General features: G+C 40.5%; 2 protein-coding genes and 1 long non-coding RNA gene across 3 annotated transcripts; all 3 read right to left on the bottom strand.

Moving 5' to 3' along the window:
• Nucleotides 1–27,193: 27,193 nt before the first annotated feature.
• On the bottom strand, nucleotides 27,194–28,435 carry LOC308408602 (uncharacterized protein F54H12.2-like; the record flags this gene model as incomplete). The annotated part of the gene is made up of 1 exon (XM_080900945.1): nucleotides 27,194–28,435. One exon carries the CDS (start codon nucleotides 28,433–28,435, stop codon nucleotides 27,194–27,196), a length of 1,242 nt encoding a protein of 413 aa, XP_080757071.1.
• Nucleotides 28,436–34,214: 5,779 nt separating this feature from the next.
• Nucleotides 34,215–35,189, bottom strand: LOC308404883. Its single transcript, XR_013973228.1, has 3 exons — nucleotides 35,073–35,189; nucleotides 34,528–34,686; nucleotides 34,215–34,317 (listed from the first exon to the last, which is right to left on the bottom strand). It is a non-coding gene; the product is annotated as an uncharacterized lncRNA (long non-coding RNA).
• Nucleotides 35,190–37,070: 1,881 nt separating this feature from the next.
• Nucleotides 37,071–45,085, bottom strand: LOC308386322 (butyrophilin subfamily 3 member A2-like). Its single transcript, XM_080865783.1, has 6 exons — nucleotides 45,049–45,085; nucleotides 39,214–39,307; nucleotides 38,432–38,773; nucleotides 37,803–38,096; nucleotides 37,585–37,710; nucleotides 37,071–37,328 (listed from the first exon to the last, which is right to left on the bottom strand). Exons 2-6 carry the CDS (start codon nucleotides 39,299–39,301, stop codon nucleotides 37,153–37,155), a joined length of 1,026 nt encoding a protein of 341 aa, XP_080721909.1. The 5' UTR covers nucleotides 39,302–39,307; nucleotides 45,049–45,085; the 3' UTR covers nucleotides 37,071–37,152.
• Between the last annotated feature and the right edge of the window lie 27,004 nt (nucleotides 45,086–72,089).

Below are 72,089 nucleotides of genomic sequence, written 5' to 3' on the forward strand. Positions count from 1 at the left end.
CCTACTTACTGTAAACAATTGTTATAGTATAACATCCCTGTATATCAATCCCAGGGGTTAGTTGTCATCACTAATGAAACACCTAAAAATTCATCTTGAATACCTTTAAATTTATAATTACTCATTTGAATTAGAAGTACAAAGTGAAAATTAACCACTCCTTCAAGAAAGGACTGCTAATACTGCTGATGTGGTTCCCCCAGGTGCTTGTCAGTGGTTTGGAATTCTTGTGGTTCTACACTACATATTTCAAGAAATTGCTGCACTTATTTCTAATTTCCCAAGTAAAATATAAATAAATTAGTTGTGGCTTAAGACTTTTAAACATTATGTATCCTCCTTATATTGAAAGTTAGCCTCTTCCATTCTGAGAAATGCATTTAATTTGCAGTGGCTGCCATGCATAGTACATTCAGGCCTAAAACAGTTTTTGTATTAGTCTGTAGTGGATAAAAACTAGTACTGTTGTAAGGGTGCGAGTGAAGTTATGTACATGTCTATTAACTCTTGAGTAAATCTTGCTTACTAACGAAAGCCTGGGTTTTAAGCTATGTGAAAAATATGTGCCTGTTTATTTTAGAATATTTTATTCTGTCTTACAGGCCACAGAGAGCAGTGACACCTGACTGCAAAAGTGAGGCATTCTCAATATAAAGCTGTTCTGAAAATCTGAAAAAGAACAAGAAAAATGTTTGTTTTAAAACGTGTAAATGTAATTTTGGCAGTATTTTTTTTGGTTACCTTTTCGGCACCTGCAGCCTCCACCTGATGTGGACGAGTGGACAAATTTTGATTGTTCTCCCCTTTTCAATAATTATTGTAAATTATTATTCAAAATGTGTTTTTACACTGTTTGAAGTCAGCCCTGAAATCAGTTTTACAATGCAAGCAAATAGTTGTTTAATCTCTTTCATAATGAGAGCTGTTTCCATATCACCAGTTTTTGGATGCTATAATTTGTGTAATATGTAATTTGTGCAGTACTTTATGATTTGTTGAAACAATGTGAGAAAATATTTGTCACAATACTATTTTTGCCAAATAAGAGGGGTCACGTTCATAAATTAAAAGTCCACTTGTGTTTTAAGCATTCTTAAGGATATAACTCACTGATTATTATGTATACATCATAATTGTCATCATCAGGATAATCGTTTTTGTAGTTGTTGTTGGTTTTTTTTCAGCATGAAATGTGAGTCTTTATGCTAGTGCTCTCACCCATCGAGCCCCTACTATATTTTCCTTTAAAAGTAGAAAAGTGAGCTCTCTAGGTTTGATTGACAGAGTGCAGAACAAACCCGATGACTCTAAAGCTTAAAATCAACCAAACGCCCACTTTTTTTTTTCTGAGGAGGAAACAGACTCTGCCCCAAACAGTTGCAAAGTTGTGTTAACTGATGATTGTCACAGTTCAACAAAGACAGGTACATACGTTTATTTTACGCAACCTTAGTAAAAGTGCTTCATTTTCAGTCATTTCAGACAGCTGGCTCCTGAGTTTGTATCAAGCAGTCATTTTCAAAGGAGAAACTGAAACAATTCATGTGAGTTGACTCCACCCACTCTGTAAACAGCAGACGAATAACCAGCAGCCTGTGGTTATGTAGCTATCTTAAGACAATCTGAGAAACCTGCTGCTGAGGTCAGCTCTGTGTTTTATCTCTATTTGGCAAATATATTAAAGAAAAGCACAAAGGCTCAGCCAAGACTGGAGGTGACCCATCAAACACTCACCAGGAACACAGATCAGCTTAGACTATGACCTGCTCCATAGCAGTGTAACTTATAGGGACATAAGTACCTACAACTGAAAGCTCAGAGTTTCTTTTAAGTCACCTCGATGGGACAAAGTCTTGTTCTTGGAGTCTCCAAGAACAGTTCTTTATAAACATAAATACAGCTTTTCACACACTTTGCTGCTACATTTGGAGCTTTGTGTAAGGTTTTAACAACTGACAGACATTTGTTATCTTGTATGTGCTCACAGTTTGACAGAGAAAAACAGTCTGACTTTATTCAGAGTTTGTTCAGTAGCATCTAGAAAAAAAATCCTTTTTTTTTTCACAACAAATTTTTGTGTTTTGTTATAACATTCATGTTTGTTTGTTCTCTGACTCAAAAACCAAACAAACAAATAAACACAAAGACTTACCACAGATAAAGACCCCAGACTTCGACACAGTGATCCAAACTGCCGCTGTAAAAGTGAAGTGGCTTACTGGAGCTGAGCAGGAAACAAAAACTGAGACAATGAGTAACGAGTCACTGCGAACCTGTCTGATCAGTTTCTAACGTTCATTGCTGCACATTCCTTGGTGTATTTATCAGATAAACACGGAGCACAACGAACACAGGGTCGGTTGACCTTGATTGCATGTTGCATCAGGTCCGAGTGTCAGGTGAACTGAACTTCATGTAAGAAGTTATGACCTGCAGTCTATCTGGGTCAGATGTAAACCAAGTTTAGGTGTAGTTTATTTTCGTTATGCTGACTTTTTCTAGAGAATACCTTTGCTGATCTTTGAGCCTGTTATAAAACAATCAAACTGAAACTATATCTCTCTTTGCAGTGTTCAAAAAGCGTTCACATGGTAGGTGTTACCTAAAATATCAGTGGCAGTTCAGGACTGAATGCACACTGATAAGAGACTCAGGGTTATCAGTGACCAAATTAATCTTTCTGAAAGTTGTTTTGAAAAACAATTCATACTCAAAGCTTGTTGGTGATATCTGGTGGCCACAAATATGAAGAGCATCTTGCATCTACAGCTTGAAATGAACTGCTTCATTATGATTACCCACTCTACAGAGCCGAGTTATCAACTTCTGTTTGATACCATGTGACATGTCTGTGAACTATCAGGGTGCTGTTGTGGTGCTTTGAACATGTTTTTTTTTTTTTGGGGGGGGGGGGGGGGGGGGGGGGGGTGAAAAAATACATGTTGTGTTTATTTAATTAATAATATTATTTTGATGAATAAATATTGCCACATGTGCCTCGCTGTGATCTTATTTTGTTTCTTTTTTTTGTCATTAGATATTAAAACAACATACATTATATATAATAATATACAAAACAATCTTATAATAGGTTAGGAGTATGCTTGTGCTGTGAGTTCCCTGCCTCCACATCATTATGTAATTAATCAGGCTTAACAGGTTTGTTTATACATAGCATAACTTATATGTGTCGTGTATTATGCTTGTTTTAAACCTGTCTTGCATACAGTTCCCTCCAATGATATTAAACAAATATGCTACTTGTAGTGAACTCTTTTCCTATTTGTAAACCTCATTTCAGTTGGGTATGTACTATGTAACCTTCAAAAGCAACTTAAATATTTGAATGAGTTATTGCAGTGTCTAAGTGTAATTCAGAATCACAGATTTTAATATAATACATCAGGGTCTGGGTTCTGTTTCCCCCTCTGGGGGCGAGGGTACCTGGACCCGGGGTATAGAGTATATTTGGGGAGTGTGATTGTGTGTACATGTCCATTTGTGTCTATCCTTACGTTGGGTGAGTGCTAAGTGTTTGTATATGTGTGCATGAGGGTGGGAACGCATGTTTGTGTCTGTGTGTGCCTGTTTTCTGTGTCTATATGTCAGGTCGGGTCTTAGACTCCACCTCTCTGGGAACTCCCAGGCCCTCCAAGGCCTATCTCCCCTCACCAAACTCCCTGCTGGTGACTGATGCCCTCAGGGGTCGGTGCGTTGGTGGTTCTTGGTGTCCGGGACTGGGCGCTCAGGTATGTATCGGCTCACTCCCGGTGGCTACTTGGCGGGTCTGGCGCCCATTGCTCTGTCAGACCTCTTCCAGGGTGCGGGGGACCCTCGGGCCTCTGGGCCTGTGGCTTGGTTCACTCTGGGACAGCTAGCTTCCGGCAGAGCCGGCGGGCACGCCGGTGCAGCCCCCTCTGGCTTCTGCTCCGTGGCTACTGGGTGACCTCTCATCTGGGGATCTCCTCAGCCCTTCCCAGGAGGGTGGCACGGATGCCCCTCCGGTGGTCCTCCTTGGGCTCTCGCACTCTGGGGCCTCTGGATGTCTGGGGACTGGATCTCCTCCATGCCTGCTTCATGCCCTGGGGGACGGGGCTATGGCTCTCTACACCCTCTAGCAGACCATTACATGGGGAAACCTTTTGAAGCGCGCTGATCCACACAGGTGTGCACACGGGTGTTCACTGTTCATAGACATAAACTACACCTTTATTGGCTGCTACTTCAAAGCACATTGTGCGCTGTCGGTCCTGCGTGCTGCACAACAACATTCAGTATTTAGTATTTACTGCTGTGTACACTTAGCTAGATTAATGCGATGGTGTTGTGTTTAGTTTATTGCTTTGTTTTTTTTTCATTGTTTTCTCTTCTTTTTCTCTCAACAGGTGATCCAGGAGATTTTTTTCTTTCTCTTTTTAAGTGCCCTTTCTCACTGTCCCTCTTCCCTTCTGTTTTTCTTTTCCTTCCTCTCTTTCTTTCTCCCTTTCCTATCCCCCAGTCATGTCTGTCCCATCTGTAACAACTGAAAATAAAATAAAATTAATAATAACAACAAAGGTCGATCAAATGGACCAATACGGCAATGCCATAATGATCCATTTGGCAAAATAAATCCATTGGGTATCCTTGTTGGTCTTCAGACAACAGTTCTGATGGCTAAAAAACCAAATGGGACAGGCCAAAAAAAAAAAAAATAATAATAATAATACATCTGTTAGGATGCCTGGGTCGTTGACCCAGGGTTTTTGAGTTTATGATATTATTTATACTTTCTAGTTTTTGGTTTCTTTGAGTTCCGTCTTATGGTTTATGTCTGCCTTCTCTAGCTGCTCTGTCTCCCCTGTCACCTGCATCCCCTTGTCTAGTTCGCGTCTCTGTGTATCCTTAGTTCCTATATCCCCGTGTCCAGTCAGTGTTTGTGTCTGCCCTGGTCCCACGTCTCTGTTCCCTCTGTAGTGCCTGCATGTGAGTCTGTGTCTTTGTTCAGTCTGTGTTATGTGTTTCCTGTTTTACTTTGAAGGTCTCTGTCTTATCTCAGTGTGTTCAGTTTACGCTTCTTTGGTCTCGTCCGTGTCGCGATCTACCGTTTATTTTGCTGTCTGTTTTGTCAGTCCACTGGTGTTAGTTTATTTTGACTTTTTTCCAGTTATGTTATGTTTGAGTTCAATATTAAAGCTGTTTCGGTTTAAGTTTGTCTCTGGAGTCTGCACCTTGGGTCCTATTCCTGTTTGCACACAGCCGTCACCTAACAACATCAGTTTAAGGGTGGAGTCTTCAGTTATCTGAGGCAAAGGCTCAATGATCTTGACCAAATTTTCCAAAATAAGTCAAATAACAATTTGGGAGGAAGAAGAAGAAACATGCACAACCAATGTTCCCTCTAATTTTTCACGTGTCTGAGCGAACACACAAACTCCCTGAGCGATCCCTTGGACCACTGAGCGACATCAGACGTGTGGCCTGTGGTCACGCCAGCATCAAATCCATCCAAGTTACATGGTTTATTAAATAATCAAATTACAGCAATTACATTTATGTTAGACTACTTATAATTAAGTGCTTAAGCCCACTTACAATGAAAATTACAACAACAACAAAAATCTTTGTTCATGACCTGCGTTAAACCTATTGGAAGGAAAAATAATTTGAACTCAACTTTCTTTTTTATAAAGCTCTGACTTGTATTATGAGTCTGAGTCTGTGGTCTGGGAGAGAGTCCTGGTGTCTCTGTCTGCAAAATATAGTATATAATGACCAATGTTGGGCAATTAATTATATAGTTGCTTATTCAAAAAAGTTACTGAGTTTTGGCAAACAAAGTTTTTTGCAGCTGTTTACCTGAAAATGCATCTTAGGCGGTTTTTAAATACACATTTCAAACTATTTACAGAACAATCAGGTGTTTGCATCAAATCTGATGCCACACAAATTATTTGTGCCACTCCAAAAAATAATGTCTGTCCACTATGAGATAAAGGAGAACAACAGCCTGATACCTGCAGGCCTGACAACAGGAGCTGAATCATTGCTGTAACATTCAGCAGTCGCCTCATTGTTCTGACACACACAACAAAACTATTGACTACACTACACACTAACTACACAAGATTTGCGCTAAATGGCAGAAATTTCTCACATCTCAAAACACCGCCGTCACTCCCAAAACGTCCCCCTTCCTAAACAACTAAATGCCATTTTGTCATATAATTTTTTGATTGGTCGAAATTATACATTTTTCCACCAATAGGAAATGGGGGTTGCTCAGAGGGGGTTTCAAGCGCATTCCTTACAAAACGCTGTTTTTAAGTTTTGGTTTTTCGTGGCCTATCAACACAATTTAAAAGCTGGTATAAAGTCCACACTTTTTCCGTCAATTGTTCCGTCTGTCCTGCTCACATCTCCAATGGTTGTACACGTTGTCATTAACGTGGCTTCACTCCACATCAGCCACGCTGCTTTGCTAGCTAAAACATCAGCACATAAAGACGCTGTCATAGCCGGTCAACGACGTTGATTAGCTGCGCATACATGAATGTGAATCGCATTTTTTGCTGGACTATGGGATAATGTGGCATCGTTCTAATCCCATACGGTGTGGTGGATTTTTGTGTGATATGTATCACTATGTAACTATATACACTACAGTATATATCTATGTGCACTGAACATATATATTTTAACTTTCATGTAGAGTCTTAAGCACAAGACATTTTGCTTCACCATGGTTTATTAAGGTTTTACAGTAACAGGGCAGTTAATGCTGTAGAGTTCACCTGAATAAGTCACTCTCCAGCTCCGGTAACTAACCTTCCCTAATACACATTCAACGTCTTGCAGCACAACCAAAGCAGTAACATTGCAACAGAGATACGATATAATCACACACACACACACACACACCCGCGCACATACTTTGAACTACACTGAAGTGTTTTAAGAACCTATGTAGTTATAAGATTATAATAATTAGGATTAATGTGTGACCTTTGACCATGTTGTGACTTATTGTCAGAAGGCAAAGCAAAGGGCTAACCTGAGGGTGTCCCTTTGGGCAGGGCCCTCAGCCAGAGCCCTGCCCGTACCCTGGCCTGTACCTGACCCCTGCAGCTCTGTTTGGGCGTGTGGGAAAGTTACCCCCAGCACTTTTTCCCCTCTGCTGCTACTCTCTGTCCGTCTCTGTGTTGCTCTACTGTCTGTGCTTAAGGCTGTACACCCCGGGGTTTTGCTTTTCTTGCTTTCTGCTATGTAACTATCTTGCTAAATGTCTGTATGTATTTTTCCTGCTGTTCATATGATTCAGTGTATTAAACTCTGTTCCAAGAATTCATCTCCTTTAATTAAAGGATCTTTTAGCCTCTTTTAACAATGCAATTAGAGATGCGAGGGCTGCTTATTTTTCTCATCTGGTTGCAAAGAGCAGAGGTAATCCTAAGGTATTATTTGACACTATTACTGATATTATTACTTCTGCTCCACCTGCTGCCATTATTTCTTCTAATGAAGACTGTGAAACATTTCTTTCGTTCTTTCTAGAAAAAAATAATAATGTAAGGAAAAAATTGTCCCCATCAGCATCTGCATCGTCAGTTCCTGCGCCAGCTCGGCCTGTCATTTTAGAAAGCTTTTTACCCGTCTCACTATCAGAGATGGAAAAAATAGTTAATGCAACAAAAGCATCCTCCTGTTCACTTGATATTTTACCCACATCGTTATTCAAAAATGTCTTCCACTTTATTGGTCCCTGTGTGCTCACCATAGTTAACATCTGGTAAAGTCCCTGCTTATTTTAAAACTGCTTTTATACACTCCCTGTTAAAAAAGCCTATGCTGGACCCATCTCTCACTAGCAATTACAGACCAATCTCAAAAATACCGTTAATTGCTAAGATATTAGAGAAGGTTGTGGCTAAGCAGCTTACAGCAGTTTTAGACAAACATAATGTCATTCTACTGAAACAGCCCATCTTAGAATTTCCAATGACATTCTGATGCAAAATGATGCAGAAAAGTGTTCTGTACTCCTGATGTTGGACCTCACGTCAGCCTTTGACACCGTTGACTGTTACATTTTGCTTAAAAGGCTGAAATACTGGGTTGGTGTATCTGGGTCTGCCTCAGAGTGGTTCTCCTCATAGCTCTATGAACTATACTTTTCTGTGGCGGTCTCTAAGTACAGGTCATCTTCCACGTCCCTGTCCTATGGTGTGTCACAAGGTTCTGTATTGGGGCCCTTATTGTTTTTAATATATCTACTTCCTCTCCAGCATATTTTGAGCCCCTTTGAGGACATTCGCTACCACTGCTACGCAGACGACATCCAGCTATATATATATCTTTTAAACCTGAAGATGTTTCTAAGCTGCAGATTCTAAATGTGTGCTTAGAAACCATCAAAGGTTGGATGGCTGACAACTTCCTCCAACTTAATGAAGAAAAGACTCAAGTCCTTGTATGTGGTCACTAAAGCTCATAAAAACATTTGATACCTTTTCTTGCCCATATACAGAAGGAGGAGTCCAACAGAGATGGGGGGAAGAGGTGGTTGTTGCAGATTGGGGTGAGAGCAGAAGCAGAGATTGAATTGAAGTGACACTGGAATTGATACCATATTTTTAGAGAGGCAATTACAACAATGTTATCTGTAAACTGTAATAGGGAAACAGGAAGGGATGAAACCAAGGCACCAAGTTGCTTGAGGATCATTCAGCCAATATGTATTCTTTTGAATGTTGGCTGCCCAATAGTAAAACATCAAGTTGGGCAGAGCGAGACCCCCATTGAGCTTACCCTGTTGTAGTGAGGTCATACTAATACTGGGGGTCTTATTTGACCATATAAATGATGAAATCTGGGTCAGATATAAACCAGTGAAATAGGTAAAAACAGTGGCATACACTGAAAAGGATAGCGATATTAATCTTGCCAAGAAGTGATACAGGAAGGTTTGCCCACCTTTGAAAAGCCAACCTTACATAGGTCAGCAAAGGGTTAAAATTTCGTTTGCAAAGCTTTAAATGAACTGCTAAGATGCACTCCTAGATATCTAAAGCCTGAAGAAACTAGGTGAAAGTCAAAATTGGTTTGCCTAAGCTCCTGTGCAGCTGGGAAAAAATCCACTTTTTTTTATATTAATCTTGTACCCAGAGAAAGAGCCAATATATTTTAAAGTATTTTCATTATAGAAGTACACCTATGTTCTATACCACCACAAATAACCCCTTGAAACAGAGGTGAGGTTCTGAGAGTCACAGAGAGAAGTTCTATTGCTAAAGTGAAAAGTAAAGGTGAGAGTGGGAAAGCTTGACGTGTACCACGTAATAGAGTAAAATTGTTACCAAAACCAAATTTCCTCAAGACTGCAAAAAAATACCCCCATTCCACTCGATCAAATGCTTTATCGGCATCCAATGAGATTACCACCTCAGGAAGGGTGCTATTATTTTTGGAATATATTATATTAAGAAGGTACCGTATATATATAAAAAAGGAGTGTTTTACTTTAATAAAGCCTGTCTGTTCGTCTGATATAATAGAAGGGAGAACTCTTTCCAAACGGGTTGCTAGCAGTTTGAATAAGATTTTAAAGTCTACATTAAGAAGACTTATTGATCGATAGGAGCTACAACAGGTGGGGTCCTTTTGATCTTTATGCAGTAATGAGATAGAAGTGTGTTTTAGTGTCTGAGGGAGAGAGCCTTGTTTCAATGAATCTGCAAAAACGTGAATTTTGGCAGAGTTCATTTTGCTTAGCTTTCTTTGATTTAGATAGGTGAGATGAATAGGAAATAATTTGGCCTAAAGGTAAGCTTTAAGTGTCTCTCAAAGTAGAGAATTTGAAACATCCTCCGGTCATTTGTAGTTAAAAAAAATTATCAATTGCAGACGAGATATAGTAACAGAAAGCTGAATCAGACAAGAGTAGAGAATTCAACATCTATGGATGCTGAGGTTTATAGCCAGGGGACAAAGCCATATCCAGGACTAATGGAGCATGATCAGATATAACAATTGGAAGATATTCAGAGTTGCAAACTTTAGAAGCCATGGAGCCATTTATAAAAAAAACTAATGGATATAAGAATATATGAATATTTGAAAAAATTAATATTTTCTGGCTTGGGGATAAACTCCCCCCCCCCCCCCCCCCCCCCAAGGATCAATGTATCCATTTCGGGTCATAAAGGCTACATCCACGTGTACACGGGTATTTTTGAAAACGGAGATTTTCCGTTTTCGTTTTAAAAAATAATCAACACGTAAACGCAGAAATGAAGGAAAACACTGCTAGGAACATGCCAAAGCAACAGGTGGCGATATATTCCTAACTGTGTAGACATGTTGGCCAATCAGAAGTCTAGAAGCCTCGGTGGGAAATAGGATGGGGCATAGAAGCAGAACCGAGTCATATGTGTGGAGGGACAGTAACTGTGTGTGTATATATAAGCATTTAAACACTGCAGAGAGTACAATTAACAGTAACAGTATTGTAGAAATTCATTTCACCGAAACAATAACAGTGGCGCACAGTGTGACGTCAAAAAAGGCGCACACCTTTGATGCTGCGTTTTCTGAGTTTTCTCCATTTTTCTCGTCCACACGTAAATGCAAAAACGGAGTTTTCAAAAATATCCACCCTGGCCGAAGTTTTTAAAAATCTCCGTTTTCAGTGACCAAAAACACCGTTTACACGTGGACAAAAGGTGCAAACGCATAGAAAAATCTGCGTTTTCAAAAATACCCGGGTACATGTGGACGTAGCCAAAGTATGAGAAAGCCCTGGACATAGCAGATGATGCTCTAGAGCCAGTGACAGATTTCTCAATAGCTGGGTCAATAACACAGTTTAAATCACCTCCAAAGATCAGGAGTCATCCTCAAAAGATTATTAGCAAACAGAGCGTTGTGAAAGTATGGGGAATAGACGTTCACTAAAACAACTGGGTTATTCATCATCTACAACAATTACATCTCGTCCATTTTTGTCAGCAATCAATGTAGAGAGAGAAAAATGTATTTTATTGCTAATTAAGATTGCCACTTATCTGGCTCCAGTATCAGTCTCCTGGAGAAAAGCTACATCTGCGTTGAGATGTTTTAAGTGACTGAGAACCCGAAATCTCTTTACCGGACCATTCAAGCCTTTCACATTCCAAGACAAAAATCTAACAGTACTATTGTTAGTGCTATAACCAGCCATATATATGTTTTACTGAAAACTGGTCTATGACAAGATGACCGTAACTAGGAGGGGAGAAAAAAAACGCAAACAAAACAACAAAAAGAGAAAAAAGAAGTAGAAGAAGAAGAGAAAAAAACAAAAAGCCCCCCAAAAGCCCACATAAAAGCAAAGCAAACAAACACAGGAACAATAACACAAGGTGTAACAACCACATTTGTGGGCCATAGTTTCCACCCACCCCATCTACTTGGTCCCATTTCTGAACTAAGGTGACCGCAGTATATCCCCACCAACTTCAACCTCCTAGCGCAAACTCGTGCTACATAGACACGCCATACAACCTTAACTTTGGAGTACTAAGTATATATTCCAGTAGTAGTAATAACAGTAAGACTTGATGATTAAACATAGGGGGTTACAAGTGGCCGCCCAACAGTCAGCAAAACAAGTCATAAAAAACAACACAGGTTGTTTCCTTAACAAGAGCATCCGAGGACACACACCCTAATGTTCACATAGAAAGGTGCACACTGCACCTCTATAGTTTCCACTTTTCTTTACAACCTGCTCTTTATCTCTGCATGTCAGAGGTCAACTGAAACAAAGTCCACCTATATAAAAACACCCCATCACACACACAGTATTTTCCTCATTACTTCACAACTGCTGCAGGGCATATCGTTTTAATGTTTTTCGGACCCTAGACAAGGCGGTGTGAGGTAGTTAGCACACAATTTGGCCATGTAGAAAGCATTTTTTGTTTGGAACACATCAGCAGAGAGGTAGAATTCATTGCTGTTCAAAAGAGTTTAATTTAATCAAACCTAATTTTACTTTTTTAAATTTTTTTCCAGTGTCCCTGCACTCCCCGTGCTCACTGCTCCTTCTCGTCCCACATTCCTCCTGAGGGAAAACAATAGAGGCAGCCATTACACACTTTATCCCAGCAGGCATACACTCACACTTTCTGACTATGCTAGAAGACTGACGTGAAGTCAAACGCAATAATTCAGCGTCGGTGGAAGCTCCATCGCTCATCTAAATAGCTCCCCCGACGAGCCCAGATGAGGAGCAAATGGGTGGCAAAAAAATTGGAATTAATTTTATGTGACTGTTCATATTAAATCCAACAAAGAGTGAAAATCCAAAACCTGCTGCAATCTTTTGTATTAATGATCTCTCTCTCTCTCTCTCTCTCTCTCTCTCTCTCTCTCTCTGCGCGTGTGTGTGTGTGTGTGTGTGTGCCTTAGAAGTCAAAGTATACATTAGCCATGCTTAAAAAAACACCTGAATTTCATTTAGAACTGAGATTCTAAGCTGTAAGCAGAAATCTTATGCTCAGCCAGAAGCATGTTTCCCCACTTTCACAATGGTAAGGTGTCAAATCCACAACCCCCAACAGATGGTTTGTCACACGCTCGGTTCAAACACTCAAAAAGCAGCACAACAGCAGGTTCAAGAAGTCCCCCTTTATTTGCACAGCCTCACACACCATAGATTTTTAAAGTTGTGGTGCACAGTGGTTTAGCAACAGATGTAACTTCTACTTTTGGTAAAGACCACTCCACCTGCATATTTCTTAAGAAATTAAGCATCTTTATTAAGCTATTTATAAATGTCTACACAATAATAGACACCGTGTGCTCTGTGACATTATAGTCTTCTACTTCTGCTTCGATTGGTTTGCATTTTAAACTCCCAGCCTTACGGGTTGTTGTGAACGGCTTTTATTTCTAACATTTTGTGATGTAAAAATGAACCACACAGCTTTTTTATTTTCTGTGTGCTGGAATCACTTAAGACACGAGTTATTAAAACAATTCTAAATGACAGTGTGATGGCCATAGCACTTTATGGGGGTCAAATATGTTAAGGATAATGTTTATCAATATAAAATTGCAAAGAACTTTTGAATAGGATACAACATCTTGTAAACAGTTACCTCAGAAGCTGTACTGTCAGATGTATGTATGTAAGGTAAAACTTTCCACAGTCCTTCCACTTAAGTAACTAAACACATAAAGTCACCCTTACCAATAATCGACTGCTCCTTGAAAAAGTAGCACAAACAGACAACTGAATCAGCAATGATAAGTAGAGCTACCCGAGGCCGATACATAAGCAGAAGAAAATAAAAAGTTGTTGTTTTTGTGGCTCAGAAATTAAAGGGAAATATGTTTAATAATTCAATGAGAGCCGCACCTTCAACACACGTACATTCAAATTTTGGAACAGACTAACATTGCTGTTGTTCAATAGTTTTTATCCACTCTCAAAAGTCATTTTATGGCTTTAATATTTCCAGCTGATAAGGAGACTTACGCCATTTCAAATGTGCGTCCAAAGGCTTTAAACATCTGCTTTGTCTGTAACAACAGTATGAAACTACAAAGCATTGTTTTTTTTTTTTTTTATAAATGACATCAGAAACAGCAGTATGCGACATTACGTGATGGCAGAGCTTCAGTTCATCCTTTGTCATTTTTTTTTTTTTTTTTTTAATAAATAGGACAGGGGGAATGAATGAGAGAAAGAGGGGGAGAGAAAGAAAGAAAACCAAAGGGGAGAAGAGACGGTGAGAAGGGGGGGGGAAGAGAGAGAAAAAAAAAAAAGAACTCCTGGGTCACCTGTATGGAGAAAAAAAAAAAACAAACAAAAAAAACAAACAGAGGAGACAGCAAACAACAAAGAGCAACATAATAATAGAGAAAACAAAGCACCATCACAATAAACTAGCTAGTCATAGATATCAATATTTACTAAATAATAAACGATATTGTGCAGCACGCAAGATAGACAGCGCACAGTGTGCTTTGAGGCAGCAGCCAAGAAAGCTGTAGTCCGCGTCTGTGAATACCCATGTGTGCATACCTGTGTGGATCAGCATGCTTGCATTCCAAAGGTTTCTCCATGTAATGATCTGCTAGGGAGTGTGGGGGGGCCACAGCCCCGTCCTCCAGGGTGTGAAGCGGGTATGGAGGAGATCAAAACTCCAGACATCCAGAGGCCCCCAGAACACAAGAGACCATGGAAGACCAACAGAGGGGCAGCCGCGCCACTGTTCCAGTAAGAGCTGAGGAGAGTCCCAGATGAGGGCTCGCCCAGCAGCCGCGGAGCAGAAGTCAGGGGGAGTTGCAGTGACGCGCCCGTGAGCTCCGCCGGCCCCCAGCTGTGCCTGAGTGACCGAGCCCCAGGCCGAGAGGCCGGGGGCACCCCACCTCCAAAGGGGCCCGAGCGAGCCCCAGGCCCCGACAAGCGGCCGCCAAGGAGTGAGCCGGTGTGTACCCGGACGCCCACCCCCAGACACAAAGAACCACCAACACACCGACACCTGAGGGAGTCCGCCACCGGCAGGGGAAGTGGTGGTAGGTGGAGATAGGCCTCCAAACCTTGGAGGGCCTGAGATGTCCCCAGAGAGGTGGCGTCTGATACCCAACCTGACATATAGACACAGACATACAGGCACACACAGACACAAACATCCATTCCCACCCTCATGCTCTCATATGCACTCACTCCACACTCAACCAACGTGGAGACAGACATAAAGAGACGCTGTACACACAATCACACTCCCCAAGCGTACTCTACAAACCGGGTCTAGGTACCCTTGCCCCTGGAGGGGGGAATTGCACCCAGACCCAGGTGGTGTTACCCTTTTCCCTGCGGTGGGGAGAGGCAGACCACCCCGACTCCGCAGCAGCAGGGAGGCCCCACACCCCAGACCGCAGTCGGACGGCCAACTCCTCCTACTAGCCCTCCCGCTCCAGCAGGCCGCAGAGAATGGGGGTGGGAGAAGACTCCAAACCTCCCTCCACCCGCTCATTGTAGTGTTGATGCATATGTGTTCTAAGGTGCAATTAAAACCCAGGAGGGCATGGAGCTACCTGCCAAGGAGCAGCAGGTAAGCGCATAGTCCCTCCTGCTAGCCCTCAATGACTAAGTGTATTTAAAATTGAGAGGTGGGCAACGACGTCAGGGGTGGGGTGTACACCCTGATGGTAATTTGGACTCCGTGATTGTGCCCACCCCCAAGATCCTATATGTATGTGTAATGAGAGTGTGAATAATGTGAATGTCTAAGTTGTGGGATAAAATTGAGGCAGAGGCAGCCAGAAGGGGACAGGGGGGGGGGGGGGGGGGGGTAGCCTCCTCTGCACCCTGGTGACATACCCCTACTCCAAGGCCCTGCATGTGTGGGTGGTTGTTTTTACTAAAATTCAACATTTTCAGATGAAAATTTCGCTGCTTTGTTTTCACTGTAACACCTCCCTCAATGCCATGTTTAGGATATTCTTGGAGATTACATTTTTCATATTTATGCTTTTGGTGTGAGGGTCTCTAATACGCACATTGTCACTGTGTTTTGTACTACCTGCTGTGAGGGCTCTGCTTTCACTTTGAGCAATCTGTTTTTATTTTGTCTCGTGAGTGTGTGTGTGTTTTTCAAACGAGATCCTCGTCAGTTTGATTTTGTTACCACAAACTTTGTGTGAAGTTCACAACAGAGGTAAAGAGATTTAAACACCCCAGTTTAAGGAGGCAGGCAGGGGTTGGACCAGCTGCACATGACAGGTGAAGAAGAGAGTATCAGGGGAGATGTGCAACAGAAGCAGAGAGAACTTATCACAAGATGATAAATGGCAGCTTTGTTGACAAGATTAAAAGACACGTCGATCAGAGTTCAGCAACATTGCAGTTTGATTAAATAAAAAGTTTTTAAACTACACAAGGTTTATTTTCTCCTCTGATAGTAATCATATTTAACATATCAGTGATGGAAGAAAGAAAGACTATAAAGAAATATAGTAAATGTGTGTCTAATTAAACTGTTCCTGTGAACCTTAAATAATCCTTAAATATGTTCAGTGTTACAAACTTGAAGAAGCAGAGAAAAGATCATCAGACATTAATCTAATCAGTTTTCAGCCTTCATTCATATTGAAATGCTGAAATCTTCCCTGCTAGACTGAAGTGCAGCGTTTGCTACCATTGGCCATAACATTTTATTACTGCTATTATTAAAAGAGTCCTCTTCACTCACACTGAGGTTAATTATGAAGCTCCACAGGCTGCAAAGACCAGTTCTGTTTACATTATACATGCTTTAGAAGCCATAGCATACATTTTCACTGCTATGCGGATTATACCCACTTTTATTGGTTAAACTGAGGTTATTGTAACGGGGTGTAAAACTCTTAGAAACACTGTGGCTAACAAGATCCTTACTCTGGACGGCATTGTCTTGAGCCGTCTGTTGTAGTGATTTGGCAAATTATAAGTAAAATTAAGGCACACAACCCCATCGCACAACATCAACATTTATTTATATACAAAATAAAAATGCTTTTTTATGGAAAAGAATTGTAACTTCACATTTCATCACCAATTAGTTGGGTACGGGGTAAGGCCTCATCCTTATCCCGAAGTTATTCATTTAATTTCTCAGGACCTTGGAAGAGTGTTAACTATACTAACTACAAAACACCTCCTGTTCTATAATCTGTGCTAAAGGATGAAAAACCAAAAATTACATCTGTAATGCAAATAGTCTAAACTAGGAAGTGGTCGCTGTGACTTATGTTAAAAAAATAATAATAATCACTTTTCCAAGTAAAATATAAAGAGAGATCTTGTTTTCAAGTTATCACTCATGCACCCTCAGCTTTAAAAAAAGCAGCAAAGTCTCATGTTTGTCCACATCGTGTGTCCACATTTGTGTTGCACCTCTAAATAATAAAGACTCCTTTTTGAACATCTTTTTATTTACATATTTTTAATTCAATAAAAACACAAAATGTTTAACTGACATAAAATAATATGAAATATATAAAATGTAATAATGCTCTTATTTAATTTATCCCTCAGAAAAGTTACTCTGATTATTTTACATGATCTTGTTTTTAAACAGCATCTGCTCTTCTCCAGTGTTGCTGATGAGGTCGATCTTCACGTCGTCTCCAATGTTCCAGTTGACCATGTTCATCCACAGCAGGTCAGCATCAGTTTTAATTGGCTTGTAGACAGCAGAGAGTTAATACCATACAGCTTATGACAAAATTTGATCCGAAGTGATTGATGGCCCTAATCACGACCTTTTGACCTCCCGCCCCTCCCCCCCGGAAGCGTGTAATGAGCGTGACGAATCGCATCCGGAGAAGGGGGGGTGGGAAACCCCCCGCGTGACGAATTATATCCTGAGAAAGGGGGGTGAACCCCGGAAGCGCGCCATCTGTTGTTGGGGAAAAAAAAAAAAGTTTTTAGAGGGAGGGGGGAAACCTCCGGAAGCGCGTCATCTGTTGTTGGGAAAAAAAGTTTTTAGAGGGAGGGGGAAACCTCCGGAAGCGCGCCATCTGTTGGAGGGGAATAAAAAAGCAGAGAGAGGAGTCCGTCACAATTTCTAAGGCACAGACACAAGATGGATTTCCTTCTGCAGCGTTCCTGTGTCCGATGAGATCTGCTCTCCCAAAGAAGAAGGTTTTGAATATGACATATTCAATCTCGATCCGGACCTTATGACCCTACCGGAAATACTCCGGAAGTGTCTAGTCATTTTCAGACCTGTTGCGTCATGTTCCCTAAGCACAGCGGTGATGCAGCAGCTGATTCTGTGATGTATAGAGAGACAGAGCGGATGTAATTTTACTTTCTTAAGCTGCACCGGCGTTTGTAATGGAAATAAAGAGTGACTTCCTGTAGAGATTTCAATAGTATTTTATTTTCCTATAATACAGACGCTGTAAAAAAAAAAAAAAAAAAAAAAACCTTTAAGATACACCATAGCTTGTGATGAAAAGAAGAACTTTCTATCCGCTTGTAACCTACAGGCTGCCTATGTGTAAAAAATGAATAAATATCGCTTAGTGAATACTACTTTTCCTTTTGAGAGACTGAAAAACAAACCAGCGACAGGCGATCTTGTTTCACACACACACACACACACACACACACACACACACACACACACACACACACACACCCACACCCACCCCCACCCCGCGGGCCAAGGAGGAGTTTTTTTCTTCAATACTTTAACAATAAGTTTTCTCAATAGATAGAAAATGATGACGCTGAGGAGTCAACATCCGATATTATCATTGCTTGTAACCCGGTTTCGTACATCTCCCCATAAAACTAGTCTTAGTGAGGAAAAAAGTTCATATTCGAATAAGTTTATTAAAGCACCCCCCTCTGTGGGAAAGAGTCAACCATGAGGAGAGTTTTGTCAACAGCAATTGTCCATTTGGTAAAACAAATATCCGTCTCAAAGTCGTATTTTACCGTTGCAGAAAACAGACGGCGTTCGCAAGAAGGCCCACACACACACACACACTCACACTCACACACACACACACACACTCACACACACACACACACACACACACACCGCGGGTACTTTTACAATGGGTTTTCTCAATAGATAGAAAATGTTGATCCGCTGAGGAGTCAACATCCGATATTATCATTGCTTGTAACCCGGTTTCTTACATCTCCCCATAAAACAAGTCTTAGTGGGGAAAAAAGCTCATATTCGAATAAGTTTATTAAAGCACCCCCCCTCTGTGGGAAAGAGTCAACCATGAGGAGAGTTTTGTCAACAGCAATTGTCCATTTGGTAAAACAAATATCCGTCTCAAAGTCGTATTTTACCGTTGCAGAAAACAGACGGCGTTCGCAAGAAGGCACACACACACACACACACACACACACACACACACACACACACACACACACCCCGCGGGCCAAGGAGGAGTTTTTTTCTTCATTACTTTTTACAATAAGTTTTCTCAATAGATAGAAAATGATGACGCTGAGGAGTCAACATCCGATATTATCATTGTTTATTAAAACACCCCCCTCTGTGGGAAAGAGTCAACCATGAGGTGAGTTTTGTCAACAGCAAGAACAAGGTCAGACAGCAATTGTCCATTTGGTAAAACAAATACCCGTCTCAAAGCCATATTTTACCGTTGCAGAATGTGGGAAAACAGACGGCGTTCGCAAGAAGGCAATCAAAAAAAAACAACCCACTCTAACTATCGGTATTGTCAAGAGAAAGATGCGAAAAACAGATGCTTCGCTAGACTAGGATAAAATGAGAGAAGAAGCGGAAGGGGAGTCGCTATCTGCTCATCCCCTACTGTGACAGTTCTACCAATCGCGAGGAAGAATCCGTGAATATTATGTCAGCATTCCGTTCAAACAACGCCGCCGATCAGAGCGCCAGAGCCATCTCGCCAGAACTGTTCATACCTCACCCCGGTAAGTTTTTTTCTTTACGACTTTAAATTATATATCAACAGAGATGTCAATAATTTGATTACTTTCTTTTAGATTTCTACATCAACGATTTCACGCAAGTGGACTACGGTACGTTTAAATAAGTATATACCATTTTTTAAATAAGTTTAGATAGACTTGATTTAACCATGCTCTGATACTTACAGAAACAATCGATAATGCAGTGAGTAACAGCAGAAATCCGGCCGTTTTCCGCGGCGAATTAGAAGCAGAACCTCCGCTGCCGCCGCGTCGGAGAGAAGAACGAGAAGACGGCGCTATTTTCGTCTCCGCATACCGGGAGAACCGCGGAGAAAAAAGTTTTAAAATCGAAGGTAAACAATATGATGCATTATCCGCCATTTTGTTGAATAACAGGATGTGACGGAGTAATCCGAGTGTGCTATACCGCCCCTCCCGACCCGGAGCAGATTTTTAAAAAGTTTAGCTTTATTTCTCGACAGAGGTAACCGAGAATATACAGACCCCGCCGCAGCGAAAAGAAGAAGAAGAAGACGACGACGTTATTTTCGTCAACGCATACCGGGAGAACTGCAGGAAAATACCTTTTAAACCAAAAGGTAAACAATATGATGCAATATCCGTCATTTCGATAAATATCAGGATGTGGCGGAGTAATCCGAGTGTGCTATACCGCCCCTCCTGACTTGGAGTGGTATAAAGCGTGCTAGAAAGTTTTTTATTTATTAAATCTTTCTCTTTTTTTGTTTTATTTCTCGGCAGCCGAGATTGCGGATATACCTATTCAAGCCCCCTCCGCTACAGACAATCGCGCGGAGGAGCGAGGTAAATAAAAAGTTTTTTCATTCTCGAAAAATAGGAAGGAGGAGGTTGTTTTCTTAAATCTCTTCTGTTTTATTTCTCGGCAGCCGAGATTGCGGATTTACCTAACCAATCCCCCGCCGCTACAGACAATCGCGCGGAGGAGCGAGGTAAATAAAAAGTTTTTCCATTCTCAAAAAAATAGGAAGGATGAGATTGTTTTCTTAAATCTCTTCTGTTTTATTTCCCCCCGACAGAGACTGATACAGAAAATCAGGCGGAAGAAAATCAGGCTGAGGAGGAGGAGGAACCGTCCAGATCTCCTCCTCTCAGGAGAGTGAGAGCTCGTCTCAGGAGACCGAGAGGTAATTGACGGGGGGATGAATCGATCCTATTAAACTTCTCTGCTCTATAAAAATAAAAAATGTAAGGTTTAAAAAATACATTCTGTCCGTCTTTTCTTACAGCTCGACGGATGCTTCATAAGAAGAGAATCCTTGAAAACCTCGCTTTCATGTACGCCATAACAGTTCGCACATATGCATCGATATACAGACACAAGGACCTGTAAAGTAAAAGCATGTAAAAGTCTGTGAATTAAGAAATAAAGAAAATCATGTCGGAAGAACACAGCATCCCTGAGGCTTTGTTGGAAGCCGTGGCAGAATTAAACAGAAATGATGAACATTTAGCCCCACCGATAGAAAACAATATAGCCCCACCACCAAACGATCCACTACAACCTTTAGAAAACGCATTGCAGGTCCTCCTTCAAAACATTGAAAACGAACGGCTTGCCGGTCTACTGAACTTTGACCCTCTGCAGCCGATAGAAAATGCTCTTCAGCTCTACGACCAGCAGCAGGGGGAGGAGCAGGTGCAGCAGCATCATCAGCAGCCCAGGGAGGAGGAGGACCGGCCTGCGGAGCATCAACAAGGAGGAGGAGGATCTCGGGTACAGAACGATGCGGTGACTCGCCGCGAACATTTTAATAATTTCGAAATAAGGCGAGTATTTAACATTCCCTCTCCGGATGAAGCGAGCGACCTCGCTCAATTTTACCTCGACGTCAGGGATAATTTTGTAGATCTAGCGGATAGGGTCAGACCGGAAGTTAGTCGTAACGACCGGGTTCAACTGGAGATCATCAGCGAGCACGCGCAAAATCACTCTGTTTTTAACGTCGATGACGAAAGCGCTGAAAACATTGTACCGGTTTTTGAGGACCTGCTAGCCAGGCTGATACAATCAAACGGAGCGATCGTCGCAGGCTCTCCCCTAGAAATTGTTGTGCAAGTAATTAGAAATCCTAGAGGCGGTGGCAGTAATGACCCGCGTAAAAAAATTCACAAAATGTTAGATGATGAAATTCTAGTCAAAAAGCGTCGCTGTCTGTACGTGGTAAAAAACAAAAACGATAATCTGTGTTTTGCCATCAACCTGATTCACCTCACTCAACCTCATTTCACAGATAAACAGGCCCTGGAACGCGGCAGAGAGCTGCAGCGTTTAGCGGGGTTGACCGATCGCACTCAGGTAACTCTCACCGACATAGGTAAATTCGAACAAATACTAAAACGTAAAATCGTCGTGTTTTACCGCCCGCCCGAGGACAGAACTCTTTCATTAATCGAAACAGACTACCCGAACACGCCTCACCCGCTGTACCTATTCTTATTCCACCATCACTATTACGGAATAAAAAATCTAAAAACATTTTTAGGAATTCAGTACATTTGCGAGGAATGTCACCGCGGGTATTATAAAAGAGAGGAACACTTTTGTCAAAACCGTTGCAACCTCTGTTTTGACCCCGCATGCCCCTCTCACTTTCTGGACTCTGTAATCTGTACGGATTGTAACAGATCATGTCGCACACACGCGTGTTATTTAAAGCACAAACAACCTAGAATTCACTCCGGTTCAGACCTCAGCGTTTGTCAACAATTGTATAAATGTCCGGACTGCAAGCACCTCTCCCGTCGCGGAAAGCACAGGTGCACAGCCGCCAGATGTAAAATCTGTCGCGCGGAGTTTCCTCCCGACAACGATCAACACCTGTGTTACATCCAACCTTTGAAACATGAAAACTCTGATAACGCTTCCATAATCTTTTATGACTTTGAAACCTTCCCAGACAGGGAGGGGGCGCACGTCCCTTACCTAGTGTGCACAAAATCTCTAGAAGGAGAAGAGTGGCACGCTTACGGTGTAGACTGTGTTGAAAAGTTTCTCCAAAGATACAGAAGGAAAAGATATAGAGAGACCACGTTCGTTGCGCACAACGCGAAAGGGTTTGACAGCTATTTAATTCTAAGTCACCTGGTGGGGGGTGGGATGACGCCCTCTCTCATCATGCAAGGCAGTAAAATTATATGTTTCACAGAATCCGATTTCCTTCTCAAATTCATAGACTCGCTTTCTTTTCTCACCATGCGTCTCAGCGCTATGCCCAAAGCTTTAGGCTTCGAGGACAAATCCAAGGGATTTTTTCCTCACAAATTCAGCTCGCGGGACCGATTAAAATACTCGGGTCCGTACCCTCCTCCTTCAGATTACGGGGTGGAGCGCATGTCACCCCCCGAAAGGGCAGAGTTTTTGCGTTGGCACTGCGAGGCCTCCCGGGGAGTGTTTAACTTTGAAAAAGAATCCCTGTATTACTGCCGAAACGACGTTAATATCCTGAGAGAGGCGTGCGTAAAGTTCAGAGACGGGTTTATAGGCGAAACTAAAGTAGACCCTTTCAGCTGCGTCACTATAGCTTCAGCCTGCATGAAAGTGTTTCTCACCAATTTCCTACCTGAAAACAGTCTGGCCATCCCCTCGCCTGACAACTACGGGCGCAGGTTCAAAGCCTATTCGCACGCGTCCATTCAGTGGCTGGAGTGGGTAGCTCACTCTCAGAAAATTCCCGTTCAACACGCTCTCACAACCGGCGGGGAGAAAAAAATAGGCCCGTACTTTGTCGACGGATACGCGCTGATTAACGGGGAAAAGTGGGTGTGGGAATTTCTGGGATGCTTTTATCACGGCTGTCCAAAATGCTACAGGCCTGAGGAAATCTGCCCTTTGACCCGCGCTCCTTACGGGGACCTGCACGCCTCTGCCGAGGCGAGGCTCCGGGAGCTGAGAAACGTTTACAGAGTCCGCACGGTCACTCTGTGGGAGCACGAATGGAACAAGATGAAAAAATCGAACGAGGAGGTTATAAATTTTATGCGGAACTACGAAGTCCCGGAACCTCTGTCTCCTCGCTCGGGGCTTTACGGAGGCCGCACTTCGGCCTTGAGGCTGCGTTACAGCGCCTCGCCAGGAGAAAATGTGTATTACGTAGACGTCACATCCCTGTACCCTTACGTCAACGCCAAGCGCGCTTACCCTCTGCATCACCCCCAAATCATCAGAGAGAATTTTGCAGACCCTCGCAGTTATTTCGGGCTGATCAGAGCCACCGTTTACCCGCCGCGCGGGCTCTATTTCCCCGTTCTACCATACAAAACCCCCGGAGGTAAATTAATATTCTCCCTCTGTCGCACCTGCGCCGAGACCAATCAACAAAGCGGTCCGTGCCTTCACGACGACGAGGCCAGAGCTCTCACCGGGGTCTGGGTCACCGTTGAGTTTAACAAAGCCTTAGAATTAGGTTACAGAGTGGTTAAAATCACAGAGGTCTGGCACTTTGATAGTAGCAGCAGCGATATTTTCGCCGGCTATATTAACACTTTTCTCAAAGGCAAACAGGAAGCCTCCGGTTATCCTCCGGAAGCTCGCGACGAGGATGAGAGGAACAAATACGTGGAAGAGTACCACAGGCATCAGGGCATACGTTTAGACCCGTCAAAAATAGAGGTGAATCAGGCCAAAAGACAAGTTTCGAAATTGTGTCTCAACAGTTTCTGGGGAAAGTTTGCTCAGAGAGCCAACATGACTCAGACCGCTCTGGTCAGAAAGCCGAGTCAGTTTTTTAACTACGTCTTTTCAGGACAGTACGTCTTTAAACACGTCTCTTTTTTAAAGACCAAAAAACAGGAAGTGGCTTTAATTCAGTGGAGCTATAACGAGCGGTGCGTGATACCTCCCGGCGCGACCAATAACGTTTTCATCGCCGCTTTCACCACAGCCTACGCCCGTCTAAAACTGTACGAGTATTTAGAAAAATTGCAGCGCAGCGTTCTGTACACCGACACCGACTCTCTGATCTACGTAGTGAAAGAGGGGGAGGAACCTTTAGAGCTGGGCAACTATCTAGGGGATCTCACGGACGAATTAGACGGGGACACCATCCAGGAATTTGTCTCCGCGGGTCCAAAGAGTTACGCCTACCGGACCAGAAACAAAAAGAAACTGGTGGTAAAAATGAAAGGAATAACGCAGACGAGAGAATGTTGCGAATGTGTCAATTTCGACAGTATGAGCGGGTTGGTGGAAAGTTACCTTTCTGGTATGAAAGAGGCGGAGCTCGGGACCCCTCAGAACGGTATTCAGAGGGATAAGAGAGGCTTTGTGCTCAAAAACAGAACATTTCAGAAAAAGTTTCGCGTGGTTTACGACAAGAGACGTCTCTTTCCAGACGGCACGACTCTGCCTTTCGGGTACTAGTGTTTTTGTTTTAGTTTTCTTCTAAAAAAAATGGAGGAAACTGATTTTGATCACAGACTGAAAGTACCTTTTTCCTGTCTAGTTGTGGGTCCTAGCGGGTGTGGGAAAACTCATTTTGTAAAGTGTGTTTTGGAAAACTGTGAACGCGTCATGGATACTGTGCCCGCGAATATTGTGTGGATTTATACTTCTTTTCAACCCATGTATGAGGAGCTTTCAAAGACCAATAAAAACATTAAATTTGTCGAGGGGCTGCCTGATTCTTTTGAAGATTTCCGAGACGTTCTGGTGGTGCTGGATGACGTCATCTTTCAGGCCTCGGATCACCAGGAAGTGGTTAAAATTTTCACTCAATACCGCCACCATAAAAACGTCTCGGTCATGATGCTGACCCAGAATGTTTTCCATCAGGGTAAATACAGCCGCACCATCAGCTTAAACTCCAATTATATGGTGTTGTTTAAAAACCCCAGAGACAAGCTGCAGATTGAGATTTTGGCCCGTCAGATTTTCCCTTCGCAAAAAACATTTTTCTCAGACAGTTTCAAAGACGCCACCGAGGAGCCCCACGGGTATTTAATCCTCGATCTCACTCCCTCGTGCCCAGAACGCTACAGAGTGCGCGCCGGTCTGCTTCCGGGGCAGTACCCCGTCATTTACCTGCCTAAACCCAAGTAGCCATGTCTCAGCGTATAAAAAGAAACGCAGTCTTACTGCAAGCTCTGTACCACGCGTCGCCGCAGAAACGCAAAGACATTCTCGCTCACAGCTCCCCGGATTTCCTCCAGGCGCTGTGCGAGATAGCTTTAAATCTTTTAAGGGGAAACATACCTCTTTCCGCTCCTCAATACCAAAAACTGAAACGCCAGAAAAAGATCATCAGGCTGCTGGCCGACAAGAAAACGAGTTTAAACCGTAAGCGTCAAGTTTTAAAGAAACAAACGGGCGGGTTTCTTTTCCCTCTGTTGTCCGCAGCCGTACCCATTCTGGGGAACCTGCTGGGAGGAATATTTCAAAAACGCTGAGATGTTTAAAAAAATGATTCTCGTTCCCTCTCACGAGTTGAAAAAACTGACCCGACCCACCGAGCCTACCGTCAGAGAAACTGCCAAAGACGATTTGGACGAAAAGATGAAAGCCATACTGGAGGATCCGCGGTTAAATTCGTACGAAAAAATCAAAAGATACGAGTCTCTGCTGCGGAGATATCTCACACTCTCTAAACAGGACCGGGACGAGGAGAGTAGGGTGACTTTCCACCTCCCGCCAGAGGAGGCGCAGCAGCAGGTGCAGCAGCAGGTGCAGCGGCCCAGAGAGGAGGATGATGAAATGATGGAAGAAGTATTAAAATCCTTACCCCCTCGAGATCGCAAAAACGCCCGCTACATTATGCAGAAATTAGCTGAGGGTGGAGGAGGATGGACAAAGAGGGGTGAATTTGTTTACAAGGGGGATGCGGTGCGGGGTTCGCACATGATCGATCTATTTAAAAACCTCTCCCTCTCTTTTAAAAGTAAAAACCAAACGCGACCGAAAGGATGGAACACGTTTTTAACTACTTTGGTCGAAACAAACATACCCTCATCCTCAATACATAACCGTAGAGCTCGCGACCAGTATGCGCGTCTTAAATCTGTGGAGGAGGAGGAGGGAGGACAGACACCTGCGCGAAGGGGGAGAAAACCTTCTCGGGTCAAAATAACGCTTTCCCCGACCTGGACCTCTATGTAAAATCAAATGTTTTTTGTTTACAAATGAAATAAAAAAAAAAAACGCTGCAACAAACTTTTTTTTTTTGTTTACGTTTCTTTATTCGATACACACATCTTTAAACTTTTGTAAGGAGCACGCCCCGTGATGACCTCTGCGAGAGCGAGCGGGGCAGCGTCCTTTCAGAAAGTCAGACACCATGTCATCATTTTTAAACACATCGTTATAGTACAGAGAAAGTATTTTACCGACGGATAACCCCTGAGCCTTGTGACATAGATAAAAAATGCAATGTTGCCCGCAAACGACAGACATAGGGTGCTGAAATTGATGATCGTGATAGAGTATTTTGTCAGAGCGGCCTTCCAGAAACTCTGAGATGACCGAGGGATAGTGAGCAAAGTCGGGAGGGAATCCGTAAGAGTCAAAAAAAGTGGAGGAACCGTCCTTTTCCAGAGTCAGAGCCAGCCAGTGTTCTCCCCTCAAGTGCGAGGGGTGAGTGTTTACTATAAAGTAGGCGGGGGGTTTAAAGTCGCGCCTCAAAAAGGCCAGCTGGTCCGAGGCCCAAACCCCGCAGAAAACGTCTCCCAAGGCGCGATGTAGAATGTGCTCCAGCTGAAGGTTATCCATGTATATATATTTTAGTAATAATCCACCAGCACCTGTCTTTTAGAGTCAATCTCCAGAATTGAGTCGTAGCAGGCATACACTATGAGAGTTGTGGTCTGAGGCAGAGGAACTCTGAATCTCATCTCCAGCCTCAAATTCCCGTTGGAGACGGGAGACAGGGCGTCAGCATCCTCGCTGGGTTCCAGATTAAAGGCAAAAAGGGCGTACCCTTCATTAAATTCCCGGCGATCGATGCTCAGAGGTAAATCTTTGAGGTGTCTCCCCGTGGCGGAAAACATGTGATAAAACTCCCTGACCGAATTTCCGCGGTCAAACTGTGGCTGGAAAGCTTTGGCGGGCACCTGCCTGCCGTCCTGACACAACGCCAGATACTCCACATCGTTGTGTCTAAAGTTGAAAGGCGACAGATCCCTCCTCCCGGTGAAGGCGTCGTGATGAACCATGCCCAGGACCACGTATTTGGGCATGGCTCCCAGAAAGAGATTCTCTTGGTTGCAGATCCTGGAATTTTCAGGGATGGAGTAGGTTTTCACAGAAACGCGCGAAAGAGGATAGAGGGCGTTTCCTTTCATCAGGGCCGCGGCGTGCCCCAGCCTGACGGCCGGAGAGACCGTGACCTTTTTAACAAACAGAGAGGCCGAAGTTATTTTCAGAGCAAACTGCGAATCCCGAGTTCCCATCAGACTGAAGGCATCGCTGTTGCGTATCAATTTAATTCTCAAATCCACAGAGTTCAGCAGGAGCCTCTCGCAGAAGAAAATATCTGCGTGGAGGGGACCCAGCAGGTCCACTTCTCGCGACTCGGCCGTGAAAACGGCTCTCTGTTTTATCCCTCTGTTCGGCCCGTTGCTTATAACTATAGAATCCATGTCTCCGGCAGTGTCTTTGTAAAACAGACCGGCGCTGAATTGACTCTTTAGAGTGTCTTCTGAAAAGTTGAGCAGCGTCTCGATCATGGCCCTGTAAGGATGGGTGGCGCTGGACTGCGAAATCAATCGATCCCCCAGAATAACGTCGCACTGACTGAAAATTGTGTTGAGAGGATAATTGATGAGGGCTACCCCTGCATCGGGTGGGATGTTGCTCCCGTCCCTTTCCGTAATTTTCACTCTCAGATGGAGCATGGTGTCGTTCAGATCGAGATACTTTTCCCCGTCTCCGGGGATGAAAAATTCAATGGGTGAGTTGTCGTTCAAAGCAGAGAGGGGCTGACATTCTTGATATTTTTTATCCTCTATGGATAGCTGGGTCATGGGAGCCGAAAATAGATCCAGTTCGGCAAGGGTGCATTCGGCAGATTTCTTGTGTAAGAGAGACATTTTTTATTTATTTTCTTCTAAAATATGTCCGAGCTCCTCTGGGGCTTCCTTCTCTTCCCGCTGCCAGCCTTAACTGATTTACTTTTTACTCCGACGCTTTTATTTTTAATCCGCTCGCCCGGAGGGCGTTTCCTCTTCCTGCGGGAGAGGACCATCATACCCCCCGCCCCCTCCTGGCGAGGCTCTGTCAGCTTACCCATCACTCTTTTCACAGCGTCTGTAGCGATATTGGTTGCGGCCGTTTTCAGGTGAGGTTTAGCTACGGCGAACCCAGATTTGAAGAGAGGAGACACGAAACGAAACAGTCTGGAGAAGATGGATCCTATCCCTCTGCCGTACATCACGGGCGCTCCGTAAAAACCCGGAAGGGAACCTCCCACCTGCCCCTCATAATACCTCACAAAACGGTGGGGGTCCTGCGGAAGACGCGCCGCCATTGTCAAGCCGGTTTAAAGTGCAGCTTGACTATCGTTTTCCCGTAAACAAAATCCACGAATCTGTCGCGGTCCGTTTTAATTTCTACGCGTATGGTTTTAATGTATTTTTTTGATACGCGCAAGTAATGGACCGTATTATGTCTGATGCTGATCACGTCTCCGTAATCGCCTTTCACGTTAAGGACGCTGAGCAACGGTGAGTAACTGTCACCGACCGGCTGGTACTGAACGATGTCGGTGTAGAGAAACAGGTTATATACGCCCGCGTTCATATCGCACGGATACGGAGTAGAGCGCTTCGACAGAGTCCACCACTCGTTCGTTTTCAATCCCAGCATGTAAGCCAGAGGAGGGAAGACCTTTATTTTATGGCTCCCGACTCCTTTGACATCCAGACGTTTGGTGATGTTGTTGAATGAAGCCTCGAAGGACGGGTCGTACTTTTGGATCGCCGGCACCAGGTGATCCAATAGATCTTTAACGCGTCCGTAATGACCTCCCCTGCCGAATTTTAAAATCACCAGGGGCTGATCTTCCTCCGTCGTCCGCATCAGCTCCAAGTAGGAGGCGTCCGGCGGTAGATTGTACCATGTGCGCGGATAAATGAATTCGCATAAGCCCACGCTCCATTCTCCGGTCAGCTCGAGGGGTTTGGCCAGATCCACCGTGTAGCAGCCGCTGGCGTTATCTTTAAATAAACCCTTGCTGGCGTTGGAAGGCAGGGTCACGTAAAACCCTTCGGACTCCATGATGAATTTTAAAAAATGAGCCGAATGATGCGAGGGGTCTCTTTTTTTATACGCCTACCACTTCCGAGGCTTTCACCCAGCTGTTGAATTTATCCGGCCAGTTTTTCCACTTGACAAAAACCTGTTTTTCCCCTCTGACTGTGCGCCGCTTTAAAATCTTCTCCACATGAAACGCTTTGTCCTCGGTCAGTTTCACTTTCTGCAGCTCGGGCTCATAAAACGACCCATCGATGGGGTCCCCGTCATAATCTTGTAGTTTATACACCGGTGGCGATCGGTGAAGGACCCGGATCACAGTAAAGATTTCGTCCGTGAAACTCTGTTCGTATTTTTTATCAAATACTCCTCTCAATTTGGATATCCTCACCAGATCCGCCCTCTTAAATTTCAACTTTATTTTAGGACGGGCGGGTGTCTTTCCATACAAGTTGCGAAACACCTGATCCGCGTTCTCGGGGCGCACCTCGGCAGGTGCCATTTTAATGCTGCTGTGATAACTGCGGTTATATCCTTCTAACAGGTCGGGCAACACCTCCAGATAGCGTCTGGTATTGTGCGCGGTGAAATATCTCCACATCCTCGTTTTCAGGGTGCGGTTAAATCTCTCCACCACCGAGGCCTTTAGGTCGCTGGCGGTAGCAAAATGGGAGATGCTGTGATTTTTCATCAGAGCTTGAAAACTCTTGTTGAAAAACTCTTTTCCCGCATCGGTCTGTAAATTTTCCGGTATTTCACTCTCTCTCAACACAGATTCGAAAGCTTCAGTCACTTCAGAACCCGTCTTCTTTTTCAGGGGGCGGGCGTAAGCCTTTTTTGAAAATACGTCTATGACGGTTAATAAATAATTGAATCCGTCGTTGTATTCAGACAGCTGTCTCATGTCGCACAGGTCGGCCTGAAGCTGCTTCAGGGGTTTGGTCACAAACACTCTATTTCTCTTAAATCTTACTCGCGCCGGCTTGTGCAGAGTATAGGCGTCCTGCTCGGATAAAAAATTCTGCACCTTGCGGATATCAACTTTTTTACCAGTTTCATCTTCTAAAGCACGTCGAAGTCTATTTACTCCTCCGAAACTACCTGGGTGATGCGGGTCGTAATACACTTTTTTCATCTCACTTTTCTCGGCCATCTCGTCTTCTGATAAAAAGCTCGTCTGCGTTATAACGTCGCAGGAGTCGGCTTTTATTATTTTATTCAAAAACCAGAGATGAATGTTTTTTATTATTATTTTTTTGAAACCAGAGGGCTTAATGTGCAGAAAACAGGAATACATTATTCAAAAACCAGAGATGAATGCTTTTTAAATATTTTTTATTCAAAACCAGAGGGTTTAACATGCAAAAAACAGGAATACATTTTTATTCAAAAACCCTGAGATAAAACACACTTATAGAATACAAACAGGAATACAAGTAAGTTACAAAAAAAACCAGGAATACACTTTTATTCAAAACCCTGAGATAAAACACAGTTATAGAATACAAAAACTCTTTTTTTTTTTTTTTTTTTAAATTCAAAACCAGAAGGTTTAACATGCGAAAAAAAAACAGGAATACATTTTTATTCAAAACCCTGAGATAAAACACACTTATAGAATACAAAAAAACTCTTTCTTTTTTTTAAAAACATGAGGTAAACATGTTAAAAGGTTACAAACAGGATACTTTTTTTTAAAGCATACACGATTAAAAAACGAGGTAGTTTTTTGTTTTTTTGTTTTTTAAAAAGAAACAGAATACATGATTAAAATAAAGCAGAATTAAAAAACGAGGTAGTTTTTTTTGTTTTGTTTTTTAAAAAGAAACAGAATACACTTTTATTCAAAACCCTGAGATAAAACACAGTTATAGAGTCAAACGGTTACAAAAACTCTTTTTTCTTTTTTTTTAAAAACATGAGGTAAACATGTTAAAAGGTTACAAACAAACAGGATACTTTTTTTTAAAGCATACACGATTAAAAAAATGAGGTAGGATTTTAAAAAACAGAATACATGATTAAAAATGAGGTAGGATTTTGTTTTTTTGTTTTTTTTTAAAAAGAAACAGAATACATGGTTTAAAAAACAAGGTTAAATATAGGAAGCATGCAGGATAAGAATCAGCAACCTTTGTAAAACTCCGTAACCAAACGGAGTTCCCCGATTTTAACCACATCTTGCCCCACCAAATTGTCATAAGCGTCTGTGATGGCGTCAAAGACTTTCCTCACCGATTTCAGCTCATGAAGCAGGGTCTCCGCAACCATCCCGACTTTAACGTCCTCAGTCTTGATGTTGCGAGCAATCAGCAGACGTTGAATGGAAGGGACAAAGCGAGGAGTGAGCAGTTTCTTTCTGATGTTATAATAATTGTCGGAATAAAAATCATCCTCCAGAATTTGCAGGCACTCGTGTTGTCTCTGGCTGGGATGGTCTATCTTACATCCATTACATTCGTCGGTGCGGTGCTTGTTTATCACCAAGTTGACCAGATGATACACAGCCGTTTTCACAGTGTCGATGAATAAAGAAGACGCCCAGCCGTCCATCTCGTCGGTATGCTGCTGCCGCTGCCGCCTCTGGCGCTTCAGAGGCCCGTAGTAACCGGGAGTGTCGGGTACCAGCTCGCCCTCGTCAGAAAAACAATCGGTGGAGCTGGTCTCCTCATCGCGAAGCAGGGGTGCAGAGTCCATCTCTCTCTCTCTCTCTCTGAGCTAAAAAAGGCTTTTTTGATCGGACTTTTAAAACAGAGGGAAGGGGGGCGTGGTCCGGGAGGGGCGGGGATTTTCAGAAGCTGAGACATTTCCTTACTCCTACAGCATCCCTCCAGCAGCGGCAAGTTTGAAAAAGAATTGTAATATCCTTCCTCACTTGCAGCATTCTTACGACCCACTCTTTGGCTGGTATAACCATCATGCTGCGAAATAATCCGCAGTCGGGGTTGAATTTCTCCATGACAAAAATGTCAGGCGCATCAGACTCGTCAGTCGAACGCAGACTGGCTCTCATTCTCCATCTCCCCGTGGCTGTGGTTCCTGAAGACCAGACGGTTGACAAGATTGTTTTAGTCTTGATCAGTTGCTCATCATTGAAGCGTATGCCTCCGTTCCGCGGCGGGGGAGGGGGAATAGCTTCTATTTCTTCTTCCGTAGCTTCTTCTGGAGCCGGGGGAATGTTTTCTTTATTCTCAGCGGCTGCTTTCTCCTCTTTTATTTCTGGAGCTGGGGGAATGTTTTCTTTATTCTCAGGAGCTGCTTTCTCCTCTTTTATTTCTGGAGCTGGGGGCTCATCATCTTCTTCTTCTTCTTCTTCTGTAACTGTGTCGAGAGGATGATCATCATCATCATCAGCTGATTCAACAGCTGATTCATCAGGGGAGGAAACATCCTCTACAGAGGGGGTCTTTTCTTTATCCTCATCATTCTCAACAGCAGTATCCTCTTTTTCATCAGAGGAGACAGAAGGAGGGGAAGGAGGATCTTTTTCATCATCAGCAGCATCATGCTCTTCTTCATCATTGAAGCCGAAAGGAGAAGGAGGAGGAGCGGGAGGAGAATCTACCTCTCTCCGGGGTCTTTTAGCGGCAACATCTTCCTCTTCAGGAATGGGAAAATCCTCATTTGCCTCTCCGATAGCCATCGCAACCAGCAGCTTCAGCACGGCCCAGTCATTGGGAGTCAGCTTCACAATGCTGCTCGATTCCGTCAAGCTTTCTCCTTCGTTCAACTGATAAAACCAGAGCTCCCCTGATTCATATTTGAATATGTAGCCCCACTTTCCACAACCCTCAGCAGGCAGAGTCCATTCTCCTCGCAAGTTTCTCGGTGCTGGAATTTGGCTGCGGAACATGAAGACACTCTTACTTCTTCCTTCTTTCCGCGGAGTGGCGGTTGCTTCGGGTCTGGTACTATAGACAGAGACGGGCGTATCGCTGATAATCGACGAGGCCCACTCGCTGCTGCTGCCGCCCATGCTCGAGGGTTCTGCGGGAGAGCAGATTTCTTCACCGTCCAAGTAAACAGGACCGCTGGAGGGCTGCAGAAGGAAAGAATCCATCTTGTGTGTGAGACTTAGAAATTGTGACGGGGCTCCACCTCTCTGGTTTTTATTCTCCTCCCTCGCTGCAGTCCCTCCCACTAAAAACTTTTTTTCCCAACAACAGATGGCGCTCTTCCGGGGGTTCACCCCTCCTTTTTCAGGATGCGATTCGACACGGTTAGCAACAGATGGCGCGCTTCCGGGGTTCACCCCCCTTTCTCAGGATATAATTCGTCACACGGGGGGTTTCCCACCCCCCCTTCTCCGGATGCGATTCGTCACGCTCATTACACGCTTCCGGGGGGGAGGGGCGGGAGGTCAAAAGGTCGTGATTAGGGCCATCAATCACTTCGGATCAAATTTTGTCATAAGCTGTATGGTATTAACTCTCTGACAGCATCTTGCCGTAACTGTAAATGTAACCAATAAAAAGGTCACAGATGTCCAAGTTAAAAGTAACAATAAGAGAGACTGAACGAAAAATCTAGTAACACAGAGACTCACAACGAGTGTCTCTCCAGCTTTCAGTATAAAGTTTTCTTTAAATTCGTATGTGCCACTTTCTCTGTTGTTGATCTGTAGTTTTAACTTCCAACCTGACAAAAGTTTATTCTGTAAAAGGAAAACAAAAGAATAAAAAAGGGGGAAAATGAATGAGGCAATAACAAAGTTCAGTGTGTGTTAAATCCAAAGTGTTTATAAATGAGTGTGTTACGTCCACATAAGTGAAAAGGACCTTTTTTAAAATATTTCTGAATACATGGAACATGTGGTTTGTGTTTAGGTAGTACTCATTGTTCATCAGCATGCAAGCAGCAGTACCTCACTGGAAGTGTTTTTCAGAAAGATATAGCTGCCATTTTTCTCGACCTCGACCACAGTGATGTCACCTGTCTTTGAGCTGTGATTGGCTGAGCCGCTCTTATTCTGTTCCTCAAAACTGGTCTGAGATTTCTCAGGAGGTGGTTTGCTTGTGTCTGGCTGAGAGAGAGACGACATATGCAGATTAGTGTGTGCGAGAGGGAGAGATGGACAAGATATTTGAGCCTATGAGAAACAGTGTTTGATTCGATCTCCAGTTTTTATTTGCAGTCCAGTTTTTCAAGAAGACGACACGACATTGGGTCTTGTCGTCTTCCTGTTTTTTCTTTAGATAACAGACAGTAGAGTCTTTGTCTGTGTTTTTAATATAAATCTGTTTTTACACACTGAGTTTGGGTTTTTGTTTTCTTTTTAAGCATTAATAAAGTGTAAAATACATGTAAATGTGCTGCATGTTTGTTTGTTTATGGTTGAGGACAGAGCGAGGTCCCAGTAAATAAATGTGTTTGTCCTGAAGTGTTCAAAACAACAGTCTGTGTGTTTACTTCTTTCTTCATGTTGCTGATCTCTGCATGTTTCTTCTCCAGTTGCCGATGAGCCTCTTTCAGTTTTTCATCTGCCTCCTTCAGCTTCACCTCAGCTGCATGTTGGTTTTTCTCACACTAACAGACAAACAGATCAACACAACGGTTTAGCCTGAACTTGACTATGGGTGTGGTCGAACAGTGAGTGCTGCTGTCATTAGGAACATGAATGTTTCCAGCTGTAGCACATTGTGTCTGTTGTTTGGCAGTGTGTTTGTTCATCACTCATTTCATTGGATAATAAATCTGCTTTTGCCCGTGTTGCGGGAATTGCCGTCTTGTGTATGACTGGGTGCTTTAAGGAGTGTATGTGATGTGTGTGTGTGAGCATGCGCGTGAAGGAAACGTGGGGAGCGAAAGAAGAAAAAGAGAGAGAGTGTGTCATGGGTAGAGAGGGCGACCGGGAGCAGCGTTCTAACAGGCTACAGCCTATGCAGTGTGTTTTTCGAAGTGTGCAGTACTGTTATTAAAGCCTCATCTCTTCAGTACTCTCCGGTGCCTCGGCTGATTTCTGTCTGCCTCACTACTCCACAAAAGTGAAGGGAGTTAACCCCAAAGGAGGACAAACTTCGGACCTGGAGGAAGCATCTCCCCTCGCGTCTCCCGACCACGGTCAGGGGACTGACGGCGAGGAATGGTTAACAACCGACTGGAGTTTGGATTACTTTCTTTTGAGGACATTTTTTGCATTTTTTAAATGTTTTACTCATGCTCATATTTTTGTTTTATTACATCTTAAAGACATTTAAGGTTTCTTCTGAATTTTTTTTTTTCTTCTGATAATTTGATATTATTGCATTTCTATCTTCACTGTGAGCGTGGTCATAGGGGGAATGATGTCAATCATTAGGAACATAAATGTTTTCAGTGGTTACTGCAGGCAGCCTTTAATTTAGTTGTAGCATATTATCTGTATTTGTCTTTGGTTTGGTAGTGTGTTTGTTCACTTATTTTGCATGAGTTTAGGTTCCTGGTTTCTTTTGAGGTGAAGCATTACAAAAATGAATAGAGGCTTTTTTTGGGAAATGGGTCAACTTTGTCTTGACACGGTGAAATTGTGTTTCCTTGTTTCTTCGACTCACTGAACTCTCCATCCTTCTTCCTCAGATTGTAATTCAGTTTTTCATTGGCCCTCTTAAACATCTCATCATCTGGATGTTGGTTTTGCTCAAGCTGACAGACAAACATATATCAACACAAATGTGAGACTGAACAAAACTATCTGGACTGTTAAACCATAGCAGTCTGAAAACCACTGAGGCACTTGTGTTTTGTTTCAAATCTCTCTTTCTTAAAAGAGCTCGCACAGAGAATCTGACCTCTAACTGACCCTAAACTAAGGTAACTGTATATGAGAGCAAGAATAAAATATTAAAATCAAACTGAAGACTGACTGAATTAATTTTATTATCTCTCATCTATAAAGTGTCAGTGCTTTTATCAAATGTTCTCTTTAGCTTATGACAAAATATGCAAACTTTAACAGTTTTCATTTAAGAAATTAACAGTATGAACCCAGGACTGTGTTGTTGCAACTATGCTAACCACCATCCTGCCTCTATAGCTTAAACATGTTAACATTATGTAAGGTTTTTAATTTAAAAGTGAATACATGTGATTTTAGTTGTATCTTTTGTGGATTTGTGGAAATATGGCTTTTTAGTTACAGAAGAACTCTGGCCTCTTCTTCATGAGAAACTGTGGAGATTAAGAGTGATCAGTTGCTGGGTTTTGGGAAGTGCTCCAGACTTAAGAGAAAATAGAAAAAGTTCTGTTGTGAGATTCTGCATAACAAACTGCACAATGACACATGACAAAACAAAAGATGTGAATATCAGGATGGCAGAAAAATATCATCTATTCTTATAACAGAAGATGGTAACTATTTCTCTGTCATGTATAATTGCTCTAAAAGATTTATTTCACTGTTAGCTAACCCTGGACATGCTATTCATATATTCTTTTTATTTGTGCCATTTTCATTTTCTCTCTTTTCTTTCCACTCACACTCTTTCTTCCCCATATACATGTAATATCCTGATTATTTTTCAAAATTTTCTGTCTGTTCATTTTCTTGTGTTTCGTTCATATCACTCACTGCAACGATGTCCTGTAACATGAGCTTATCTTGCTCTTGGTCTCTTTCAGTTTTGTCACTTTCAGGGCGGTTTGCTGCTTCTTGTTCTTTACGTGCATCACAGTGAGCTCTCCTGACATCTGTTAAAAGCATAGACAAGATTACAATATGATGTTCTCTTGAGCTAAAATGATAACGCAGCATATAATCATCTCATTTTAAACTAAATTATGAAGTGCATATATTGTGCCTTATCTCATAACACACAATGATGTTTAGCTGCTTGTAAAAAAATAAGTGTAATTTACACAAATGTGTCTTTCTGTTGCTTCAAAACTTGTTAGAATAACTTGAGATATTAATTTAGACAGCATGGTGAATCAATTTGTATCTTACTTGTTTTGTTTTGTCTCCAGATGAAAAAGACTCCAATCAAAATCAAGATGATGCTTACAGCCAAACTAACAGCCAAACCAATAACAATGGGAGCAGCAGAACAGGATGTGAGCTCAAAGAATTCATCTGAAACAATAAACACAGAATTACATGTTATTTCAACAGATTTTGATTTAGGCTGAATTAAGCATATCATACATTTTATAACCGATATTTACCTGGAACATGTTTGTGTGTCTCTCTGCTCTTGCTGATTTGCTTCAGTTGGACTCTGCAGGTGATGTTGTTGCTGTGTCTCTTCTCCACAGTCACTCTGCTGCTGACAGTATAGAGGTCATCAGGACCTCTGAGGGTCTCTGTAGGTCCAGCAGAGAGGAGGTTTCCCTCACCGTCCAACCACAGCAGCTCAGGCTCTGGATACCAGCCTGCAGACTCACACTGTAAAACCACTCCTCCTCTATTTTCGCCAGTTCCAGATAAACTGATGAGAAGTGACCTGGCAGCATGTGATGCTGAATAAAATGAAGAGTTTAGAAAAGTTCTTAGTGGGTGAAAAAACACATATTATGGACAGTAACTCCCAATTATTAAATTATTATTATTAAAAAATTCTGATGCATTTGGTGTGTTGTTTTTTCTAATATTAATCATGAATAATAACATAATGCTAAATTAATAAACATTTCTGTGATAAAATATTTCCTCAACCTACAGAAATATGAACTTTCACTGGAACTAAATATGAAAATCTCACCATTTGTTCTACCAAAATCCTGTTGGCTGGATTTATGATTTATATCATATCATAATCCACTACACCATGAACATGTGACGTGTATCTACTTACCAACCACAAGCTTAACAAAAGATTTTTTCTCCATTAAAGGAATGCTGCATTCATAGGTTCCTTCATCAGAGAGTTTTACTCTGGAGAGTTTCAGTGAAATGTTTCCACGCTTCAGTTCATTGATGAACAGTGATGCTCTTCCCCTGTATGAAGGATTTCTTGTATTCACCAGATCCTGACCGGATCGCCACACATGGACAAATCTCGGGTTCATGTCAGATCTTGTCCACTCCAATATCTCAGCTGTCACATCCTCTGCAGGCTCCACGTGACACGGTAAAATAACATCATCATCAACTAATGCAACTACTGGTTGATGTGGACCAACCACCTGAGAGTCCGCTGTAGACAGGAGGAAAAACAAAGAATGAAAGAAAGATGCGTTTATTAATTTTTGTAGCCAGTTTGAATGCCTATATATATATATATATATATATATATATATATATATGTATATATATATATGTATATATATATATGTATATATATATATATATACATATATATATATATATATATATATATATATATATATATATATATATATATATATATATATGATATATATATATATATATATATATATATATATATATATATATATATATATATATATATATATATATATATATATATACATACACATATACATATATATAGGCAACAAATCATCAAATCATGAAAATCAAAATATGAACTACTGTTTGTACCAAATGTAACATATTTAATGTTTTGTTTATATGCACTGTAAAAAAATATTATGCAAGCAACATCAAGCTTACCTCTATTTAAGTGTATTAGTAGATGGAAAACCAAAATACTGAAGACTTTAAGCGGAGAGAGGGAGAGCACATCTATCTGTGGAAGCATCTTCCTCTGAAAATACATCAGTGATACAAGATGTGATGCAAGAGGTCATAGAAATAATAAGAATGTGTTTATTTCATATCTAAAATCAACTTATTCAAGATTAAAAACATATTTTACATGTTTAATATGTTTTAATATGTTAAGTACTGTCATGAGGTCATCAACATGCACTTAGCACTATTGTGTTCCATTAACTCCAGAGTTAAGACACCAGACATTTTGCTATTGATTAAAGTGGACACATTACTTTACCATGGTGCTAAATTGCAGCTTAGGGAATAACTTTTGGTCAGTGGCATCTTTATCTTTGACGTGAACTCTGCTGCTGATTGTTTTGATTGTGTAATGGGCTGCAAGGAAAGCTTAGCTATCAGATTATTACTTTTCATAGATAGATACTGTATTGATCCACAAGGGAAATTGGTTTGTTATAGCAGCAGGATAAATAATGAAAATAGTGCAATCTGCAATAAACAACAAATAAATACAAAGGGATCTGATCAAAATCTGTGTTCATAGATTACAAGTTCAGAAATGGGTAACCATACCTGATGTTTGCACATGTTCTCCTTTATTTCAAAAGATATCCATAATAAAAGTATTTTAAAATGTATTATTTATTGTTTCCATCTCATAATTTTCTGCACATGGACAAAAGCTGGTCTCACCATAAATTCCATAAGATTTCCGTTTATGAAGTTGGAATCACAGCTGGTAAACTACAGCCAACAGAGACAGTTTGCTGTGAGTGTAGACTGTAAAGTGACTTTCTAGCTGCTGGACTGTGCAGAGCTGTTGTAAATTGGTGAAATATGAAACATTTACAATGTTTTCTTTATACAAAGTAGAATATTGTAAAAACAGAGAAAAAAAAACTTGGAAGAATAACTCTGCCCAGACCTCTACACTATACTTTCACTTTTAAAACTTTCTTTTCTGCTTTCATATCAAATATTTTAAACCTTAGTCATTCACTTGTAAAATGTTTATTTTTATTTACACAGATTTAATTATGTCAGTGAAATAAATTATACTATAATCAGACTTTATAACGAGACACCAGAAAAGCATTTAGAACTTAAAAACAGACAATTCGAAAGAGACTTACTCGTGGAAAGTTGTGTGAGACTACAAGGTGAGGGTGAAAATCATTAACCTTCTGACATTGACTTACTTTGGCTTATAAACTCCAGATCCATCATATATGCTCAGAGTTATGGAAAAAATAAATAGGCTCTTAAGATTCAGAGTTCTTGTTAATCAAAGTGTAATGCTGGAAAAATCTATTTAACATCCATTGTTGATTCTGGTTCAGTTGTACGCTGTCTCAAATGCTGACCTTTGAGCCTGTTGTAAAATAATCAAGATGAAACCATATCCGTCTTCGCAGTGTTCAAAAAGAGGGAAGCTTTCACATGGTAAGTGTCATCTCAGCTATCATACTGAAGATGGCAGTACAGGACTGAAGCTTGTATTGAAAAAGGTTTCCTTACTCAAAACTTTTCTAAACAGTCCTCTTTGGTGATATCTGGTGACCAAAAATATTAAGAGCAGCTTGCGTCTACATCTTGAAATAAACTTCTTCTTTATGATTGCCCACTCTACAGAGTTGAGTTGCCAGCTTCTGTTTAATACGTGACATTTCTGTGAGCTATCAGGGTGAAGTTGTGGTGTTTTGAACATGTATTTTATGAAAAAAGCAGAGAAAAATATTTTTGTTTGAGGATTTTATGTCAGATTTTGTGCATGTAGATTTTGAAATTCAAATTCAAATTTTATTTGTCACACACACACAACCATACACAGTATGACATGGGGGTGAAATGCTTGTAGCTGTACAATGCCCGACCATTAAATGACAGAAGAAAAAGTATTTCAATATTTACAATTTACAGGTTACTATAAATATTTACAATTTAACTTAGGAATTTACATTAAAGAATGTGCAAATAGCAGAAGAGATTATAAAGATTATAAATTATAGGAATTATAGGATTATAGGAAATGTGTGGTGGTGCGTGTGGTGACGTGTGTGAGAGTCCAGTCTTATAGTGACGTGTGTGGGAGAGTCCAGTCCTACACCTGGTTCAGGCCCCGAATAGCCTGGGGGAAGAAGCTCCTCCTCATTCTCTCTGTTTTGGCCTTAAGGGAGCGGAAGCGCTTCCCAGACCTCAACAGTGAGAAGAGTCCATTGTTGGGATGGGAGAGGTCCATCATAATCTTCCTAGCTTTGGACTTGCACCGCTTGGTGTAGATGGACAGCAGGTCAGGGAGCTCTGATTGAATGATGCGTTTGGCCGAGCGCACCACTCTTTGCAGATCTCTTCTGTCCTGCTTGGTGCTGTTCCCAAACCAGGTGCAGGTGTTTGCCGTCAGGACGCTCTCAATGGTGCAGGAGTAAAAGTTCTTGAGCACCTTCAGTGGCAGATGGAAGTCTCTAAGTCTTCTGAGGAAGAAGAGACGCTGACGGGCTTTCTTAACCAGGGAGTTGATGTGGCAGGACCATGACAGGTCCTGAGTGATGTGGACACCCAGGTATCGGAAACTGTCCACTCTCTCCACTGGCGTGCCACTGATGATGAGGGGTTTGTAATTCCTCGCCTGCTTTGTAGTGAAGTCCACGATCAGCTCCTTAGTCTTGCTGATGTTTAGGAGGAGGTTATTCTCCTGCCACCAGGTCTCCAGGTTCCTAATCTCCTCCAGGTAGGCCGTCTCGATGTTGTCGGAGATCAGGCCCACAACAGCAGTGTCGTCAGCAAACTTGACAATGGAGGTGGTGTCTGATGTGGCTACACAGTCATAAGTGTACAGTGAGTACAGCAGGGGGCTTAAAACACAGCCCTGAGGCACTCCAGTGCTGAGTGAGATGGAGGGGGAGACTTGTTTTCCCACCCTCACTGATTGGGGTCTGTCTGTGAGGAAGTTGAGGATCCACTGACACAGTGATGAGCTGAGTCCTAGATCCGTCAACTTGGTGAAAAGCTTAGAGGGAATTATTGTGTTGAATGCTGAACTGCAGTCCACGAACAGCATCCTAACATAATTTTCCTCTGCCAGTGTCCAGGTGACTCAGGGATGTGTGGAGCAGGTGAGATATGGCATCATCTGTGGAACGATTAGTCCGGTAAGCAAACTGGTGGCAGGAAGTGAAGAAGTGATGTGATCTCTCATCAGTCTTTCAAAACACTTCATCACAATTGAGGTCAGTGCTACTGGACGGTAGTCATTGTGGCAAGCGGGCTGTTGTTTCTTTGGAACAGGAACAATAATGGACTGTTTGAAGCATGTGGGAACCACAGCTTGGGCCAGGGAGAGGTTGAAGATCTCCGTGAACACTGGTGCTAGCTGGTCAGCGCAGGCTCTAAGGACACGGCCAGGGATTGCATCTGGTCCTGCTGCCTTCCTGGTGTTCACCCTCCTGAAGGTGTTCCTCACGGCATGCTCTGTGATGATGAATGCATTTTCTTCACTGGTGCACTCCGAGCGCGCGCAGCCGTTTGTTGTTTTAATTGCTGCAGCGTCGAAGCGAGCATAAAAGATGTTCAGCTCATCAGCCAGTGAAGCATCGGCATTCATCATTGAAGAAGCTGGTCGTTTATAGTCCGTTATAGTCCGCAGTCCTTTCCACAGGCTGCTAGAGTCGCACTGTCGTAGCTGTGACTCTAGTTTTTCCCCGTAGCTCCGCTTTGCCTTTCTGACCGCGCTGCGCACGTTGTAGAACGCAGCCTTGTATAGGTCCATATTACCGGAGACGAGCCCTTCATTGTAGGCAGCGGTGCGTGATCGCAGAGCGTCGCGGATGTTTTTATCCACCCACGGCTTCTGGTTGGGAAATGTTCGGATGATAGTTCTTTCTGCTGTGTCGTCCGCTAGTTTCCCGATAAATCCCACAACCGCTTCTGTAAACATGTTGATGTCATCAGAGCTGCGCCTAAACATATCCCAGTCTGCGTCATCCAGTGCGTCCTGCAGCGCGGCCACTGATTGGTCCGTCCAGCGAGCGACCTCCCTCCTGATTGGTGGTTGCTGCTTTAGCCTTTGTTTGTAAGCAGGCATGAGGAAGATGGCGGCATGGTCCAATTTTCCAAATGCCGGCAGGGGCTGAGCCTTGTAACAGTTCTTGAACGGGGTGTAGCAGTGGTCTAATGTCCTAGTGCCCCGGGTGGGGCAGTTGATGTGCTGGTGAAGGTTGTGAAATGTCCGTTTGAGATTCACTCTGTTAAAATCTCCCATAACAATGAGTGCAGCATCTTGGTGAAGTGTTTGTTGATGTGCGAGAGCCTCATGTAGCTCACATAAGGCAGTGTCCGAGTCCGCGTGAGGCGGAATGTAAACAGTGCAGGCAATGACCGCAGTGAATTCCCGAGGGAGATAGAAGGGGCGACATTTAACAATCAAAAGTTCCAGATTGGGCAAGCAGGAGCGTGTGAGTGGGGAGATGTTTGTGCTGTCGCACCATCTGTTGTTCACCATCAAACACACTCCACCACCTCTTTTCTTCCCGACTCCATTGTCCTGTCCATGCGGTGAACCGAAAAGAACCCCGTCGGCTTCACGGCGTGGTCTGGTATCGCTGGGTTCAGCCAAGTCTCGGTGAAGCAGAGGAGGTTGCAGTCCCGAATGTCTCTCTGGAACTTGATTCTGGCTCTGAGGTCATCAAGCTTGTTCTCGATGGATTGAACATTGGCTAGCAGGATACTGGGCATGGGCATGTGCGCGAGCCCGTAGCCTGTTCCTGATGCCGGCTCTCTTACCTCGAGGCCGTCGCTTAGGGTCGCGTCCTTTGTTCTCTTTCAGGATCTCCTTTGGCCAGGTTGGGTCCGAAGTTAAACATGGTGAAATTTTCGTGTATTGTAGACCAATAGAAACCAAAGTGTCTCTACTGTAGCAAATTTGTGTGTTTTGTATGATGCCCATGCAAGATTATGGCAGATATAGCAAAAAGTGACGAAAAACTGCAAAAAGTGGAGAAGTCGGGGCAGAGCATCCAGCACGGCAGCCGACCTCACCGGCGTCATTTTTGTACATAAAGGTGTAGAAATGGTGCAAAATACATCAGCAGGCTATGGATGACATGCAAGAGTAAGGGACACACGATTTCAAAAATTTGACTAAAAAGAAAAACATCCCCATCACAAGCTGTAACACAGCCAAAATCAAAAGTCCTGAGTAGGGCATACGTGTTTTGACAGTGTAGTAAACAGTAGTCACACCCCTGTGTTTTATCTCTATTTGGCAAATATATTAAAGAAAAGCACAAAGTCTCAGCCAAGGCTGGAGGTGACCAATAGAACACTCACCAGGAACACAGATCAGCTCAGACTATGAGCTTTGATTTTGAAATGAACCTGCTCCATAGCAGTGTAACTTAAGCACATGACTAAAACTGAAAGCTCAGAGTTTCACCCGGTCACCCCGATGAGACAAAGTGCTGCTTTAAGTGCAGGTCTCTAATTCCAAGAACAGTTCTTTATCAACATAAATACAGCTTTTCTCACACTTTGCTGCTACATTTGGAGCTTTTAACAACTGACAGACATTTGTCATGTAGTATGTGCTCACGGTTTCACAGAGAAACAACAGTCTGACTTTATTCAGAGTTTATTCACTAACATGTAAAAAAAAAATCCCTGTTTTTTTGTTTTTGTTTTTTTTACCACAAATTGTAGTGTTTTGTTATAAGCTTATTTTTTTTGTTCTCTGACTCAAAAACAACCCCCAAAACAAACAAATAGAAGAAGACTTACCACAGATAGACCCCAGACTACACAGTAATCCAAACTGTCAAAGTGAAACAAGTCACTGGAGCCGAGCAGGAAACAAAAACTCAATATTAATGAGTCACTGCAAACCAGACATTCCTGTCGGATCAGTTTCTAACGTTCATTGCTGCACATTTCTTGGTCTGTCTATGAAATTTCCCACTCGTGGGACTAATAAAGGTATCTTATCTTATCAGATAAACACTGAGCATGACAAACACAGGGGCGGTTGTATGGGCTCAAAATGTGGTCATAAATATTTTGTACTTGTAAAAAAGATTTGTATGTGTAAAAAAGATTTGTATGTGCGTAAAAAAGATTTGTGTGTGCGTAAAAAAGATTTGTATGTGTAAAAAAGATTTGTGTGTGCGTAAAAAAGATTTGTATGTGTAAAAAAGATTTATGCATGCGTAAAAAAGATTTGTGTGTGGACTTAGAAAAAAAACCCCTGCAAGTTACAAGTACGGATTTTGACCCTATTTTTCTTCCTTTCATCTGATTGGTCAATGTCATGTCAATCACAAATGTAACAATCCAATCAGAGAACAGATGGGTTTGGCTGTCGAGGGGCGCTTTATTGACCAAATACTTATTTTCCACCCTGATTTACGAATAAATTCTTTACAAATCCTACCATGTGAATTCATGGATTTTTATTTCACATTCTGTCTCTCACAGTTGAAGTGTACCTCTGGTGCAAATCACTGACCTCTGTTATCATTTTAGGTGGGGGAACTTGCACAATCGGTGGCTGACTAAATACTTTTTTGCCCCACTGTATACAAAATCACACAAAGAATTTGGAAGGGCCAGGCTGCTCTCAACTGGTTCACTGTCGCTCGCTTCTCTCTCTCCCAGCAGCTGTCAGAGCGGCTTTTTGAACCCAGTCACATGATCCGTGGTCCAATCAGCAGCCCACTGCTCTTCATTAGAGGAAGGACCTGCAGAGATTCTTAAAACACAGCAACACATCACAGCAGCTAACACAGATTTCCTATGGCCACAGGCCGTAACAAGAACCTAAAAATAAACAATTTGAAACAGATGAAACTGTGGAAAGTTGTGTGAGACTACAAGGTGTCTGAACATACTTAACCTGATGGCGTTAACTTACGTTGGCTTATCAACTCCAGATCCATCATATATGCTCAGATTTATGGAAAAAACAGGCCCTTAAAATTCAAAGTTCTTGTTAATCAAAGTATAATGCTGGAAAAATATTAATTTATCAGGTTAACACTCATTGTTGAATCTGGTTAGATCAGGTACCCATATGGAAAATATATATATAAATCTTATAAAGTTTGTATCTGTCTTGTGTGAAACTTGTATGAAAAGCATATAAGTGTGAAAACAGATATAAGATCCCTTGAAAAATTAGATAATGAAACTTGTATGTTTTGGATACTTACTAAAACAATGTATGAAAGTAATGCGAAAGTGGCCACTTTCATGAGTAATCACATATAAGTTTTTACTATTTCTTTTCCGTATGGGTAATCTCAGCAATCTCAATAATCTGGTTAGATCAGGTATACAGTGTGTCAAATGCTGAACTTTGAGCCTGTTATAAAATAATAGAGCTGAAACCATATCTGTCTTTATGGTGTTCAAAAAGGGGGAAACATTCACATGTGATGTGTTATCTCAGCTATCATACTCAAGGTGGCAGCACAGGACTGATCTTTGAAGTACACACTGATAAGATTCTCAGGATTGTTTTATATCATCTGTTATCCATTTCAGTGTCGCAGGGGTGCCACCGGTGATTTGGGGTCCCGTGAAAAAAGATTTCACTTTGGGCCCCACAACTTTAATTTTGCAAACCATGCCAGCCCTAAAAATATAAGACTCTGCAGACATGGATCAATATTCTGCTAAGAGAAATAGATTTATTGATTTTGTGTATGACTGATGAAATATGTGCAAGACACTACATTTTAATCATTGTAATTATAACTTTATCAGATTTTTTTTTAAATAATATCAAGTACTGGCAATTATAACTAAAACAATTGTTTGTATATCAGATTTCAAACAAAGTATATGCAGCAGAAATATGTCTCTGTCCTGAGACCTGGTGGAGCTCAAAGACAGAGATCTAAAAATTATTTTTATTCATTTGTTGACATAAAACAACTCATCAACTTCTTCAGGTATCAGTGGTTCAGTGTACGGAGTATGCAGATGGGAGTTGAACAGCTGAGCCTGAAGAAGAGGTTTGATCTGTTTGACCTGGCAGCAGGTCGGCAGATCAGTGATTTCGTAGACTTGCAGTATACGTACAAAGGGTCTGCCTGCACCAATTACATGTTTGCTAAAATAACACAAACACATTCTTTTCTGTTAGAAGTGAAGTGAACTATCTAATACTAGCAAAGTCAAGCAGTTTCTTTTATGTGGACCTCACTACGAGTTTCATTTCCACCCGTCTCCCTTTCTTTTTAAACTTAGGCTCCTATTATCACTTTTAACAGAAGCATCCTACCATCTTACTGCTCAGCATCAGCTAGCAGCACCTGGACCAAACCAAATCATGAAATAAGGAGGGGGAGGCGGGGTCAGAGTGACTGGATTTATTGTTTGCTGCAAAAAAACAAAACAAAACTAATGCTAGGAAACAAAACTCTTTCTAAGTACCTCGTGAAGCAAAAATAAAAAAGACTAATTGAATGTTCACCTGTGTTCTAGATTCCAGTCAGTCACAGGCCCTTAGAATCATCATCACTCAGTGTTTGAATACAAACAAGGCTGAAAAACGGTTATGTTTGATTTGTCATATAGGAAACAGCTAATCACATGTAATAAAAACAATAGAGTATGTGGTTTAAAGAGACTTCACATGTGAGACATTTATAAATAAAGTTTATACTTTGAATAAATATAGATGATGCATTCTCAGTCTTTCTTACTCTGACTGAGTGCTCATAGCTGTTTTTACTACAAGCCTCATTGATACAATCACACAGACGTTCATAGAGCATTTGGTGTTTAAGCAGTTTAATATTCACTCACACTCTGGTGGATGCATTTGGGCAACATGGTGTTTAATATCTTTCTTAAGGACAATTTGACGTGCAGACTGGAGTAGTAGAGGTCAAAAAATGTAAAATTTGTTTGTTAATGTCAAATTAAAACACGATATTAATCTTAAACTGCTGTTTGATCTGCAGATTGAATTTAAAGGAAGCGATAAATACTCAAAACCTAAAACAAAGACACAAATATATTGTAACTCATCTGTATGTAAAGAATAGTTTCAGCTGGACTTGTTTTTGCAGTTCATGGTCAGTATCAAACTTCTAACTGCTCTCTTTGTCCTTTACCTGCTCTCTGGTAGAACCACTGTGAGTCAGGCTTCATGTTATTAAAGTCAAACTGCAGGAAGAGGAAGTTTTCATCTGCAGTACAGAGCAGCTGTATTTCAGGCTCAGACATTCAGCTGCAGGACAACATGAAGATTACAGCTGTCGGCTTCACAATGTGTGAGTTCTCTGGTTTTACATATTTCTGTGTACTTGAATAAAACTTCCACAAATTGTTTTAACAGCATTAACACTGGAAACTTATTTAATTACAGTGTTTCTGTCAATCTGGTCGTTGTCATGTTTGTCAGTGTGTTCACAGTTTGCATTAAATAAAACTCACTGAAGGTCTGACAGATTAAAATGTCATCATTTATAAATATTTCAGCAGGAGGTCGTGTGCAGAAGTTCATTTGTAACTGAGTTTATATTTGCAGTAACAAACTCTTTGGCTGATAATTTATTTAATTTTTCAGTGTTACTTGTATTTATTCTGCTGGCCGCACATGTTGAAAACAGGGGTAAGCAGCTGAGCAAGTTTCTCTCTTAAATCACACAATTTTGTCACAAACCTTTGTTTACTACAAAATTGATTGATTGTTCCTTTACTCTATACAGTAACTTCATTTGATGTCTTTCTGGTTAAGATGCTGCGTTTCGCATCGTCCCAAAAAGACTGCAGTTCTTTGAGCTGGAGTCTGTCTTCTTTCACTGTGAGGGTCTTGATGGAGCTTCTCAGTTAAAAGGGATCAGAAATACAGAAATACTCATTTCAGTGTGTGATGAGAGCTCACCAACACTACTGTGTGCGATTCATCGAACCTATGCAACGGTGAATACTGGTGTGAGACTGGAGCAGGAGAGAAAAGCATCAGTGTCAACATCACAATAACTCGTATGTTTAACACTCAAGTGACCGAAATATTTTATTATGAAAAGATGACGTCATTTATAACCTGATGGATTTATGTCATTCAGAAACATTTTATAACATAAAAATGTTCTATTTACATCTATAGCTGTAGTATTCTGAACTATTATTATTATTATTTATTGTAAACAGCATTTAAGTTATTTTAATGAATCATAATGATTCCATTCAAATGTTGCCACAATATTGATGAATCAAGCCACAGTATTTGTTCAGTCTTATGTACTATTAATAAAAATTAGAACAAAACGTCGTTACCATGGCAGCTGTTAACTAAAAAATTGTTTCACTTATTATTTCAGTGTTTTGCTTGCTTGGTTTGAAATGTTACAGATTTCTGTATCAGATAAAAAGTCTTTTTTTTCAGCTGGTTCTGTTGTCCTAGAGAGTCCTGTTGTCCCTGTCGAGGAGGGAAACAATGTGACTCTGCGCTGCAGGAACAAGACAAAGACTTCAAACCTCACAGCTGATTTCTATAAAGATGGCTTCCTCATCGGGAACAGCTACACAGGAGAGATGAGCATCCACAAAGTTTCCAGGTCTGATGAAGGACTCTACAAGTGTAAGATGTTTAATACTGGAGAATCACCAGAGAGCTTGTTGACTGTCACAGGTACAAATTCAGTCATTTTAAATCAGAAATTAAGAGCTAGAATAAATGATAATTTTAGAGTGTAGCTAAATATAATTAAGTGGAGACAATCAGTTTTCCCATTCTGTCATTTAAAGGTGAACCTTATTTGTTTTACAGCAGATGTATTTTTATCATTGCAGCACTTCACAGAGAGACCTGCTCATCTTCTTGTTCTGTCGTCCACGTGTTCCTAATGTTGAGGACTATTTTCACCATTGTGATGGTGATTCTGCTGCTGTTGTTAGTGGGATTACTTCACTTTGGAAAACTCAGTGTTACAAAGACATAAATGGTATCTGTATATAAAGATGACTGATGGAGAATGTTCTGGAAGTTTTAACATTTAGATAATAAAACAGTGCAGTAAACTGGACAATTATAAGAGTTACACTATGACGGGTGATTGCAAATATTGTAAAAAAAATACTTCGACTTCACTTTTTTTTTTTACCATATACTTTTTTTTACCTTTTTTATTCCGTTGACTTTGTTGGTTGCTGTTAAACTCTGTCATGCACTGAAGAGTTTAAAACCACAGGCCTGCTGAGCATGTTTAAAGACCTCTCAGTATCTCAGTTTACTCAGCGTGTGATTATTTTAGACACTCCAGTAATTTTAGCTTCTTAGATACAAATCGCATGAGAAAATGTTTGTTCACAGTAGAGTTAAAATACGTCAGACAAAGGATGAACTGAAGCTCTGCCATCACGTAATGTCGCATACTGCTGTTTCTGATGTCATTTAGGAAAAAAAAAAAAAAAAAAAAAATACGTCAGCGTGATAATTTCAGTGCCAGCTTGTGGCTTAAAAATTCTACATAAGCCTTGTAGCTGCAAACATGTCAGTGTATCTTCTGCAGCTAAATAGTAAGCATGAGAACAATAACTTATATATATATTAACATTTTTTAAATTAAAATGACCCAACAGAGGGGTGTGGATGTCAGTTACTACTTTCATTTCATTCATTCACCTTTAAATTTGTTAACTGTTTTAAAATAATTGACAAAAGTATATATATATAAAGACAATCCCAGTGTCATCCACTCGGGTGTTGGTGATCGGGGCTCATTCTCACTGTTTAATCTCTTGTCGTCACAAACCTCGCCATGGACTAATTCCACTCTCTCCCCCATTTCAGGCACTTTGCCCCGCGAGACTCCCACCGTGAACTTTCACTGCTTCATCGCAAATAAACTCACTGCAAACTTGTGGCTGTTGAGTGTCTGCTTTTGGGTCCATTTATGTGACACCCAGTGAAAATATCATCTATGAGAAAACAAAGAAACAAAATATATGTTTACATACAGAAAAAGAAAAATGTGAAACATGTTTTGGAACTTAAAAAATTTAATATTAAAAGATCAAGATTCTTTTTTCCATTTCTTACTTCACTTAACATTTTTTTATTATACATAAATGTTTCTGAAACACCAGATACACCAACATTACAGTTCTATTTGTCGGACACAGAAAAATGAACACAATATTAAACACACAGACACACAAATGTTCCTAGAATGATGCTTTAGCTCATGAGTTGTTACCTGATCAATTATTTATTTATCAGTTGGTTTATTAACTTAAAATAAGTTTAAAATCTTTCAAAAAATAAAATTAAGTCAAAAAATTTGCAGTGCATTTTCAACATATTTTTAGTTGATAAGGTCAAGGTAACTTTATTTATACCCATAGGCAAGGTAAATTTGCTTTACAGAAAAAAATGACAGCATTTGGCATCCCTTTAAAAACACACATAGCTAGTAAAGGTTTATTAGTTTTTCTGTACAACTGAACAAAGACTGAACAACTTTAGTATTTGGGAATTTTAGATGGATGATAAGAGCTTTTGCTTACTTCACTTAAAGTGTTACAAGTTGAACAACTGATTATTTAAAGATGAATCAGTGACATAACAAACAACAAGTTTCTCCATGATGAAGCTCTTTGACCTCAAGCACTCCTCAGTTACATGTTGAGCAACTTCTGGATTAGTTTTGATTGGATCATCTCCCAAAGCTAAAGTTAAATAGGCTGCTGCAAGAAACCTGTTGGCAGAGATCAGTTAGTGTTCTTCTTTTGTGTAAATACAATTCATCAGAGCTATAAAATCTACAGTCAGTAAACTTGGAAGACAGTTTTAAAGTGTTTGTCCCAACACCCTCAGCTGCCCTGTAATATTAGTTTGGTTTCTATAGAGCAAAGTATAAAGTTCAGTGACTATGAGAGTAAAGGTTTATTTGAGGACTTCATCATATTCATGCTGTTAGAATGATGAGAAAATAAAAGAAATAAAGTAACACAGACTGGCTGTTCAGAAGTTTATTCTGACAAAAAGAAAAAAGAAAAAAAAAGAACCAAGCCTGTGTGAACCTCGAGGCACTTTTTAAAACAGAAAATTGATAAATCCCACAGAGTATGAGGAAGTAACAACAGTAAGTATGGAGATAAGAAACAAACCAAACAGAGCAGAATTCTTAAAATAATGTCCAACCATCCTTCTTCTGATTATCTGGGGCCACGGGATAAACAAGGATTTAAAAATCTAAGTAGATGGCTAAGTTGCTATGGCTAAAGAAAAGAAATTAAAGGACGTAGGAAAGAAAATTAATCTTTAGCAAAAAAAACAAAGGACATCTAAGGTGAGTGTAAGGTGATGAGTGTAAGGATTCCCAATCATGCTTCAGTAAGAAATGTACCCATGATGCACATGTAGTAACCAGTTATATACAACATGTAGAAAAGAGAGATAATAGTGGGTGATTGATTTGACAAAGATTTACCTCAGTTTTCTTCTTCTCCTCCTAGAGCTGCTTTACTAACTGAAAGACAAGAGAGATAAAAACAAAGCTCAGCTATGAAAAGGAATTGAAAGATGTTTTTGGAGGAAAAAAAAATCATTTTTGTAAAGAAATTCAAGATTTGCACTATATTCACCACAATTCCCTAAAGCTCCAGTTACAGCTTCACTTATCCTTAAATATAACTGGCCTGATGTAAAAAAACAAAAACTCCAGAGAAACATTTACATTTCCATTTAACTCGTCCCAACAACAGTTTAAACTCTTGTCTGTTTATAATTTCTGTTTTATTACAGCAGAGTTGATGGTTTAGTTTCTCACGATTGTTTTCATGCATGTTTCAAGTTGTAATTTCAGTATCAGTACCTGTACCATATAAAAAGAGATGACGGGGAAACATCACAGTAACTTGTTATGTTGGAAACCTTTTGGTTGAGCTTGGAAAAAGATATTTAACCCAGAGAGTAACTGGGGGTTACATTACACCTGAATATAGCATAAAATAGTGCTGCTCACAGCTTGTGAACATCTGCTCTGTCCCCTAATAGCAGATCTCAGTCTGTACACCTGACCCCATGAAGAAAAATGAAACAGGTGACAGTGTCAAACTTTAGCTGTTAGTCAGGTGAGGCACCTTTGCACCTGACTAACAGCTTAAAGTGCTCTGCAAACCTTAAAGCTAACAGGTGGATTTTCCTGTTTTATAATTGAAGAACCACTGACTGCTTCAGAGACAGACAGTGGATAGCTCAGTAGGTAGAGTGGTGGCCCCATGATCGGAAGGTCGGGGGTTTGACTCCACTGAACGGCTACCCTGAGGTACCCCTGAGCAAGGTACTGTCCCTACACGCTGCTCCCCGGGCGCTGCATTGGTGGCTGCCCACTGCTTCACTGGGTGAATGGGTTAAATGCAGAGGAACTATTTCCCTATGGGGACCAACACACACACTTTACACTTTAGTGAAAGTGGACAGTAGATCCTTGTTTTTCTAAACATAAATGTCATTGCTGCAGCTATGGGCAGTACAAAAGTGCCCCCTTAGTCTGATTAGTAGTTAGGTTCTTTCACTAGTTAACTAACACAAACTAATGTCTATTAGCAGCAACCAACCAAACAAACCGGTAATATTGTACTCGTACAAGATGGATCTACACATGGTCTAACAAACTATAAGTGAGAACACCTATTTCTTAACTCCAGCATCGCAAACTGAGTTAAATCTGCTTAGACACTGTCTGCAGTTTTTGAGAGGATGGCTCCAAAGTTTAATATTTCATGTCTACATTAAAGTCAGAGTTTTCTGTGTCACCGAAGTTTCTCTCTTTTTACCTGGTTAATCACTATGGTAACCTGTGCTGATCCCATAAACAGGTTATGATCTGAGATTTGGTTTGAAATCAGCTGAAAACCTCTGATTGTTTAATTTACAGTATCTTGTAAGTTTCCTTACAATCTCTTCTTGCCAAATAGATTTTAAATGTGTGAGCTGTTAAACCGTACCTTACTAAAACTACTGAATGATCAGTGTGCATCCATTAATTGTGCAAAAAAAAACGTATAAATACTGCTGAGTCTCTTCTACACTGCAGCAATTACAAGTCACACAGCAAGAATATCTGTTCAGTCAAATTAAATTCACTTTGATGTGTGAGCAACTTTATCAGACTGTGGGGCCTTTATTGTTTAAATGGATCCAGTTTAAAGATTCATAAACCTAATGTGCAGTCGTCACCTTAGACAAGAACACTGAGAGTGCGCTCAGAGATAAAATAATGAACTGGAATTAAAATGTTTATTTTCTGTGTGCTAAATATCCAAGTTAATGACTTTCAGCATTTGTCTTTTTTTGAAACATTTTTGCATTTTTTTATGTTTAGAAGAAAATTCAGCAGGATTATAACAGTGAGATAAAATCCCTGATTTCTGGACTTTAGTTTTTCTCCTGCTAGAGCTGATTGTTTAAGTATGAATACTTTTTCTCTAACAGCAGGTGAGAGGACACATGACTGGAGACGTGCTCTTTTATAAGACATGATATAACAATACATTCACAAACTTCACTAAAGAAAAAAAATCTGTTTAAATGTAAATTAAAACGTGTTATGTAAACATAAAGTGTTTGATGATGTTTTTAAGTTTCAAGTTTGAAAACAGTGAGAACAAACTTGAGCTTCACTAACAGTTATTTGGTGTCTGAGGTTTGTTCTCATGTGTGATTGTAACCTGAACACGTAGAAAACAGAGATAATAGCAGGTGATTGATTTGGGTGACAAAGATTTACCTCATTGAGATTTTTCTCAGTTTTCTTCTTCTCCTCCTTCAGCTGCTTTACCAACTAAAGGACAGAAGAGAGATGAAGAAAAAGATCACAGCTATGAACTGAAATATTTTTTTGTGCTGGAAAATTAGTGTTTGTGAAGAAATTCCAAATTTGTATTGTATACAAAGAGATAAAAGAGAGATGACAGCAGCGAACTGCTTTGGGTGAAAAGATTTACCTCTTTGAGTTTTCTGTCAGTTTCATCATTCCTCTTCTCAGCCTGGAGCATCTTTTCCAAATAGCAGAGAGAAATGAAAACATCAGTATATTTTTAATGGAAATATTCTTCTAATTACTTTTTCAATATCCTAATTTATTTAGATTAGTTTATTTCTTAATGTAGTAAAACAGCTGTCATTCTTATATAGATCACCAGTCAAAGGTTTTAGAACACATGTCATTTTTAAGTGTTTAACTGACATTTAATGAGCTCCTTGATTTTTATTAACACATGTTTTTTTTTGTCTGTCTTATTTAGTTAGTTAGTTCGTTTTGGGTGGATGGATATTTATGGGTTTGTTGGTTGGTTTATGCTGGAATGTAAAATCATCTGCTTCGGTAAATCCAAATTCCTTATTTACAAAAATAATAATCCAAAAAAGATTAAAATCTAAAATTTTCTTTACATAACAGTAGTAAACAAAGTTGAATAAACACATTCAGGAAGCTGATAAAGGAAAGATGAACCTCATCCCTCAAATCCTACATTTTCCTCTCAGCATCTCGTCTTCTCTTTGTCCTGATGAAGCTGATGCTAATTATAGAATCATTTTTCTCCGACTGCACATTAAAAGACATGAAAAAAGTCTCATGCGTTGACATTTTGTGAGCGCTTTCTGTCATTTTTCAGGCCTGCTTATAGAAAAATATGACTAAAACAATTCATGTATTTGAATTTTAATAAAAGTTATTTAATTAAAAACTTCCCATCTATCAATTTCCTTACACTAATCCAATTTACATAAATCAATTCATCAATCAATAACTAAAATTACATATTATCTGTAAATTAATAAACTGTCACTGTTGAAACGATACAGTTTCCATAATGACAGATCAGCCAACAATAAACCAAAATCCAAAAACTGAACAGAGGTTTCCTTTTATCTATGACTGTGTGTTTACACTAAATAATGAGACATTATGATCATCTGGATCTTTGCATCAAGACGTTTTCTCTAACTGGACTCTCTACATTTCAGTTTAATATTAATAATAATAAATCAGTGTGTGGTGGGGTAATTTGATGTAAATACTGACACCAACTGTATATCATCATCATCATCATCATCATAAACTTTATTTATAAAGCACTTTAAAACAACCACAGCTGACACAAAGTGCTGTACATTGGAACTGTAAAATAAAATTACATGAGATATAAATAAAAACCAAATAAAAGACGAGTGAAATCATTATATGTATATGTTCTGAAAGACAATAATGTGGCTATTCTGTTCTATTCTGTTTTACCAAAGAGAGCTGAGTCAGAAAATTCTGATTGTTTATAAAGGAAACACAAACCTCCCAATTTTTGGACTCCAGCTGATTCTTCAGGTTCTCTGCTGTGTCTTTCGCCTCCTGGAGCTGATCGATGATTTCACTGTCTGTCTCACCCTGGAGCTGAAATGTTACATGAGGAAAGAGCAGAAGAAAGAAACAATCATGTTTAAGACACAATATTAAATAACACAATAAGAGTTCAATTAAAGCTGGAAATAAAATCTGTATTATGTAAATATAAGCTGGATAATATAAATTAATATTTGTAAATAACACTAAGGAAATATCTTAAGTTTCAATGTAGAGTCTCTAAAACTAAAACTTACTTTTACTTCCATTACTAATAATATGCACACACAGCCCATTGTTCATCAGTTCTGCTGATTTTTTAAGTAATTATATAAATCTACTGTTTACAAGGTTTGGAAACCTGCAGTCAGCTGAAACTAAAGAAGTTACTTGGATGAGTGACAAAACGTTTCTCCCACTGAAAACGTTACGTCCAGATGAACAGAATCAACCTTTTGGGATTATGCATGCACACTGTTGTTTCTTATATTCTTACATGTATGTATCTGGGATTTTTTTTTTTTTATAATTGAGACGCTAAGATTTAGATTTATTGATTCATTTATACTGTACAGTCTGATGGTGAGTAAATATTGATGTGTGCAATTATTCTATTCATAAAGAGAGTTGGGTCAGTAAATTCAAAATGTTTATAATGGAAACACAAACCTCCAGATTTTTTTTCTCCATCTGCTTCAGTTTCTCTGCTGTTTCTTTCACCTCCTGGAGCTGATTGATGATTTTAGTATTCTCCTTCCACTGCAGGAGAAATGTTACATGAAGAAAGAGAAGAAGGAAGAAATGTTCATGTTTAAGACACAATAATGAAACACAACCAGAGTCACATTAAAGCTGCATTATGTATAAGGGAGCTGATGTAGCATGATGCTAACAACATTAAGTATTGTGGGATGACGTCAACAATCTTGCAGTGGTAGGATTTCAAAGTTGTGCTTGGTAAATGATACAGAAGTTGCTGCTGGACAAAACTGCAGGAATATAAGTGCACAGGTCTGTGATCATTGGGAGGATGACAGCACCACATGTGTCCATGTTTACCTCTGTGTGCTGAGAGATGCTTTCACTGACCTTTGAGTCCAGTGCAGGAAATATTTTCATCAACTTCTGAATGAATTCATCCTTCTCCCTCTCAGATTTGATCATCTGTCAGAAAAAAAGACAGACAGATGTTGATGTTTCTGCAGCGCTTTGTTTATAAAAGTGACAAAATTATCGAAGCTTCACACTGTGAGCAACATGTTTCCAACCATTGTGTCCTCTTACTTTAATGATACAGACTGTACGTGTTTTATTTATTATTTGTCTTAAAAATTCTAACTTCCTGCTTGTATATAATCACCAAACACCCCTGGGTAAAATATCTTCTTATTTAAAACCTGTTTATTGCTGTCGTGGATATCAGGGAATCTTCTCCCCACAATTCCTGTCAGGAGTTCCAGCTGGTCTCTGTTTGAGGGGGTATGGACTAATAAGTGTATATTTCTGCCTACTCCTTTTCAAACAAATGAATGAAATGATATTTTGTAATGATTGTGAATGCACATGTTTGAAATAAAATATGAACTGAACTCTACTTCAACTGAGAGGGCGTCGTAGGTGCCGTGTAAAATGCATTGGCTTATTAGTGAAAATGAAGGCTACCTTGGCATGATTTGCAAAAACACTTCATGCTATCCCGACTGGATTCGATTACTGGTGTTCTCTGTATATGGCTTACACCTCTTGTTGGGTTTACTACAATAACCCCACGCCAGCATCCTCCTCTTCCTCACAGGGTGAAGTAAACCCTCAGAACCTACGGCTGATAGGTCGGGCATCCATATCAGCCGCTGAGCCACTGGTACCACTAAGTCTCGTTAATGCTTGATCGCTATCAAAAAAAACTTGAAGGTTTTGTAAAAAATAAATTCTTAAGGACCTCTTCACTAATCAGGAACTGGATCAAAGCTTGTGAGAGCCGGTGAGTCCAGCTGTTTTACTGAACTTTTACCTTCAGACTGTGAATATCTTAACATGCTGACGATGAGTAGGTGTGGTGGTGGAGTGGCTGCTGTTTTTAGGAAGACGCTCACCTGCAAATAACTCTTAATAAAGTTTTGAACTTCTGGTGTTGCAGCTGTATACACACCTTCAAAATATCACAAGGATTTTATTCTACACTTTTCAACCTTTTTAGCTGCTATCGTGCCAACAATAATTGGAACAATTTTCTATTACTTAAAAGAAAAAATCAATAAGATAAAAAACTGCAAGAAAACTGCAGTTCTGACATCTCAAGGATTTTTAACAGCGGTCTTAGTTCAGGTGTTGTGCCAGCCTATTTTAAACATGCTGTTGTAAAGTCTGTACTTAAAAAACTAATCTCCATTCATCTGTCATCGCAAATTTCAGGCCTATTTTAAAGCTTCCTTTCCTATGAAGAATTTGGGAAAGATTGTATTTGTTCAGCTGCAATCTTTTGTAAATGGACACTATGTTCTTGAGAGGTTTCAGTCTGGTTTAAATCCTCTTCACAGCACTGAAACTACAATTTTAAAAGTTCTTATTAATGATCTTTTATTAGCCACTGACTCAGGAGACTCAGCTCTGTTTTTGCTTTTGGATCTGACCGCTGCCTTTGATACTGTTGACCACAGCATCTCCATCTAATGATTGGAGCATTGCAGCATCAAGGTCATTCCATCAGAGTGGTTCAGGTCTTACCTGTCTGACAGGACTTTCTCTGTGAGCTTTGGAGATTTTATCTCTTCCTCAGCTCCCCTTACTTGTGGTGTTCCCCAGGCATCGACACTAAGGCCAATTTTATTATCTAATAATATGCTGCTTCCAGGTCTATTTTTTGGAAAATATAATATTGTTTCCATTCATTTCTCGATGACAATCAGATCTTTCTTCAACTGAACTGAAGCTGCTCTGCCTCACTAGAACCCTTACTTCAGTTTCTCTGTGAAGTTAAAGCCTGGATGGCCTTTAACTTCCTGAGTTTTAATGAAAACAAAACTGAAATCATAATTTTTGGACTATGTGGCAATCCCATAAACTCTCATTTTAACCTGCACAGTTTTTAGCCTTTTATTAAATCACATGCCAAAAATTTTGGGGTTGTATTTGACAGTAATTTCACCTTTGAAAACAGATCAGCTCAGTTGTACGGCAGCCTTTTTTCAAAAACTTTTAAAAACTTTGAAAGGACAATCCATGCTTTTGTTAGCTGGAATAGCTGGAACTCCTTAAATGTTTGAGTTAACAGGACCTGCCATGCAAGACTGCAGTTGGTCCAGATGCTGCAGCTCGTCTTCTGACACGAACTAAACGACTTGAACATATTTCCCCGGCGCTTGCCTCTCTTCACTTGCTCCGTGTTAACTTCAGAATTCATTTTAAAATTTTATTGTTAACTTACAAAGCCCTGAAGGGACAGGCTCTCAGGTATTTATCTGACCACCTTCTAGGTCTCTTAGATTAAATGATCTTTTGCTTTTAGCCATACAAAGGTCAAAGCTGGTTCACAGAGGTGATTGAGCTTTTGGGGTCATAGCTCCTAAACTGTGGAATAATCGACGCCTACACATCAGACAGACTCCTACTGTCAATCTTTTAAATCTTATCTTAAAATACATTTGTATTCACTGGCTTTTAATAGAGTATGAGAGTTATTTGGTATTTGATGTTTGGTACTAACATTATAAAGCTATTTTACTAGTTATTTTGTATTTTTGAAAAGCACTTTGATCAACATTGCTGTTGTAATGAAATGTGCTATAGAAATAGATAAATGATAAAATGTAAAGAATCTAAATTATGTAAAGTCACAAACTCATAAAAACTCAACTCAACTAAAACTGCTGAGGGTTGGTGCTTCAGCTCATGAACTGTAATCAGAACAATAAATAAAAACATAGTGGAAAGAAATTTTATTATTGCTGCCCAAATTTCAACAACACAAAATGCTGTTAGTTTAAGAAAAATCTACATTAGACCAAATATTCAGCTCTGGTAGATTCTACATATCAAAGTTAGAAAACATTTTCTACTTTACTGAGGAGTTGATTGTACAGTGTTTCATCCTCTTTCATCAACATCTAAAAATCCCTGTACAGGGAGGAAGGTGACTGTTTATTTACTGAGATCAACAGCAGCATGTGTAGCTTCCAAATCCATATTTAAAATATATTTTACACCTTTACATTTAGTTTTATTTATTTATCTAAATAGTCTGTTAGTGTGTAAATACTGATTTGGACTATTATTTTATTCATAATAATTCATCAGAGCTGAGTCAGCAAATTCAGAATATTTATGATGAAAAGACAAACCTGCTGATTTTTGGACTCCAGCTGAATCTTCAGGATCTCTGCTGCTTGTTCCAACTGCTGGAGCTGATGGATAGTTTCAGTTTTCTCCTCCGACTGCAGGTGAAATGTTACATGAAGAAAGAGCAGAAGGAAGAAATGCTCTCTACTGAGATCAACAGGAGACTTTCCAGATTGAAATCTAAACTGGAAAACTGAAACTTGTTGCTTCTAACATGTGAATGACAAACGGATCAGGAATGATCCTTTTACACAGCAGTGAGTCTGCTCCTCTCCATCAGCCTACGACAGCAGCACCATCACACAAAGCCAACAAATCATGTATGTAAAGTGAAGCAGCAGCTTTAGTTTAATGAGAAGCTGAAACACAGCTGATCCTCTGCATGATCACAAACACCAGAAGTGAAGTTTCTGCTTTGACTGTCATGGTCCTGAGTCAGTGACACAGTGGTTCCAGGTCTCTGGACTTTATAATGTTTGGATATTTTATGTTGGTTTCATTTATTTTATGCTTTAAGTGTGTTTAGGTTAGAATAAGCCCTCCCTCTGTGTTCCCCGTCCTCTTGTGTCTAGTTCTGTTTGTTATTTGTGTCTCAGTCTTGTCTCCATGCTTATTTGCCTTTCTGGTCCCCAGTCATGTCTCTCCGTCTCATTTGCACTCAGTGTGTCTCAGTGTGTGTTTCTCATGTTTCCCATTTTATTTCAGTCTCCTGTCCTGTGTGCATCATGTCCAGCTGTGTTCCCCGAGTGTCTCCTCTCTGCCCTGATGTCCTCTTGTGTATATAATGTCTGTGTCTCCGTCTATTTGGTGTTGTGAGCTCTGTCTAGCTGTGTGTCTTGTCTGTTTAGAAAGTTTCTGTAGTAGTATTTCAAAGAGTTAGTTCCCAGTTCATGTTCACGTCACCTGTTTTCTGGGAATTTAGCAATAAAATTATTTCCAGCACAGTTTTGCCTGAGAGTCCACAACTCTGCCTCCCACAGAAAATTTACCATGACATTGACTGAGGTTTGGTTGTAGACTGCCTCAATATCATGTATGGATGACATATTTAGACCCTTAGATTTAGATTTGTTTATTTTTCGTTTATACTGTAAAGTCTGCTGGTGAGTAAGTACTGATGTGCACTTTTATTCTATTCATGAATAGAAAAATGGAAAGACAAACCTCATGAGTTTGGGGCTCCAGCTGTTTCTTCAGGTCTTCTGCTTTTTGTTTCACCTGCACGAGCTGTTTGATGGCTTCATTATTCTTCTTCCCCTGCAGGTGAAATGTTACATGAAGAAAGAGCAGAAACGCTCATGTTTAGGAAACACTAATGAAACACAACCAGACTCACATTAAAGCTGTATTGTGTAAATATAAGGGAGCTGATGTAGCATGACGTTAACAACATTGAGTGTTTTTATTTATTTTTTACTTATATATAAGGAACCCCATTAGCTGCCACAATAGTGATTGCTGGTCTTCGTGCACAATGCATAAAAATCAAAACCAAGTCCACCAGAGCTTATATTATATTTTTACATGCCGTGGAGCCATTTTTGGGAGCATTTCAAGTTGCTATACATCAATACAACCACTACAGTCTAAATTTTAATAATATGCATGCATTAAGTGCATAGTAATTACATAAATTGCAAAAAAGTGCAATAAACTACAAAACAATTAAAATTGTTTTTGTTTTTTAACATATATTTCTAGTTAGAGAAATTTAAGAGGCTTATCCCTCAAAACTGTAAATGCAAAAAAGTTGCACAAAATAGTTTCCCACCACAGGAAATGTCTTTTGAGTGTCTTCATAGTTTTATTTTTGAAATACACCAATTTTCATACACTGCAGGAAAAACGAAAATAAATATTATAGTGCAAATTTGCAAAAAAGCAGCATATGCATCAAAATAAACTATTTCCAGCAGTGCAATATGAGTCCTGAGCATCCCAGAAACGACACAGAAAGTCATAAAGTCAAACATAACTTTTAAAAACATGAGGCCTTGATGGTAAAAAACTACATTTCCAAGAAAATGACGTCACTTCCGGTTTCGGGCAGGTCATGGTGGACATGTGACAGTTCACGCTGATGGACGTAGGAAGTGTTACAAACAGCTGATGGATCGGCAAAGCGTGTTTCTGGAATATTATGTTTTTGTTGCTGCAAGTGCTTTTTATGCAGTTTTTGCAAAGCTATATGTGGAAGGAAACTGTGACCTAGGACAAGCTGATGGCATAAGATGTAAGTACAACTCCTCCAGTTTCATATGCAAAAAAAATTATTGTGCTAGCTTACGTGGTTGCAGAGCTACCGGGATTTAAAAATAGTTACGCAAAACGGAGCGTGCCCGCTCTGACCGGTTTTAAAGGTTTAACTAGAATCATGTTATTTTTACTTATCCAGTAAAACACGTTCAGCAAATCTTCTTGTAATATGCTGGTCAATTCTGAATTATCACTAGCTGAATAAAACATGGTGGAATCATCGATGTACATTACAAGATGAGATTTGCCCAAGACATACGGCAGATCGTTCATGAAAAGAGAAGTGGAACGAGGCAGCTGCCTTGGGGTAGACCACAGTTCATATCTCAGCTATCTGAGAAATAACCATTATAACCTTTTGGCTTCTTTCAGAGTTATGTTTGGTTCATAATACAGAAACTGCTGCTGGACAAAACTGCAGGAAGTGCACAGGTCTGTGATCATTGGGAGGATAACAGCATCACATATATCCATGTTTACCTCTGTGTGCTGAGAGATGCTTTCACTGACCTTTGAGTCCAGTGCAGGAAATATTTTCATCAGCTTCTGAATGATTCCATCCTTCTCCTTCTCAGATTTGATCATCTGTCAGAAAGACAGACAGATGTTGATATTTCTGCAGTGCTTTGTTGGTAAAAGTGACAAAATTACTGAAGCTTCACACTGTGAGCAACATGTTTTGTGGTGATCAGTGCCTGACATTAGACCAACTGTAAAAAACTGTATGCAGTTGTTCGCACTAAACCAAAACAACCACCATCTTCCCTCATGCGGCTACCCCACTGGCGCCAGCTGGAGGCCTGCCAAGGTCACACAAATCTCTACTGATAACAGCACTGCTGTTGGAACTCTTTGTCCTCATCCTTGAATGTCACCTGAGACGACTGAAGACTGTTGACTTTCTCTTAACCAGGTGAAGGGACACTTTCTCTCCGCTGAACACGGGATACACACACACACACACATGCACATGTAACTGACACAGACACACAGTCACCACCACCCCCCACCTCCAAATGCCTCTGAAGCTTCTCCCAGCTGATGTAGGCAGCAGGTCTGGACCAGTGCCGAAGAATGGAAGAAGTAGGATCGGATGGCTTTTTGTCTACACCCTCCCAGCAGTTACTTGTCATGTCTTTTGATGGTTTAAGATGTGAGATTCATGTGCTTTATGTGCTCAGGTGTTTTTTACTGTCCTCAAACTGCTCTCCTAGTTGGAGACCAGTCTGTTTTGAGCATTTTTCATTGTTTTTTCTTAATGCTTCCTGTTCTGACCTGTCTCCACAATGTGATGTTTTTTAAGTAATGTATGTATCGTCAGAAAGGTCCAATTTCAGTGCAGGTAACTGCAAGTGAAAAATAAAGGCTTCATTCATTTATTTTCAACCATTATCCCCTTAATCTGTTTGTGTCCTTATTTGTTTTCAGTGATACAGACTGTACAGAGTTACAATTAGGTCCATATATATTTTTGGACACTGACGCAAGTTGTGTTTTTTTACTAAAAATATTCTAATCATAGTGATATAATGGACATAATGTATAGACGCTCCTTAACATGTGCCACCCTCTTTTTAAAGGAACCAAAGGGAATTGGACAAGTGACTCAAAGGCTATTTGATGGACAGGTGTGGACAATTCCTTGGTTATGACATCATCGGTGAAACAGATGAAAGGCCTGGACTTTATTTAAGGTGTGAATTTGGAAGATGCGGTCAATCTAGTTTTCCATGCAGGTAAAACAAGCCGTCCTTAGTTTAAGCTGCAAAAACAGACACATACACACACACCCTCCCCCCCATCTCAGTTTAAAAAACAAACAAGCTAAATATACATCTGTGGTAGATTTCTACATATCTGACTTTTGGTAGTCTAAAGTAGACTTTTTCTATTTTCCTGTTCAGCAGTTTTTACAGTGTTTTATCTTCTTTTACCCGCTGTAACAGAGAATTTGTGTTTAATTTCATTTAACTTGTGTGTACTGTTGGTTTGTGGCTGTACGTTTTTGAAACAAAGAATGAGTGAAGATTTAAGAAAAAAAATATAAACTGTGTTCAAGGTCATGACTCACTCTGTCTTCATAATGAAGAGAAAAACTGTACACTTTATGGCCATAAGGATATGCTACTATTTTTAAGTGTTGATAGAAACCTTGTATCCTGTATTGATCCCTTTGCAAACGTTTTAACTTTCTTCTAGTAAATCTCAGAAAATCAGTTTTAGGTTTAAAAGCTCAAATTATGTTCAACAGAGAAACGTTCTGTAAACACAGCTGGTTTGGGCTGATCGCCAGAGGGCAGATGCATGTTAACAACATTGTGGGCTGCATAAGTGACGACTTACTGGGGATGAATTCACAGCAGACACTAGATGAGATTAAAGTGAACAATATGGGGAGCTTAAAGTCCAAAACAGAAGTATTATATTAACTAGTTCAAATGTCCAGTTTATGAAAAACAAACATGGTGAAATATTGCAGCAATAAAATGTGTGGATAAATTAACATTGGGTGATATCAAAGACCACTTGTGTGCAAATAGTACATATGATGAGGGGGGAATGAAACATGATAACATCATGTAAGCATCAGTATCCATTAAAGCCAGAAGCAGTGAATGCAGCAATACATGCCATAGCACCTAAAGTTCCACCAGAAAGCAAATATTTCCTGTGAATGAGCTGCCTGATGCATTTTTCATTATGAAAGTTGATCCTAGTCATTTTTAGTTTGTCTTCTCTTTGCAGGGGAAAAACTGTACTGGTTGTGCGTTGGGCCCAAACCAGGCCCCCGTGTTTTTTAACACTGCACTTAAAGAAAAGCTGCTAGTTTTCATTCCTCTGGAGGATTGACATTTTTGCACATGTCAGTGATTTTGTGACCTGTTCTCCTTCTAAACATGGCTTCAAGATTGAAACTAAAGCGACACGAAATACTTCGCTGAAGACAATCACAGGGCAGGCCTCCCCCAAATTATAATGGGCTTTGAGAAAAATAACTTTTGAAGGACACATGATCACATTAGATGGTAAGTCCCTCTCTCTAAAGACACAGACAAAGCTTTGACTGCTTCAAAACTGACACTACAGACTGCACCTACTTTAGGATGACCCTATCCTGATAAACCATTCACCCAGACAATGGACAAAAAGGGTGGATTCTTTTTTTATTGCAGGAGCGTGGGGAATGTCAAAGACCAAGGGCCCATTCTTCGTACGTCGCTCACTACATCCAAGATCAAATGACACATCCAAGACCAAACCATCGCGCTAACCGTGAGCTCGCTAATCCGGTTCTCCGAACACACCTGCCGTTGACGATTAGTACAGCTGGACGCAGTAATGTGACATCACTGGGTGTCGTAAAAGGGGCCACGCATCGATAGTAGAAACATTGATCGGCAACCCGCTGATTGGTCGGCGAAAATGTCGAAGGAGCGCGCTCGGTATTTTCTGGCAGCAGAGCAAGAACTCTTGAGTGAGGGATTTCAGGAGTTTCAGAGTTTAATTAAAACGCAAGGGAACACTGCAAAGGCTGCAAAAGCAAGGAGAGAGGGCTGGCAGAAAGTTGCTGACAAATCAAACTCGTAGGTAATTTAATAATAATAATAATAATGGATTGGGTTTATATAGCGCTTTCCAAGGCACCCAAAGCGCTTTACGATACCACTATTCATTCACTCCCACATTCACACACTGGTGGAAGCAGCTACGGTTGTAGCCACAGCTGCCCTGGGGCAGACTGACAGAAGCCAGGCTGCCATATCGCGCCATCGGCCCCTCTGGCCAACACCAGTAGGCGGTAGGGTAGATTTATCATATCACACTATATTATCCAATATGATATTACATTATATTATATTATAATATGTTATATTATATCCCCTTTCACATTAGAGCCACAACAGGACCCACAAGAACATGGGAACAAGTAAAAGTGAAATACAGGAGTATTCTACAGAATGGTAATATTTATCTCTTATATTGCTTTTCGTCTCTTGGCAAGGGACCCTGTAATACACTGTTAGTTTGTTCATAACAGCAACCAAGAAAAGGGCAGAGCAAAAAAAGACAGGTGGTGGTCCTGCACCCCCTCGTCAACAAGTTGGTTAAGTAAATAATACCCTCACGGGAATATCGATATCTCTCTATGAGCACACTGTCGCGCTGAGCTAAAGGATCCTGTCTGTCCCGCAATATACGCTGAATTCTGAGAACTCTCCTTATCAATCTTGCACCTTCCGCAATGGGCTGCTCGCGTATACGGACAGGACATGGCTGCGACAGGCTTCCCAAATCCACCTTCGCTTTTATAGCCGTGGTCTCTCATCTTGATTACATGAAGTAATTTACAATTACTACTCTGAAATATGTATTACATCTGTAATAATCACATACATGTAATAGAATGTTAATAGTACATTTCCCCTTTTTAGGAAATGACCTGTATGTATCTGTGTGACATCAATAAAAGGATCAAGTGCTGCATTATCTTTAGTTACATTGATGTTATTTATTTATGGTGAAACAGTGGTGGAATATCGCTGTTGCTTTCGTATAAATGAAGCGGACATACCTGCGTGGCCGCGATCTAATCCTGTTTACATAAAGTAAACCTGCTCCCGAGCAGGTTTACGCTTACGGCTCTGTTGCTATGACAGCAAGTCCCGGATGAGCTTCGGGGAACCGAACGATCCAAGATCACGTGAAATCGTCAACAATCTAATCCAGCTAACTTACTTAGCGAGGTACGAAGAACGGGCCCCAGCAGGCCCTCCTCTACCTGCAAACAGCAACAGATGAAAAGGTAGTTCTAGCTTCATATGAGCTTGTGGGCCATTCAGACGGAACCGCTGCCACTTTCTGTATCACTGATCCTTGTAGAGCGGGGGTGGGGGAACTCCAGGCCTCATGGGTCGTGTCCTGCAGGTTTTAGATGCGTCCTTGATCCAACACAGCTGATTTAAATGGTTAGATTACCTTCTCAACATGTCTTGAAGTTCTCTAGAGGTCTGGTAATAAACTAATCATTTGGTTCAGGTATGTTGACCCAGGATGAGATCTAAAACCTGCAGGACACCGGCCCTCTAGGCCTAGGGTTCCCCCGCTCCTGTTGTAGAACAAAAACTATGTATTTACTAGCTGCATGTTGGTTATGGTACCACACTGTATTATTGAAAAAATGTCACAGTTAAAAGATGTACTGTGTTAAAGCCAGCTTTACTTCTCCCCATGGAAGCAGGCGGTGAAGTGAAGGGACTTTATAGCAGCTTTTTCTGAAATCTGTTCAACCAAACATTCATGGTTCTCTTCTCATTTTCTTCCACTTGACAGTAACAAATCTGAGCTTCTCTTGGTCTCTAAATCAACATTATCCAAAACTAATAGTTTCTTTATTACTATCAATAACTCACCAGTCTTCGTTTCTTCTGTGAAAAGATTGGGTGTCATCCTCGACAGTACTCTATCTTTCCATTCACACATTAATAATGTCACTCGGTCTGCATATTTTCATTTGCGCAACATTAATCGTCTCCGTTCTTTTCTCACTCCACATGCCACTGTCATTTTTGTTCATAGCCTTGTTACTTGCCGGATTGATTACTCTAATTCACTTCTTTTTGGTCTTACTCAAAAATCCACCGCAAGCTCCAACGCGTCCAGAACTCTGCTACCCGTATTATCACCAGGACCCCTTCCACCACATCACTCCTGTCCTGCTGCAGCTTCACTGGCTCACGGTCAAATATCGTATCAATTTCAAAATACTCTTGTACACTTAAGGCTGTTCATCATTTCTCCCCTCCATATCTGTCTGATCTGGTTCAGATCACCATCCCATCTCGGTGTCTCAGATCTTCTTCTTCTCTTTCTCTCTCTGTCCCCTCTCCCCGTCTTGCCACCATGGGGAGCATGGCTTTCAGCTTCTCTGCTCCTCGACTCTGGAATTCCCTCCCTCCTGATATAAGAAATATCTATTCCTTCCCTCTCTTTAAGTCCCAACTCAAAACTCACTTGTTCAGTAGCTTATCCCACATAACCTCTCCACTCAGCTATGTTAAATTTGTAACGCGTTACTTGTAACGAGTAAAGTAAGGGATTACTATTGCAAAAACGGTAATTAGATTACCGTTACTTTCCTGTAGGAACGCTGCGTTACTGCGTTACTAAAGCCGTGATTTTTTTGCGAGAATGTCTCATGACAGTGACATAAGCAAGTGCGACATTCGTGACAACAGCTCTGTGCAGATCAACAGTGGATCATATATCGAGTGCAGGAGAGAGTATGAGCGTGCAGTGTTTAAAGCGTGGAAGTACTGACCTTACTTTGAGTTTGATTCAATAAAAAGTGACAAAAACATTAGCGTCCGTTGTGCGTGGGAAGAAAACTTCTTTTTACCCCTAAACAAGCACCGAGTGCGCTACCACGTAATGGGAAATTCACAGAGAAACTCACGGATTCTTCAACTGACCACGGCACACCTGCACCAGGGTAAACCTCCACCTACTCCACTCCTGCTTTACAGGTGAAAATAGAGCAAAAGGACCGCTAGTCTTTGATTTTATTTATTTTCTGCTGTGTTTTACTTGCATCTATTTGAAAGAGTGAGTGTAAACACAAAAAATATTTTAGTTTATGTGCTGGAATGTGCAGAAAATAGGTTTAAATGTTAAACTAATTTCTTCAAGTCAGAGAATGTTGCATATAATTTAATTTTTGCTTGATGCATAAAGTTAAAAGATTAAAACTGATAAAACAGGTTAAAAAAGGAGACTTTTCCATTAGATTACATTTTGTATGATGGATTATGCAGAAAAAGTAGAATTGGGCTGAAAGATCTATCGCTTTATCACCTCTTCAGGTTGTAAATCGTGTTTTTAAAAGTAACTAAGTAACTAAGTAATTAATTACTTTTGAAAATAAGTAATCAGTAATCGGGATTACTTTTTTGGGGAAGTAATCAGTAATTAGTTACTGATTACTTTTTCAAGTAACTTGACCAACACTGTTAATAACCTGACCTACAGGACACCTGTCAATGTCAAAGGATTTACAGCAGTCACAGAACATCTCAGCATTAGGCTCATTATCATCTCACTGTTCAGCTCAAGTTGCTGAGCTGTCAGCACTGACGCAGGAATGTGAAACTGTTAAGGTCCAAATGTCTCCATTCACACTGATTCTAGATAAACACATGGGGTGATGCGTGATTTTGCTGCATTATGGAAACAATCATGTTTAACTGATTCAGGGAAATCTATTGCACATCACAAACATGTGGCTGCATGGCTGGATGACTTACTACTCCCATAAACTACAGCTGATTGTAAAGGTGACATTCATATTAACACAAAGATTCTGCTTCTTTAGTCTGACTTCCCTTTTAGCATGGCTGCTTCTAGCGTCACCTCAAACTTAGAAAGGCACTTCTAAGTTAAACTAATGTAACAAACCAGGATTTATCCACAGCTTAAATCACTGTCCCCTCATGATAGGTTTAAATGTTCCAAGGACATCTTTGAGGCTGACTCAAAGATGTATATAGACGCCGTAAGTCTTTCTCAAGGGGTACTGATAAGTATAAAGCACGCAATTAAATTACCTCAGGATTTACATCATGGCCGTTCTTTGGAGATGTGATACACAAGCAACAAATTACAGATTTTATAAGCAGCAAAGATTTGAAAATTTCAAGAGACATGCACTTAAAGCTGCATGAGAGCAAATTCATGCAACAAGTCTGATGACCTGGCAAAATCGAACAGCACCAAACAGTGTGTGTGTGTTGTTTGGTGATAAATGTTGAAACTTTATTCCTAACAATGCTGCTGATACTGTTTTACAGAAGCACCCACATTAGAAAGATTAGCTGATGGATTGACACCAAATATTTTCCTTAACTCTTTAAGACCTACCATAGAACCAAGTCCGCCAGAGCTTATATTATATTTTTACATGCTGTAGTGCCATTTTTGGGAGCATTTCAAGTTGCTATACATCAACACAACCATTATAGCCCAAATTTAAATAATATGTCTGCATTAAGTGCATAGTAATTACATAAATTGCAACAAAGTGCAATAAACTACAAAAAGATGTAAATTTAAAAATAATTAAATTTTAATTTTTAAAATGTCCAATCGTTTTTGTTTTTTTAACATATATTTTTAGTTAGAGAAATTTAAGAGGCTTATCCCTCAAAACTGTAAATACAAAAAAGTTGCACAAAATAGTTTCCTACCACAGGAAATTTCTTTTGAGTGTCTTCATAGTTTTATTTTTGAAATACACCAATTTTTATATACTACAGGAAAAATGAAAATAAATATTATAGTGCAAATTTGCAAAAAAAACCCAGCATATGCATCAAAATAAACTATTTCCAGCAGTGCAATATGAGTCCTAAGCATCCCAGAAATGACACAGAAAGTCATAAAGTCAAACATAACTTTTAAAAACACCAGTATATGTCACGGCTGAGGGCAGTCGTGTGGTGTATTGAAAAAAGGATCCAAAATGCAGGTACTGGCTGGGGTGCGAGTGAGTGTTTATTTACAGCGGTGAGAAGGTGACAAAACAGGAAGAGCAGAGCAGGGAGTAAACAAACCTAAACTGGGAAAACTAACGAACAAAACTTAAACCAGACACTCACGGGAGGAGGAGCAAAATGCACAAAGAGAGATGGCAGAGAGACGCAGAATGAATACCGGGTAACAGAATAATGCAGACTGACATGGAATTAAACAGACGACGCGACAGAGAGCACAGGAAAACACAGGGCTTAAATACACGGGGAGTAATCAGGGAATGGGCCACAGGAGGGAGACACAGCTGGGAGCAATTAACAATTGGGAGCATGTCATGGGAGCATG

This window comes from Rhamphochromis sp. 'chilingali' (genome assembly GCF_963969265.1).
Source record: "Rhamphochromis sp. 'chilingali' genome assembly, chromosome: 1".
Taxonomy (NCBI): Eukaryota; Metazoa; Chordata; class Actinopteri; order Cichliformes; family Cichlidae; genus Rhamphochromis; species Rhamphochromis sp. 'chilingali'.

Excerpts from the sequence above, each read along its gene's own strand:
- LOC308386322 (XM_080865783.1), bottom strand. The coding sequence starts at position 39,301 with ATGCTTCCACAGATAGATGTGCTCTCCCTCTCTCCGCTTAAAGTCTTC. Across the intron at positions 38,097-38,431 it reads TTTTGTTAAGCTTGTGGTTG|CATCACATGCTGCCAGGTCA; the intron begins GTAAGTAGATAC and ends CATTTTATTCAG. Across the intron at positions 37,711-37,802 it reads GACACACAAACATGTTCCAG|ATGAATTCTTTGAGCTCACA; the intron begins GTAAATATCGGT and ends TTATTGTTTCAG.